This window comes from Dipteris shenzhenensis, chromosome 20 (assembly GCF_047967505.1).
Source record: "Dipteris shenzhenensis isolate YYH24624 ecotype China chromosome 20, Dip_SZ_1.0, whole genome shotgun sequence".
Taxonomy (NCBI): domain Eukaryota; kingdom Viridiplantae; phylum Streptophyta; class Polypodiopsida; order Gleicheniales; family Dipteridaceae; genus Dipteris; species Dipteris shenzhenensis.
In genome coordinates, this window is record NC_141615.1 from 35,232,648 (window position 1) to 35,304,736 (window position 72,089).

General features: G+C 40.3%; 1 protein-coding gene and 1 long non-coding RNA gene across 2 annotated transcripts; both read right to left on the reverse strand.

Annotated features, from left to right (window-relative positions):
* Positions 1-34,716: 34,716 nt before the first annotated feature.
* On the reverse strand, positions 34,717-35,249 carry LOC147889580 (uncharacterized). Its single transcript, XR_015542955.1, has 2 exons — positions 34,912-35,249; positions 34,717-34,804 (listed from the first exon to the last, which is right to left on the reverse strand). It is a non-coding gene; the product is annotated as an uncharacterized LOC147889580 (long non-coding RNA).
* Positions 35,250-35,287: 38 nt separating this feature from the next.
* Positions 35,288-37,308, reverse strand: LOC147889581 (uncharacterized). The gene is made up of 3 exons (XM_087392088.1): positions 36,875-37,308; positions 35,481-36,772; positions 35,288-35,375 (listed from the first exon to the last, which is right to left on the reverse strand). Exons 1-3 carry the CDS (start codon positions 37,251-37,253, stop codon positions 35,331-35,333), a joined length of 1,716 nt encoding a protein of 571 aa, XP_087248214.1. The 5' UTR covers positions 37,254-37,308; the 3' UTR covers positions 35,288-35,330.
* Between the last annotated feature and the right edge of the window lie 34,781 nt (positions 37,309-72,089).

Here is a 72,089-nt window from a genome sequence, read left to right on the forward strand (position 1 = left end):
AATATGCACAATCATAGAATCTGAAATACTGATAGATAGCCAGTACATAACTTTTCTGGCTCTCTCATGCCATCCTTTAAATGCCTGCATTTCCTGTTGATTGGGAACATTAGGAAGAACTGGTTCTTCTTCATTTCCTATAATGAACTCCCAATAGCCTTTTCCCATAAGGGAATTTGTCATTCTAAACTTCCATGCTTGGAAGTTGTTCTTGTCAAGCTTTTTAGTGACAATCTGTGAAAGAGAATCAGATGCCATTATAGAACACTGCAAAATATTCTGTCACTGCAAAAAACACAGCTTCTGCCTCACAAGGGCAAATCTGCAAAACTGACGAAAGTGGTATTTCACCACACAGTCACGTCCTAGTCATGATTTTGCATCAACAGGCAATAAGGATGATTCTATAACTCCCAGTGTCTTTGCGCATAGGCATATGATGCAATTTCTATGGCAACTTTTCACCGACCTGCAGAGTAGTGGTCGCACAGCAAAAACAGGGCCTTTTTCTCAGTGCTTGTAGAGAACTTTCGCCTCCAAAATGGGCCCCAAAATGGCCTCGAATCAGAAAAATAAAGTCCTCTTGCCACACTGCGAAGCGCGTCTCGATCTGAGACAATCCACTCTTGCACTTTCCGGCTGTGCTACCAGCAGAGATTTGCTTCCAAACTCGAAAAAGGAAAGCAACACTGGTCCTCTTACTAGGACACGGTGAACTTGGTTTGCTTTCTTGAGCTTCTTACCACAAACCAGGCTCTGATACCATGTGAAGATAGTGGGAGAGAAGGAAGGAGTCTCACTTGTGGATTTCTCACATACACAATGGGGGAATACACACAAAGGTGGAGGCTGAAAACAATTTTCCTCTTCTTAGTTGTGAAAGCCAAAAGAACTCTAGTACAAAGAAATAGAAGAACCCTATATGTGGGTCTTAAACCAAACTCAGCTAACTAAGGTGGCATACTAACTGAGCCACGAACTAGAGTACATAAGGATAGCTATCATCCAGCTATTATTCATGGGCGGTGTACCAACCGCATCTGCATCTAACAAGTTGGTGACATAAATGCACAACAGTCACCCTGGCATATCACCAGTGGAGCTCGATATCTCAATAGCTAACTCTACTTGTAAGCCCCCCATATGAGGAGAAGTTATTTGAGTAGCTCGGTTATTTAATAGGTCCTAGTTTGACACTGGCCATGTGTGGCCTGATGGCTGGATGGAGTTGGTGCACTGCCAACTAGGCTACATGCAAGTGAAAGAAGGCATCCCATGATTGACTGCATTGAGGATAGACGGAGCATTTCCCGGGGCAGCCCACTCTTGGATTTGCTGGGCCTGTTTGGAGTCCCAGATGAGATCCCGGATGGCTGTGGGCTGCTGAACGGAGGCCGTAGGTCAATTGCTCTATTTTACGCACCGGTTCTATCGTGTGGTCGGTGGCCTATTTCAAGACCAACAGCTATTTTGGGTGGACTGGGTTGGTCACCCAATTGAGCCTAACCGACTACAACTGGTGGCTATATAAGAGCAAGCCCATGAAGCCCATTTTATCATTGGCTATAGCAACCCTGATTCCTTAGAATCCAGCCTCCATGCTCTACTGTTTCTAGATTGCCATCGAAGCTTCTTTCACAGGAGTGCACGGTTGGGAGGCAGTGCCATCTATTGTATCAGTTCTATAGTAATCAAATTTTTGATTCTCCATACTATCTGTTTTTCTCTCTTGCATACAAGATCCTGTTATTTGTTGAGCATAGACGTTGTATTGTTTTCTTACATGGTATCAGAGCCTGGACTCTAGCAAGAAGATTTGGTAGTGTGTTTCTGTTTGTGAGCAGATTGTGAGAGATGGCCCAGCCCGCAAGACTGCGAATCCCACCGTTCGGCATATACCTGATGGTTGTTCCAGTATACCTCCTCCTTGAGATCCCCATTCAAAAAGGCGGATTTTACATCCATTTGAAACACGGGCCAACTTCCTTGGGCAGCAAAACACTGCGAATTGTGGTTAGTCGAGTTGTGGGAGCAAAAGTATCCTGATAATCAAAACCATGTACCTATGCAAATCCTTTTACCACGAGCTGAGCCTTGTACTTATCCAACGTGCCATCGTACTTGTACTTGGTCTTGTACACCCACTTGGTGCTTATTACCTTGTGTTTTGGTGGTCGATCCACAAGGTCCCAAGTGTTGTTCTTCATTATGGAGCCATACTCCGATTGCTTGGCTCCACCCCTATCATTACCTTGTGCCTCTTCAAGACACTTGGGTTCGTCAGCATGGATCACCTCTGTCATCAAAGCGTAGTTGACCAAGTGTTCTTGTGACCATCTTTGCTCCTCTAATCTCTTGGACCAGCGGTGTTCGGATGGTTTCTCCTCAATGGCTGGAGGTTCTCTGCCATCCAAAAGCTGCTTTACCCACTTCAGGAATGGCCATTACCATTGTGGTTCTGCCAATCACCATTGGGGGAGTTCGGTGGTGGTACTGCATGGATATCCTGGTCCTGGTTGTCTGGGAAGGAAGCATCCTCCTCCATTTGATGCGGCTATTCTGAATCGCAACTTACTATTACCTTCTTGGTAACAAGGTTATAGAGATGGTAACCCTTCGCCTCTTCACTGTAGCCCAAGAAAATACACTTTCAGCTCTTCGGTTCCCATTTGGTCTTGTTAGCATTAGGGACATGCACAAAACAATCACATCCAAAAACTCTAAAATGTGAAGCTAAAGGTTTCTTACCAAAAAAGGCCTATAGTGGAGTCATCCTGCCATTCACAGCCTTCCTATAGCTACGATTCAGAATGTGAACTGCAGTGTTACATGCTTCAGCCCAGAAAGTCTTTGGCAAATCTTTCTCTTTCATCATACTCCTGCCCATTTCACAGATGATGTGCATCTTGCATTCTGCTACTCCATTTGATGTGATGTATGTGGCAAGGGTTTCTGCCTCTTGATCTTGTGACTTTTGCAGTAACTTTTAAATTCAGTTGATGTGAACTCTCCACCTCTGTCCGATCTCAATTTCTTCACCTTCCTCCCCGTTTCTTTCTCAACCATTACATGCCATTCCTTGAACTTACTAAAAGCCTCGTCTTTATTCTTCAGGAAGTATATCCATATCCTTCTATTGTAGTTGTCGACTAGCATCATGAAGTAGTAGGAACCACCCAAAGCTTCCATCTCCATCTTTCCGCAGAGGTCTGTGTGAACGAGCTCTATAGGAGCCTTTGCCCTACTAGCCTCTTTAGGAAAGGGCTACCGATGCTGCTTGCCCATCATGCAAGCTTCACATACATTGGGCAGATCTGTAATTTCTAGTAGGTCTGCAATTATTCCACTTTTATGCATCTCCTTCAAAGAACTAAGGCTTAGATGACCAAACCTCTCATGCCACAGCTTAGTGTTCTTCACATCGGCTTGAGCATTGAAAGCTAAGAGTTTGTAGATGTTGTTGCGCTATGTACCTTTACCAATGACCTTCCCTTGAAGATCCATAATCTATGCACCATTCTTATTGAATTGAACTTTGAGGTCCCGATCTGTGATCGCAAAAACGGACCACAAGTTCCTATTGATATCTGGCACATAAAGAATATTGGACAACTATTTTACAACTCCATCTGACTTGAGAGCAATCGTACCTTTTTCTTTTGCTGACATTTTACATCATTGCCGATTGCTACCAGGATGTCATTCCCTACTGACTGTAGAGAGGTATACCAATCCTTCCAACTGGTCATGTGGTGCAATGCGCCACTGTCAATGATCCAAGGTTCTTCCGTAGGTACATGAACTGCCTCCATGCAAACCTCCTCAATTGCTATGAACAGCTCTACTGGTACTGCCTGCATGCTATTGTTGGACTCTTTCTTTACTCCGTTCTTCTCATCTGCAATCTTCTTCTAGCACTCATTCTACTTGTGCCCTGCCTTGTTGCAATAGAAGAACTTGATCTTCTTCTTTCTCTTTTCATTATCAGAAGAAGATGGGTTACTAGAGTCCTTACCCTTACCTTTCTTTGATCCGGTGGAGAAAGTCGAATCTTCTCTAGTCCTCGTCTTTTGATGCATCTCCTCCTCCAGAAGCATCGCATTGAAATCCTCAAAGTTGAGGGGCAGATTCCTATTATGTGTATTTAGTGCCGTAACAAGACCATCGTACTTTGGTGGGAGAATCGGTATGCACTGTCGTGCTAGATTCTCACTGGTGATGGTGATGCCAACCGTAGTCATATGATTGCACAGATTCTTCACCTTGGTGATGAACTTCTCTGCCGCTTCAGACTCAGACAATTTCTCATTTGCGACTTGAGTCTCCAAATTCTAAATCCATGTCTGATTTGTGGTCTCATACTGATTTCTCAAGCCATGCCTCCTCCACTGTGGTGACATGTTGAATTAACACCATGACAGAATCACTTACACTGCAGACAATAGAACACAGTGCATCTGCATTTCTTCTTGTCCACGCGAGAATCTTATCTGCAGTTGGTACTATTTGTTATCCTGCATTGGCTGGATCCGATCTCGCAACCAGCCTCACATCCATCCTAGTAGTAGTATCCCAAAGCTCGTATGCGCTTAGGATGGTCTTCATCTTGAACTTCTAGAGTGGATAGTTAGAAACGTCAAACTTTTTGCTTTTGCCAAATGGTGGGATTCGTAGTCTTGTGGGTTGGGCCATCTCTCACAATCTGCTCACAAATAGAAACACACTACCAAATCTTCTTGCTAGAGTCTAGGCTCTCATACCATGTAAGAAAACAATACAACGTCTGTGCTCAACAGATAACAGGATCTCGTACACAAGAGAGAAAAATAGATAGTATGGAGAAAAACAGCATGGTACCAGCAGATTGATGCCTACTTTCTACAAAATGGAGCCCATCTGATGCAAATTTGTATATCTTCAGAGAAGGAGGCATGTGTATGATCATGGTCCTTTATGTGGACAACCTTGTCATAACAGGGAACCATGAAGAGAAGATCTTGCAGACAAAGCATTTGCTAGGAAGAGAGTTTGAAATGACAGACCTCGGACTGATGCATTTCTGTTCGGGGATTGAAGTTTGGCAAGAGCCAAAATAGATCTTCATTTCACAGCTAAAGTATGCTGGAGAGATACTGAAGGCATTTGGCATGGCTGAGTGCAAGACAGTTGATACCCCTATGGAGGTTGACGTGAAGCTCTCAAACGAGGATTCATCACCACTGGTGGATGAAGCGAAGTATAGAAGGCTTGTGGGTAGTTTGATTTACTTGTGCAACACATGGTCGGACATCAGTTTTGCGACTCGTGTACTTTGCAGGTTTTCCAATAAGCCCCAGGAGAACCATTGGAGGGCAGGGATGTAGGTGCTGAAATACATCAAAGGCACACTTGATTATGGCATCACCTATACCAAGGGAAACATCTTGACCGAACTCTGTGACTCGGATTGGGCAGGAGACATGGACAGCAGGAGGTCAGTGACAGGTTACTGTTTCTCACTTGGATCTGGAGCTGTGTCATGAGTCAGTAAGAAGCAACCTACAGTTGCTCTTTCTTCTACCGAGGTTGAGTACAAATCAGCATGCTTTGCTTCTTGCAAGGCAATGTGGTTGGGGAGGATTTTAGGGGACATGGGTGCAGTGTAGAAAAAGCCTACACACAATCAGAGTTGCATGGCGATTGCAAAGAACCCTGTGTTCCATGCTCGCACAAAATACATTGAGATTCAATATCACTTTGTACGCGAGCTCATCATGGATGGAGAGGTCAACTTGGTGTACTGTCTGACTACAGAGAATGCTGCGGATATCTTCACAAAGGCTCTTGGAAGAGACTTGCTGGAGAGGCATCTTCATCGCATTGGGCCAAAAAAGTAAGTTCACTTGCGGGTGGACATTGAGGGGGGGTGTTAGATATCAATGCTCCACTCTCGTGTAACTATGCGAGAACCAACTAGCTCTACTTTAAGCCCCCCATATGAGGAGAAGGCATTTGAGTAGCTCGATTATCCGGTAGGTCCTGGTTTGACACCAAATTGGGGCCATGTGTGGCTTGATGGCTGGACAGAGTTGGCACACTGCCAACTAGGCTACATACAAGTGCAGGAAGGCATCCCATGACTGACCGCATTGAGGGTAGATGGAGCGTTTTCCAGGGCAACCCACTCTCGGGTTGCGGGGACTGTTTGGAGTCCCAGATGATCCTGGATGGTTGTGGGCCGAACAAAAACCATAGGAGAGTTGCTCTATTTTGTGCACCAGTTCTATCGTGTGGTCAGTGGCCTATTTCGGGACCGACCCCCAATCGGCTATTTTGGGCGGACTGGGTGGGTCACCCAATTAAGCCTAACTGACTATGAATAGTGGCTATATGAGAGCAAGCCGGTGAAGCCCATTTTATCACTGGCTACAGCAACCTTGATTCCTTAGCATCCAGCCTTCGTCCTCTACTGTTTCTAGATCATCATCAAAGCTTCTTTCATAGGAGCGCACGATTGGGAGGCAGCGCCATCTATTGTATCAATTCTATAGTAATCAAATTTTTGATTCTTCATACTATCTGTTTTTCTCTCTTGCATACGAGATCCTGTTATCTGTTGAGCACAGATGTTGTATTGTTTTCTTATAATTTGTTCATGCTTTGGTTGTCCTTTGGAAATTGTCACTAATGGAGGAACCTCTTTTAGAAATGAACTAATTGAAGATGTGGTGCATAAGCTAAAGATAATCATAGCATGTCCATGCCATACTATCCCCAATGTAATGGCTTGGCTAAGAAAACAAATGGATTGTTGTGAAATTCAATGGGAAAGCTTATAGACACCAAGAAAAGGCATTGGGATAGGCACTTGGTAGAAGTTTTATGGGCTTATAGAACCACACATAAGCTAACTATTGGGTTTACACCATTCCAACTAGTGTATGTAATAGAAGCCATTTTGCCCATTGAATTGGAGATACATAGTCTTCGCACTCGTGTTCCAAGAATAGAAGGGCAAGAGGATGCCTATGCTCAACACTTGGTATAGCTACAAGCCTTGGATGAATGCAAATTACAGGCCTTACAAAACTTGGAAGCTTCTCAAAAAAGGCGCAAGGCCCATTTTGACACAAAATTATGCAAATTGCAGAAGGAGATTTGGTCATGAGATTTGATAGCCGTCTGGACAAGCGGCTAGACAAAAAGTTTATCGGTCGATGGGAGGGACCATATCGAGTCAAAAAGAAGTTCATGAATGGAACCTATTAGTGTGAGGATGTTGATGGCATGGTGATACCTGGATGCACCAATCAGTCTCGCTTTAAATTCTTCTATGCTCGACCACCTTGAGGGCCAGCAGACCCTCTCTGCCACTAGAGAGGATCTGTTGGGGGGGAAAGATGTGATGCCAAAAATTGATATTTTTTATTTGGAATTGGTATTGTTTTCTTCTATGTTTGATAAGAGTTTGAGTATCAAGTGATAGCCTAGCGGCTCTCACTTATTTCTATTTTCTAAGATATTGTATGGGATTGAGAGGATGAGTGGAATGGATCATTGTAAATACCATGTGTATGAATGATAAATATCTTGGTATGGGGTGAGAGTTATTTGTGTATGGGATATTATGGGGTTTTTGGAAAATAGGAAGAGTGAGTCATATAAAGAGGTGGGCTCATTCCATGTGTTCTAGTAATATAAGAGAGATCACATGCCAAGCATGTGGAGGAGTGTGGAGTCAAGAGGAATCCTTCTAGAATTCCTATGTGGAATAAGGAGGATGTGGACATATGGAAAAGAGAGGGTCCCTATGGGCTCCATGTGGGGAGACTCTTGACTTTTCTAATATTTTAAGAGTCTTGAGCATATTTTGATGGGACACATGGCAAGAGTCGCCACAAAGGACATGGATGGTGACATATGGGCTTATGTGATTGATGGGGAAAGGAATCTATAGGCAGCAATTGTAAATGGGTGAAGAAGGGTGACAAAATCTCTATAAAAGGAGCCGTCCTCTCCCTTGTTCAACATACCTTCCACCATTAGGCCTCATGTTGCTATAGCTCTAATCTCCTCAAGCCTCTTCCATGAGCCTCCTCTCCCTCTTGTAGATATTCTCTTATGTAGACTCTTGAGTCCATCTCTCTCTAGTTTATTCTCTCTATATGAGTAGTCTTGGAGCTTCCGCTCCCTCTTGTACGTATGAAACCTCTTCTTCTCCCTTGTGTTTATAGTATTTTGAGTTGCATTGGAGTGGAGTCTCACTCTATTTGTAATGAGGGTCACTTCAGGTGCTCTCTCTTGAGTGTCTCTTTCCTTTTTCCATCGTTTTCTCTTCCAAAGTGCTCAAAAGTGTTGTCTATTCATCCGCTCGTTGTGCATACATGGTTTATCTATTTCCCAAGTCACAAAGGGAGATCTTCCTTCCCTCTTAGGTGACCTCTATGGGAATTGGATCGTTGATGAAGTCTAATCATGGAGGTAGTATTCTCCCAAGTCAGCACCAGTAGAAGAAGTAGGTGTTTTTCATGACAGTTTTCCCCCTGTCAGTGTTTTGCTCATAACGTTTTGCTCGATGGTCTGATTTGAACGAAACTTATATCAGCGTAAAGCTCTCTTTAGGGAGCATCATCCTATCCTATGTCTTCAATTATTATATTAGATATCAAACAAAAAATAAATGACTCTCTGTGTGTGACTGTTTCTTTTTCAGACAATTTTTACCCCCGCCCAGTAAACTGCCCATATCTTTCCGACCACTTCTCTGTTTCTTATGAAACTTATATTAGAGCGAAGCCCATTTCAAGTCGCATCTTGATGTGTGTTTGAATATTTGATATCATTTTTCTACTGAAAGTTATAGGCCTCTATGTCTTATGATATTTTGGAGAGTCTCTGTGTAAAGGTGTCTATGATGGAGGTGCAATGTTTCCTCGAAACCTACCCATCCGACCCAATCAGCCCCTTCAAACTCCTCAATATATATCAATTCATGTCATGTTGAGCTACAAGATCTTTTTTCAATAACGTATCGCTCTTCTCTTTAGCACAGACCACCTTGTTGAAATTATGGCCTCCGCTGATCCTTTCCTTCTCCCTATGCTTGAGTACAACATCACTTGGGATGTTACCATCTTCATTATCATCTAAGGGAGGATATTATGATGTGGTCTCTTGGTATAAAAGATTCTTTTTAATGTCCCTTTCCTAGTGATGAATATCTCTATCACTCAGTTCGAAAGCAATAGGAAGTGAAGAGGTGCATGAAGTTTATTACCCCTAACTTCATGTCACACTACGTAAAAGGATTCAACCAATAGAAAAAATTCACTTATTCCTCAATTTATTACCCCTAACTTCATGTCACACTACGTAAAAGGATTCAACCAATAGAAAAAATTCACTTATTCCTCACTAATGGAGCTAGCACGGGCAAAACATACCTTCTTGTGCTTATAGTTCAAGGATTACTCCAGTTTTATAATCGAACCATTTCAAATGTAGATTATGAGCTACTACATGTATTGATGCTAGCTTACACAAGGAAAGCAGCCTACAATATAAATAGCCTTACTATACATGGCACATTACATTTACCATTACAAACAAAAAACTTAACCTCCCTCTCAAGGGAAAAGCTGACATACCATTAGGGAAATTTGGAGCTCATTTTGGGGCCCTCTAAGGACTTCCCTTGAGAATATTCTCTCAAAAAAGGGGGGCATGGATAATTTTTTACAGATTAGCTCAAAACTTGTCGGACTTGGCATTTATAGAACCTACTCTTTGAGGGATTTCCAATGTCATATACCATGATATGGTTTGGACATGGGAATGGAAAGATATGGGGAAGATTCCTTTCTTCAAGGAATCTTCCTACATTACGTGACTATTCTCCTATAAGAAAGGAATCTTTACACATAAAAGAGCTGTATGTGCAAGGCCGTGCATTCGGATTCCTACTAGTGAGAAAGCTAGCCTGCTATCCATCATTAGACCTTGCGATCTGTGTATTGTTCTAGCAGCATCTTGGATCGGGAATTGCTGTCAAGTAAGGATACTTGTTTTAGAAAGGCCAATTTGTATTTCCCTTGTAACTCGGAATATGGCTATCCATTTTCGGTCGATGTTTGAAGTGTATGCATGATAATTGGTCCAACGGGTTTTATTCCCAATGTTCGGGTTTTGAAATTGGATCCTTATGATGTCATTATTGTTATAGGTAGACATGTTCATAAAAACTCCATCTGCACCATTAACTAATCCATCTTGTTGGTTAATGTTTCCTGCACATAATTCAACTAGCATTCCTTCTTTGATCTATATAGTTGTTCGTAGGCCATCTATTTAATGACTTTCCTTGAGAATATTCTCTCAAAAAAGGGGGGCATGGCATGGACAATTTTTTACAGATTAGCTCAAAACTTGTCGGACTTGGCATTTATAGAACCTACTCTTTGAGGGATTTCCAATGGTATATACCATGATGTGGTTTGGACATGGGAATGGAAAGATACATAAAAGATTCCTTTCTTATAGGAGAATAGTCACGTAATGTAGGAAGATTCCTTGAAGAAAGGAATCTTCCCCATATCTTTCCATTCCCATGTCCAAACCATATCATGGTATATGTCATTGGAAAGCCCTCAAAGAGTAGGTTTTAAAAATGCCAAGTCCGACAAATTTTGAGCTAATCTACAAAATATTGTCCATGCCATGCCCCCCTTTTTTGAGAGAATATTCTCAAGGAAAGTCATTAAATAGATGGCCTACGAACAACTATATAGATCAAAGAAGGAATGCTAGTTGAATTATGTGCAGGAAACATTAACCAACAAGATGGATTAGTTAATGGTGCAGATGGAGTTTTTATGAACATGTCTACCTATAACAATAATGACATCATAAGGATCCAATTTCAAAACCCGAACATTGGGAATAAAACCCGTTGGACCAATTATCATGCATACACTTCAAACATCGACCGAAAATGGATAGCCATATTCCGAGTTACAAGGGAAATACAAATTGGCCTTTCTAAAACAAGTATCCTTACTTGACAGCAATTCCCGATCCAAGCAGATGCTGCTAGAATAATACACAGATCGCAAGGTCTAATGATGGATAGCAGGCTAGCTTTCTCACTAGTAGGAATCCGAATGCACGGCCTTGCACATACAACTCTTTTATGTGTAAAGACATTGACAACCTTTACTTACTTCAGTCACTTCAACAACAACACATCCTTATAGACAAAGATGTTCACAAAGAAATGGAAAGACTAACAACTCAATCAAAATGGAAAACATTGAACAACAAAATCTACCAACACACAGACATGACTATACTAATACAATCTTTAAACACTAGGTCATTACATAAATACAAAGATGATATACAAGCCACAGAGCCACTTATCAATGCCAATTTTATATGTTTACAAGAAACAATTACCGAATACTACAAGCCACATCTAACGTCCAACTTCCAATATAAACAATCACAACAGTTGTACCCTAGTTTGAACATTATAAAAAAATTGGACTCAAAAAGGGGTCAAAAAGGGCCCCTACAAGGGAGCCTTTGGGCTGGTGACACTACTACACATGCATCCTATTGCGACGTTTACGTATCGACGATTAGCGCCCGCTTAGCGTTAATCGTCGGTATAAAAATCGGGTGTCGTAAATCGTCACTATATAGCAACTTTTGCTAAACGTCGCTATATAGCGACGTTAGTAAAAGTCGCTATATAGCAACTTTTAAAAGTCGCTATATAGCGACACTGAGACAATATATTATAGCGACGTTTTACAGAGAGGTTTTTTTTTTTTTTAAGGCCTTAAAATTTATTTTTTTCCAATGACAAAATTTTTTAAATTTTCATATATGTTTGAGCTCATAGAGAATTAAAAAATGAGAGCATGTACATCAAGCCTTTGAAGCTCAAATATTCATGTCCAAGTTTGAGAAAAATCAAATAAGAGCATTTACATCAACTGTTTCATCTTGAGCCAAGTCTAAGGCACCAAGCAAGTCTATCTCTAACTCTATACCGAGTTGATCTCCTATATCATCATCGTACTCTAGTATCGTATGTTCACCTAAAAGTATTTGATCATCTTCTTCAATTAAGCTTAAGTGTGGTGATTGATCTTGATGATTGTTGTCTTCCTCGTCAATATCGTGATCTCCATCCTCCTCCCGTGCGATGTCATTATGCGCATCTTCCTCTTGCCTCATATGGTGATCTACATCTTCTTCGCTAGATTCATCAATTGGATCCGGCATTGGTAGTGGCATCTCCATATCCACATCTCGATCTTCAAAAATCTGCTTACTTTGTGGTGCAACTTGGATCACGTACCACCATCTTGGATCAGAACGATCCGGATGAAAAACCACCTATATTGAAGATGAAAAATCACGTGCCAAATGTCATCAATTATATATATATCAATGGACTTAAAAAACGAAAGCTTCGACTAATTAAATCATTAGTATGCACCTGCTCACAGTGCTCGGGAAGAACAAAAGTATCACTTTCATCGGTCCAATGTTTGGTGGAGTCTATTGCAAAGAGACCGCTACTATCTTTTCTCACTATCACATGGGGACCGTTGTAAGTAGTTCTAAACCATTTTACATCAAGAATGAAAATAGTAAATCGTCTGAAATCAATTTCATAGATGTCGCGTATGGTTCCACAATAATCCAACTGTGAGGAGAGAAGATTGGTATCCGAAGCACTTGCTCGGCTATCTTGTGTGAAGTTAGCCATGACTCCACAATCATACGTGACTCTCTTTGAATCGATGCGTTCCACGCAAAAATGTCGTCCATATGACCATAATGCACTGTACTTTTTGTACTGTAAAAGAGCATCATTAAAACAATGAAGATGCACCTATTTTATAGCATATATTGCCACAAATAATTACTTAATTACGTCAAGAGATAAGGAACTTACATGCACCATACATCCAGATAATAACTCCCGCTTGCGCTCGTTTATTGTCTCTCCATCACGTTCGGCTTTACGTATAGCTAGTTGTAGCCAATCAAGTGACATGTGAGTAGGGAGAAGAGCCAGATCTCGTGGATATGGTTGTGATCGCCTGTACATTAATCTGAATCTCGTCCTTGCATTTATTCTTTCTGCTTTGGCCACTTCATATCTCTCAATCCACTTCTGCATCTCAGGGCTATTGAGGATACAAAACTTATTGAATTTCTCCATTTGCTCTTCGCTCATCTTTCTTTCAATCCCTTTTCCTTGGGGGACCTCGCCAATGATGCGATCATCATCCTTGTTGTGCCAAGCTTGCGGCATATCAGGATCCGTGGATGCAAGAAACTCTGTGATATATACTAATGACTCTTGCACAAGCCATCCCTCTACCATGCTTGCTTCTGGTCTTGCTCTTTGTCTTACAAACCCCTTTAAAGTTTTCATAAACCGCTCGAGAAAAAACATCCATCGATTATGAATGGTACCTGCTATAGCCACCTCATCAACTATGTGCACAAGCAAGTGGACTTGAGTTGTCATAATGCTTGAGGGAAAGTGCTTCTCAAGCAAGCATACGGATTCGATGGATTCCACCCTAGCCTTCTCGATGCTCGATATAGAGATCTCTTTTTGAGATATCCACCTATTTCACATGTCCATGCATATGTAAGATATTTGAGATATCCACCTATTTCACATGTCCATGAAGAAAATACATAATGCGAATTGATAGTAAGCATACCTCACAATACCACAGATCTTGAATATAGCATTTCTAACATCTTCTTGTAAGCACCCTTTTATTGTAATTGGAAGGATGAACTATCAAAGCAACAATGAAATCATGTCAACAATATAACATAATAATAATTACGCTAATGCATCACTATTATCGGTACACTAATTCTACTTAGAATACCTGTAAGACCTTGTGCCAATCATGGGACTTGAGGCCACTAAGCTTATTGTCCTTTGAAAATGCTCCTTTCAAGAAACACATGTACCCTGTCGGTGTTTGAAAAGAGGCAATGTCTGCCTTGATCGCTGCCTCCTCCCTCGTAGAGAGGATCCACGTTGCTTTCGGAAGGACAACTTTTCCTGAAGCATGCACCTGGGGCCACAAACGAGACATCCTATTCATAGCACGCAAGTCTTCTCGCACTCCTCTCGAGTCCTTGGAACCAACCAAGTGTGCCCAAATGGTAGCCCCCACATTCTTAAAGATATGCATGGGATCCAAGAGATGATTGATTTGTAACTGACCCCAATAGGGAAGCTCGTGAAAGATCGATAGCCTCTTCATACCAGGAGGAGGTTCCTCTCCATTCTCCCTCCAAGCTTGAATCCAATCACTTGCTTTCAAATATGATGGTTGTGGATCAAGCTGACCTCCACGTGCGAGATGGTTGAGCGGAAGGTATCGAGCATGACCTTCATAAACATTTTTCCTCATATGTTTGGAGTAGCGTGCAAGCCATTTCAGAGCGGGTCCACAAACAGGACAAGCATGGTACCCACTTGTAACAAGTCCTGCACGCGTGCATGAATATGTTAGTACAAGACATGCGTGCAAAAGAGAGTAAAAAAAGCATAAGCCCTCATTGTACATGTAAAGACATAACCACGTACCTGCGCACTCTCCATATCCTGGGTAGTCATGCATGGTCCACATCAAGATACCCCTGACCAAAATATCATTGGTATGCCTAGGAGCTCTGGAAATATCAAAGACCTGCACTCCTCTCCATAATATCTGTAACTCCTCTATCAAAGGTGCCATGTACACGTCCATGTTTTTTGCCTTGTACTTTCCTGGCACAAGTAGTGCAAGCATGAGGTGTCCCTTTTTTATAGTTAGCCATGGTGGGATATTGTAATTCACCACGACTATGGGCCATGTCGACCAAGATGTCGAGCGTAACCCGAAAGGATTCACGCCGTCCATGGCTAGCCCAAGATGTAAGTTGCGTGGCTCTCTCGCAAAGTCCAGCCACTGATTATCTATGTGCTTCCAAGCTGCACAATCTGCGGGAATCCTCAATGTGTGATCAGTGGACCGATGAGATGCATGCCATGTCATCAACTCCGCTATGGATTTGCATCGCAACATGTGTTGTATTCTTGCAATGATGGGAAAGTGTCTTAAGACCTTTACCGGTATCCTCTCACCTTGCAAGTCATCTCTATATCGTTGTTCCCCACACTTTGGACAACTAGCCAAATCTCCATGCTCATGACGAAAGAGAATACAATCATTACGGGCCATGTCGACCAAGATGTCGAGCGTAACCCGAAAGGATTCATGCCGTCCATGGCTAGCCCAAGATGTAAGTTGTGTGGCTCTCTCGCAAAGTCTAGCCACTGATTATCTATGTGCTTCCAAGCTGCACAATCTGCGGGAATCCTCAATGTGTGATCAGTGGACCGATGAGATGCATGCCATGTCATCAACTCCGCTATGGATTTGCATCGCAACATGTGTTGTATTCTTGCAATGATGGGAAAGTGTCTTAAGACCTTTACCGGTATCCTCTCACCTTGCAAGTCATCTCTATATCGTTGTTCCCCACACTTTGGACAACTAGCCAAATCTCCATGCTCACGACGAAAGAGAATACAATCATTACGGCAAGCATGGATGGTATCATAATCCATACCCACCATTGTTAGCATCTTTTTCGCTTCATCTCTTGATGCGGGCATGGTATTTGGTGCAGGCAACATCTTTTAGAGCAACCTATGACAAAGACACTATCCAAATGATGATTCTCAAAACAAACAATATCCAAATAATGAGTCAAATTAATGCAAGGGCTAACCTCATTAAGGCCGAGACACTTGTATCCGACCACCCATACTGTACTTGTAGATTCAAGATTGAGAGACAAGCACGTAGTTTAGACATCCTAGCACCCTCTACAATTGTGTTGATTGCAACTCTCGCATTTTCACCTCAGACTCTGACATCACGTGTATGTGGGATGTAGTGCCCCTAAAAATGGAATCCATCATGTCGACCATACCCTCGTTGTCATCCGGGAGACTATAGTCTTGTTGAAAGTGAGAAGGTATATGTGTACCCTCGTCACCCTCCTCATCCTGTCATAAGCTCATTCGTGTAAATAGAAGATCTTCTATTTCCGGGTATACAATAAGATTGCGAACTTAAATATCTTTGACTTACCGATGATCCATCAACATGTGCAACACCAACGGGGGGTACTGGTTCCGGCTCCTCCCCATACATCCGCAAGTGGCACATGATAATACGACGTTGATGTCATACTTCTCGCTTGCAATGAGTGCAATGACAATATAACCTCTCCGTAAGCCACTTCGTGCTCCCGGGCGTTGGCGCATCATCGGCGGATGAGCTTCCACTCATCCCTTCCATCTACACTTATAAAACCAAAACATAAGCATGAAGAGGAGATATTGACAATTATGAGCATAGCATGTTTAATTTGAGCTTCTCTTGAGGCCATATAAAAAGAATGACGTCGCTATATAGTAAGGATTGAAACAAAAAATCCTATATAGTAAGGCTATATAGTAAGAGGAGATATTGATAATTATAAGCATAGCATGTTTGAGCTTCACAAGAGGCCATACAAAAAAATAAACAGTAAGCGTCGCTATATAGCGACGCTCTGTTCCGTCACTATATAGCGACATTTTTAATTTAAAACGTCGCTATATAGCGACGCTTTAAATTAAAAACGTCGCTATATAGCGACGAAAAAGCGTCGCTATATAGCGATGCTGTGGGTTAAAACCCGAAACGCCGAAACGCGCGGCGTTTTGCTCAAGCCATTCCTAATCTCTCAAGTAAGCAACCCAAAATCTCCTCCCACCTATTTTCGACGACCTCCCATCTATTCCAAGCAACCTCCTACTCTATTTCCCACTCCTCACCCTTCTCCTACCTCTTGTACTCCCTCTCTCTCCTTTTTCCCTCTTTGGTTTCCAGAAAGAAAGTTCTTCAAGAGGTGAGTTTGTTTCAACAATGTAGGTTGTTTGTTTGTTAGCTTTGGTTTTGTGAGTGTTTCTACTTGTATTGCTAAAGTTGTAAACTAGTTTCCATGCTTGATTTGAAAGGATTGAAACAAAAAACGAAATTTCAAGAAAGAAAGAAAGAAACTCACCTCTTCTTCCTGTATTTCTCTTCCTTCTCTTTCTCCTTGTCTCCTCAATCTCCTCCTTTCCTTGTCTCCTCAATCTTCTCTTTCCTTGTCTCCTTTCAAGAAGTTGCTTTTGTGATCTCCTCTTTCCACTAACATCTTATTTGAAAAAATGGGTTGTTTTATCTCTTTTGTAGGGCCAGTCCACTACACCGAGCGGGACATACTCTCTCTTTTGTGGGGCCAGTCCACTACACCGAGCGGGACATACTTTTACAGGTAAGTGCTTCCTCTTCTTTCCATTTAATATTTTTGTTATTTGCATTGGCCTGCAGCGCCTTAAGCGCTAGCTGCAGTGATGGGCGTAGGAACCCTCTCTTCCCCTCTCTCTCTTTCCGTCTTCCCCCTTCTCTTTTTCTCATTTTTCCCCCTTCTCTCTTTTCCCTCTTCTCTTATTCTCTCTTTCCCCCTTCTCTCTTTCCCCCTCTCTCTTTTCCCTTCTCTCTTTCCTTTCCCTCTTATTCTCTATTTCCTTTCCCTCTTATTCTCTTATGCTTATGCTTCTCTCATTCCCCCTTCTCTCATTCGCATAAGCTCTTTTTCCGCATGAGCATAAGCTCCTTCTCTATTTCCGCATGAGCATAAGCATGAGCTTATGCTTATGCTTATGCTTAAGCATAAGCATGAGCATAAACTCATGCTTATGCTCATGCATGAGCATGAGCTTATGCGTAAGTTTCCGCATAAGCTTATGCGGAAATAGAGAATGAGAGAAGCTTATGCTTCTCTCATTCTCTTTTTCCGCATAAGCTCCTTCTCTTTTTCCGCATAAGCTCCTTTTCTATTTCCGCATGAGCATAAGCTCCTTCTCTTTTTGCGCATGATCATAAGCATGAGCTTATGCTTATGCTTATGCTAAGCATAAGCATAAGCATAAACTCATGCTCATGCTCATGCATGAGCATGAGCTTATGCGCAAGTTTCCGCATAAGCTCCTTCTCTTTTTCCGCATAAGCTCCTTCTCTATTTCCGCATGAGCACTCGCATGAGCTTATGCTTATGCTTATGCTTAAGCATAAGCATAAGCATAAGCTCATGCTCATGCTCATGCATGAGCATGAGCTTATGCGCAAGTTTCCGCATAAGCTCCTTCTCTTTTTTCGCATAAGCTCCTTCTCTATTTCCGCATGAGCACTCGCATGAGCTTAGAGAGAAGCTTATGCTTCTCTCATTCTCTTTTTCCGCATAAGCCCCTTCTCTTTTTCCGCATAAGCTCCTTCTCTATTTCCGCATGAGCATAAGCATGAGCTTATGCTCATGCGGAAATAGAGAAGGAGCTTATGCGGAGCATAAGCATAAGCTCATGCTTATGCTCATGCATGAGCATGAGCTTATGCGCAAGTTTCCGCATAAGCTTATGCCGAAATAGAGAATGAGAGAAGCTTATGCTTCTCTCATTCTCTTTTTCCGCATAAGCTCCTTCTCGATTTCCGCATGAGCATAAGCATGAGCTTATGCTCATGCATGAGCATGAGCTTATGCGTAAGTTTCCGCATAAGCTCCTTCTCTATTTCCGCATGAGCATAAGCTCATGCTTATGCTCATGCATGAGCATGAGCTTATGCGTAAGTTTCCGCATAAGCTTATGCGGAAATAGAGAATGAGAGAAGCTTATGTTTCTCTCATTCTCTTTTTCCGCATAAGCTTCTTCTCTTTTTCCGCATAAGCTCCTTCTCTATTTCCGCATGAGCATAAGCTCCTTCTCTTTTTTCGCATGAGCGTAAGCTCATGCTCATGCTCATGCATGAGCATGAGCTTATGCCCGCATAAGCTTATGCGGAAATAGAGAATGAGAGAAGCTTATGCTTCTCTCATTCTCTTTTTCCGCATAAGCTCCTTCTCTCTTTCCACATAAGCTCCTTCTCTATTTCCGCATGAGCATGAGCTTATGCATAAGTTTCCGCATAAGCTTATGCGGAAATAGAGAATGAGAGAAGCTTATGCTTCTCTCATTCTCTTTTTCCGCATAAGCTCCTTCTCTCTTTCCGCATAAGCTCCTTCTCTATTTCCGCATGAGCATAAGCATGAGCTTATGCTTATGCTTATGCTTAAGCATAAGCATAAGCATAAGCTCATGCTTATGCTCATGCATGAGCATGAGCTTATGCGTAAGTTTCCGCATAAGCTTATGCGGAAATAGAGAATGAGAGAAGCTTATGCTTCTCTCATTCTCTTTTTCCGCATAAGCTCTTTCTCTTTTTCCGCATAAGCTCTTTCTCTTTCTCTTTTGCGTGAGCATATGCGGAAACATGAGCATAAGCTCATGCTCACCCATGAGCATAAGCATAAGCTCATGCGAAAAAAGAGAAGGAGCTTATGCGGAAATAGAGAATGAGTTTCCGCATAAGCTCTTTCTCTTTTTCCGCATAAGCTCTTTCTCTTTCTCTTTTGCGTGAGCATATGCGGAAACATGAGCATAAGCTCATGCTCACCCATGAGCATAAGCATAAGCTCATGCGGAAAAAGAGAAGGAGCTTATGCGGAAATAGAGAATGAGTTTCTGCATAAGCTCCTTCTCTTTTTCCTCATAAGCTCTTTCTCTTTCTCTTTTGCGTGAGCATAAGCATGCGGAAACTCATTCTCTATTTTATGCATAAGCTCCTTCTCTATTTCCGATGCCTATGCTTAAGCATAAGCTCATGCTTATGCTCATGCATGTGCATGAGCTTATGCTTAAGTTTCCGCATAAGCTCATGCTTATGCGTGAGCTTATGCGGAAATAGAGAATGAGAGAAGCATAAGCTCATTCTCTATTTCTGCATAAGCTCATTCTCTATTTCCCACTCTATTTCCCCCTTCTCTCATTTCCCCCTTCTCTCCTTCTCTATTTTCCCTCATCTCTTTCCCCTTCTCTATTTCCCCCTTCTCTCATTCTCTATTTCCTCATTCTCGTTCTTTTCTTTCCTTTACATCTTCTTTCCCTCTTATCTTTCCCTCTTCTTTCCCTCTTTCCTTTCCCTCTTCTTTCCTTTCCCTCTTCTTTCTTCTTGCCTATGCCTATGCCTATGAGAATGCTCATGTTTGTTTTTTGTTTTCTATTTTCGTGTTTGTGTCTATGTTAGACATGGGATCACGTTGCTCATCCGACGAGTACGGACAGCCTCGCAGGAGGAGAGCTCACGATCTATATGCTCCAGAGGACTTTGATTCCTCTCAGGGGACTACCCCGAGGACTACCCCTGGTCCGCCGACTCCTCTTGGTCCTAGCACTGTGACTACCGACCCCTCTTCCACGTAGCACTGCGACTACCCCTCAGGGGACTCCTTTGCTAGCCGCGCATGGCTTTGTCAGGACTCCCGACGAGTTTGTAGCGCAGATGAGCGATGAGAAGGCAGCGAGATTCTTCTCTCTGCTCTCTCAGAGGACCTCCGCAATTCCTTCCCCTACACCGACGGGTGGACGTACTGCCCAGCCATCCCCTCGCGCCCCTTCGACCGCGGGATCATCACCTGCGCATGCCTCCCGCAAGGGAAGGAAGAGTAGGATGGGCGGCTCATGTTGTGCTGACTCAGGAGATGTAGACGAGTCAGCACACTCACGCTCGTTTAGGTCTCCACTTGGTCCGGAGACACAGTATCAGTCAGGTCCCTTTCCCTCTCCTACTCCCACAGCTACTCCTCGATCCGGAAGCGGTCGCGCAGCTTCCACTCCTTCAGACTCTGCTACCGTCAGTCCCCCTTACTCATCAGGGGATCTCTCCTATCAAATCACATCTGCCGGAGAGATAATAGAAGACAAAAAGGGCAAAGCAGTGATGGCCACCATGAGGCGGTTGATGAGTCATCACTTCAAGAGCGGCATAAATATCGATTGGCGGTATCAAGATGCCCAAAAGAAGCAGGCGGTGATCGATGAGTTAAAACAAAGATATCCTAATCCGCCAAATGTGGAGTTTAATAACAATTATATGCTCGAACGCATGGGTTTGGTCCTAAAGCATCGCAGATCAACCTTGCATACTTCCATTACAAAGGGGTTGGCTAAACCCAGCTGGGCAGACAAAGCTGATTGGAAGTACTTCAAGAAGCAACATAGGGACCATCCCGAAATGTTCGAGGGTCAGAGGAGGGCTGCGAAGAGACGGCTGGATGTCGTAGGTACTTCGCACTTTGGTGCAGGCAGACGGCATGCGTTCGAGGCAACCGTGGTAAGTCTACTTCTTCCCATTTAATGTATTGTTCTATTTGTTTTACTTACATATTACATGTACTTTAGCTAACTCTAACTCTCGTAAATTGGATCCACAGCAAGCTGCGATGGGTCGTCGTCCTACGGATGCAGAGACGCGGCGCGCATTTCGGATAGGAACAAAGCCGTGGTTCATTGAGCAAGAGGCAATGGGAGCGACAGTCGATTGGGCTGAGGTGGCTGCTCGAACGGTATAAGTTTACTCCTACTTGTAATCTCACTTTTTAATTTAAGTTCCAATCTAATTTTCGATTTATATGGTTCACTCTTAGGGTCAAAGCTCAAGCGTCCCATCATCAGAGACGAGCGATCAACAGGGGCAAGGATCGAACGTAGGTGCCGAGGACGAGGGAGAAGACGCAGGTGTCGGGGACGAGGGAGAAGACGCAGGTGTCGAGGACCAAGGAACAGGCCAACAAGACGATTCGGATTCAGATTCGGATGAGTAGTGGTAGTAGCATTTTGTATATCCGCTCGTTAGAGCAATTTTGTATCGCCCTTTCACAGGGTAATTTTGTTACAAACACAGTTGTATATGTATATGCATTTCTTCCTCATCGTTCACAAGAACAATTTTGTATCACCCTGCAAGCAAGGGAAATTTTGTTATAAAAAACTTTCTTTTGTAATTACAAAAAAAAAAAAAGGATTAGTGGGGCTAAACAGGGCCAAAAGGAAGCCCTGTTTAGCCCCACTAACCCTTTTTTTTTACTTCTGTTAATCGTCGCTATATAGTGATGTTTACCAGTGTCGCTATATAGCGACGATTAACAGTGTCGCTATATAGCGACGTTTGTCATCGTCGCTATATAGCGACGATTAGTCGCTATATAGCGACGGTTTATAGCGACGCTCCTTTTCCAACGATTTTAACGACTTTTATAGCGACCTTTGCGCCCGTGAAAAAAAAAATTTAATGTAAAAAGCGTCGGTATTTCCGTCGAAAAAGGGCCTATGCCTTGTAGTGTGACATGGAGGAAAAAGGTGAATAAAAACCCAATAGAATATTGGCTGGTGGAGGGCGATAGAATATTGAAAAAGGCATGTTTTCTCTATTTCTTTATTCAATGGCCCAAACAATGAGGTGGAGCACCCACTTGCTGCCTCAACTCTCCCATCACGTTTTTCAACTGTAACCAAACTTAAAAATCTAGTAAACTTAAACCATTTAACCTGAAACCAAATCCTCCCGTCAACTACCACACTCCTTTCATTCTCTCTCATTCCTCTTGCTTCCCCCTCATTTCTGAGAACCATTTCGAATTTTTCTTTGCTCCAATCCTCTTTTCAAATTTCTTGTTGGGGAAGCTTCTTTCTCTATTCTCCCTCCATGAGATGGACTCTCACACCAAAATCTCATCACTTCTCTTCTTTACCTACATTTCCCTCCCATTTCACTCTCATTCTTTGAAAACGTTCAAGATTTTTGAATGAGATTCAATCTACCTTCTTCTTTCTCTATTTTGGGCACTTCTCCTTCAAATCTCGCCACTTCCTCTCTCATCTGAGATTCTCCCACGATCTGAAATCATTTCATACAGGAAGACAAGGCAATCAATGCTCTGAGCGAGCCATGAATGATGCAAGGTGTTTGGAGCTTAGAAGGAGCTACTGGATGATATTCTTTGAGAAAGTATCAAAGAAGATTGACTTTTAGGCATTGCAGTTGCTGATGCATGAGAATCAATCTTTCTTTTACCCATCTCTCAATACTAGTTACTTCCCCTACTACAATCTCTAAGGGTGCATGATTCAAACCATTTTTGAAGGTTTGGGGTCCATCCAGATAGCTTGTATGGAGGTTCAGGGGAGACAATATTTGGAACAATGCAACACAATGATTATGACAAGATTTTTTTGTTAATGATGTAACTTTGAAGAGACAGTTAGTTCGTAGTTCATTTTGTGTAGTTGTGTTGTTTTGTTTTATTTGATGGTTTGAAAACGTTGATTTTTTTTTTTTTTTTGTAAGAAATTCCATGAGAAATGAGTTTTTTCACTCTTACTGTCAATGGTTTTCTACAGAATATTGCTTGAAATAGATTTTGAGATGTTTGGGAGCATATAATTTGTTTTGAAGCAAGAACCATCAATTTCATCAATCCTGGAACACATTTGGGACCACTGGGAGGGACAAATTCGATCACATTTTTCTTTCAAAGAACCTTGGTCCAAGAATTAGGTGTAACTATTCATTCATATAGTTTTAGAATGTTTTTAGTTTTCAACTCAAATCAAGGTCTATCAAAGCAACCTGCATGGAGATTCAGGTGAGAAAACCTTTAGAACAATGCAAGACATATATGTGGTGCAAAATTGGTTGCGTTGACAATTTGGCTTCCTTATCTAAACAGGCCCCCCCATGGAATAAGCACATGTGTTGCCAAGGCTCTACCAAAATTTTATTATGATTTATCCTTTGAGTGAAATGTATGTTGTTTCGTATATCTGCTTGCTTCTTCCTACACTCATAATAAAATTTTGGCAGTCCTTGCAAATGATAGTGTTTACCTTGGATGTTGGCATGTCTGAGTTGGAAGCTGCTATGTTTGCACATGGAAAATGTGTCATTGTAGATATTGAAATATGGCACAAATGCATTGGGCATGTAAATGTACAAAGGCTAAAATCTATGCAAGCACATGATATTGTGGCAGGATTTCCCCAGTTCAAAGTGAACACTATGCATAGAGTGTGTGAGGCCTGTTAATTTGGAAAGCAAGGTAGGTGACCATTTCCACATAGTGAAACAAGAAGTAATAGACCCTCAGAGGTTATACATTCTGATGTGTGGTCAGCCAGGACACATTCTCGTGGAGGTTGTAAGTACTATGTTAGCTTTATTGAGTATCTCTTGCTATGCATGAATGAAAATAACTATAGACTAGATTATTGGATTTCAAAAGAAATAATGAAAATAGTACCATGCACTTTTAAGCTACATTATCTTTCAAATTAAAAAAGCACTCAAATACTACATATAGATACACATCCAATTCAACCGTTTTCCGCAATTGTCGGCATCAGGGTGCAACCATTGTTGTAACTGTCACCAGCACTAGCACCACCCAAAAATACCCCCCCCCCTTGTAGTGTCACGTGGATTTTACTTTTGTAATACATGGTGAATGTGATCACATTCCCTCCATCTCTACATGTTAATATTCTTTGCCAATGATGGTATGGAGTAGCCCATGATATCATGGAACATCCTCTCTAATCACCATCAAGACATGGTAATAAAAAACATGCAAATTATGGTACAAGAGGGGGGTATATCTATGTTATATCCCACATCTGTACGTGATGTGTGGATTTCCATGGGCATGACTCTGCCTCCAACCCAATACGCTTGGGCATGTCTTTGCTAAATGTCTGAGGTGTTCTAGAACAACTCCTAGTTAACCTTCTCCTCAAGCACTCTATTCTTGTGAATAGGCCCCCCCAGTCGATGTTTTATAGGTTTTGATTAATTAGTAAGCTCCAACTATGGCGAATTAAGGTAAGATAGCACTGAGAAATTAACTTAAGTTAGTTGACTAATCAACACAAACTTTTGAGAGACGTTCAGAATCTTCTACGACTACCTTCACCGAGTATATGAGTGGGAGGGGGGGCAGGGGTTGTTGATGCAGAGAAGGGGAGAGGGGGAGGGAGAGGGAGAGAGGAGGGACAAAGTGGTGGAGGGAGAGGGAGACAGATGGGAGAGGGGAGAGAGAGGGAAAGGGGAGGGAGGGGAGGGAGAGTGGAGAGAAGACAGAGGGGAGTGAGCAGTGGGAGAGGGAGATGGAGGGAGAGGGGAGAGAGCTGAGGAGAGGGGAGAGAGATGAGCAGAGAGGGGAGCCCACTTAGGTGGGGGAGAGAGGATGGAGGGGAGGCCACCAAGACAAGGGAGAGAGGAGAGTGGAGATGATGGAGGGGGGAGGATCAGAGGTTGAGGATGGCGGAGGGGTGATGATCAGAGGCAGAGAGGCAAGATGAGGGCATGCATAATTAAACAACTTAGGCATAGATTAATTAGAGAAAATTGGGAGGGGTGCGATAAAATTAATTAATTAAGGAGCGATTAGGAGTGATTAGGACTTCTTTGGTAAGACTTCTTTTGCACTATCATTCAAAGAAGCAGATTCTGACATTCCCCTTGAGGGGTTTCTCAATAAGGACCCTTTGGTCTAGTGCTAGAAAGAAGCCCAATGATCTAGCAAAAGAATCCCTTTGGTCTCATGCAAAAGAAGCCCAAAGTTGACGATCTAGCATTTGCCTCTGCCCTTATTAGTGCAGGTTGTTAGATGCAGTGAAGGTAAGGAAGCATAAACTTTCCTTCATCCACCAGGGTGATTGGGACTTGGTGGTGAGGGAGTGGAGAAAAGACCCAGAGAAGTTTGACTTGGAAAAGAAGGCCACACGAGCACTAGCAATCATGTTGTTGTCGAGATGGGTCTTTGGAGTAGTGTTGAGATCTCTCAATAGAAGCATTGGATCTGCCATAGCCAGATTTTTTAGCTCGAGCATGGGTGCAGGGATTGGGCCGCCAAGTTCGTTGCAGTATCCAGCAAAATGTCATGTTCATGCTCGTATCTTTCAACCACCTCTGGTTCTAGCCATAGTGTTTCCTTTGCCTCCTCAAGGTTAAAGTTGTGCAATCGATGACTAGAGTTGTTTCTTTTGCACGACATTCTCAAGCAGCCTTAAGGACTAAAGTGATCCTAGCGATCACATGGGGGGTGGAGTTGAGTTCCAAGCAGGTTTCTCTGAGAATGGTCTTCTCAATTCTTAGATAGACATGGGCTATGAATGAAGGTTGTGCGACAGTTTTGCTGCCTATCAGCCAGTGTATTGATAATGTGACCTATGAATGCCTCTTGCATGGAGACACCCTCACATATGAGAACACCACTATAGACTTGCCACATATGATTTTCGTCCTTGCAGTTTATGCAAGGAGTTTACTAAACATGATGTGGAACGTTGGATGGACAAAAGCAGTAGAGCCTAATTCGCCTTCACAGCCACCCTCATCCACGTTTAAAGCAAGTGAACAACACCATCACAAGGAGAAAAGCTTTCATTCAACGTCCTTGTCTCTACACCCCTCTACATTCAGCACATACACTGGCCAAATTTCCTATGGAAGCCTAACAACCTCAGAAAGAAACCCAATGGAACACACAGTCCAACACAAGCTCTTAGTGTCTAAGCTCAAGCTCACAAAGCATTTAGATTCATAATACATCCAATCCCACATTTCACCGGACAACCACCCACAAAGTGACCATGGTTAGAAATCTTATTATATCTTCCCCAAGATCACCAACAAGCACTAGAAATGATGTAATCTGCCATCTGTTGCAGATTCTCAAAGCCAAGGTCTCCTCAGTAACACTGAGTTCCTACCTGCTGGCCAAAGCTTCTCTGCTCTTAGCATTAGAGTATTTGTGTGCATTCTATTACTAGCCAACCACAAGCATGCTGCTCCACCTATGTTATCTTCTTCCTTTATGAGAACTTCCTTATAGCTTCATAGCTCAAACACCTCATGGAGCTCATGTACCTCCTTCCAAAACCTTTCAGCCTGCAAAATGATGACACCTCTCCTTCACATGACCATAGAAGCCTCCCGATTCCTCTCCTGCAAGAAACTCCAAAGGCCAAAATCCTCCAAGCCTGCATAGTAGAGATGGCCATTGTTCTCTAGCCTCCTAGTAGAGATTTCACCCTCATCCACCGTCAACTTCACGTGGTCAGAACACTGCAACTGGCCTCCTTTCATAATTTTGCATGGATGTAGGTCTAGGTTAGCCTAAGAGCCGTGCAGAGTTTCATCTCCAACAGATAAGTCCACATGCGTATTTGGTTAGTACGTGCACGAATTTTCTTAGTCACATTTTAAAAATGTCCTAAAGCACAAAACGCAATTACATTACTACTAATAAATAATTTTTTGTTTTATAGAAGCAACAAGTCCCATTAAGAAGACAATGGACATCATGTATAAAATATAATCTAATACAATGATATGTATGAATGTGTATAAAGCCATCATAGTGAAATACAAAATATGAGTCCATGAAAATTACAATGGTACGGTCACACAGTGAGCCTATACATATCGAATACAAAAATATGTAATCAACTAGTGATACCCAATAAAAATCTATCTGATCAACTGATGATCTCAAAACTATGATATGTAATGTGCCACTCCTCAAGATCGGTTCTCATGCCAGTAGTTGCAAGTATGCTCTCATGATCCTCCACTGCAAGGCACCATCGTGGAGTGGATGTCACCTTGCGAGTGCGAACATGACTCAAAGTAATCTTGATCGCAACAACAAGATGAGAATACATGTATGCCTCCTGATCCGCCATGTACTCCTAGAACTCAATATAGCGACCACACCTATGTATCTGTTGAAAATAGTGGCCACCTACGATCATGCTACGAGCATTAAAGTGCATCCCATGCCCATCCACTATATCCTCATTCAGCACACTCTTCACCATAGAGCATCGCAACAAGTAATAATCCACACTCTCCTCATTGCCCTCCGAAGCAATGACCGCGAAGATATCACCAATACGCAACATATCTGTAAGCTATTCATAATATCTAGAGGAACTGAATCCTACATCCTGATCATCATGTACCTCCTCCCAAGGTTGGAAGGGAGAAAGCACTCGCCATGGTCATGGATCGGCCCATGGTATCATGGAGCACCCTCCCCAATCATCATCAATGCATGCAGAGAAAAAACATGCAAACCGTCGAGAAAAGATCATGGGGTGAGACTCACCTATGCTCCTGATGGAATGGAAATCAAGAGTGCTAGACATTGAATGACAATCAAAAGGACTAGACCGATCAAGACTCCCAGTGTCCATGCACCAAAAATACCGGCTCACCACCCTATCGTCACACGACTGAAACAGGAGATAGCACTAGTGGATAAGTGCTGGCTACACCACCGCACCACATCATGTGCATCCTTGAAGCGATCGGCACTGTGACGCAACTGGTATCAATGCAAAGCACCTGCACCACTTCTTTCTCTTTTTATCATCAGAAGAAGATGAGTTACTAGAGACCTTACCCTTGCCTTTCTTTGATCCGGTCCAGAAAGCCGAATCTTCTCCAATCCTCGTCTTTTGACACATCTCCTCCTTTAGAAGCATCGCGCTGAAATCCTCAAAGTTGAGGGGCAGATTTTTGTTTTGTGTATTTAGCACCATAATAAGACCGTCGTACTTTGGTGGGAGAATCCGTATGTACCTACGTGCTAGATTCTCGCTAGTGATGGTGATGCCAATCGTAGTCATTTGATTGCATAGATTCTTCACCCTGGTGATGAACTTCTCTGCCGCTTCAGACTCAGACAACTTCTCGTTCGCGAGTTGAGTCTCCAATTTCTGAATCCACATCTAATTCGTGGTCTCGTACTGATTTTTCAAGACCGTCCATGCCTCCTCCGCTGTGGTGACATGTTGAATTAACGCCATGACGGAATCACTAACACTGCAAACAATAGAACACAGCGCATCTGCATTTCTTCTTGTCCACGCGAGAATCTCATCTGCATTTGGTACTATCTGTTGTCCTGCATTGGCTAGATCCACTGGCCTCATGTCCATCCTAGTAGCAGTGTCCCAAAGCTCATATGCACTTAGGATGGTCTTCATCTTGAACTTCCAGAGGGGATAGTTAGAGCCATCCAACTTTTCGCTTTCACCAAACGGTGGGATTTGCAGTCTTGCGGGTTGGGCCATCTCTCACAATCTGCTCGCAAACAGAAACACACTACCAAATCTTCTTGCTAGAGTCCAGGCTCTGATACCATGTAAGAAAATAATACAACGTCTATGCTCAACAGATAACAGGATCTCGTATGCAAGAGAGAAAACAAGATAGTATGGAGAATCAAAAATTTGATTACTGTAGAACTGATACAATAGATGGCGCTGCCTCCCAACCATGCACTCCTGTGAAAGAAGCTTCGATGGCATGCCGGAAACACTAAAAGATGGAGGCTGGATGCTAAGGAATCAAGTTGCTGTAGCCAGTGATGAAATGGGCTTCATGGGCTTGCTCTTATATAGCCACCAGTCGTAGTCAGTTAGGCTCAATTGGGTGGCCGACCCAGTCCGCCCAAAACGGTCGACTGGGGTTCGGTCATGAAATAGGCCACCGACCATACGATAGAATCGATGCGCAAAATAGAGCAACTGACCTACGGACACCGTTTGGCCCACAGCCATCCGGGATCATCTGAGGCTCCAAACGAGCCCCACAACTCGAGAGTGGGCTGCCTCGGGAAATGCTTCGTCTACCCTCAGTGCGGTCTGTCAAGGGATGCCTTCCCGCACTTGCATGTAGCCTACTTGGCAGTGTGCCAACTCTATTTAAAGATGTCCAGCAATCAGGCCACACATGGCCCCCATCTAGTGTCCAAACCAAGACCTACCGGATAACCGAGCTACTCAAATGCCTTCTCCTCATATGGGGAGCTTACAAGTAGAGTTAGCTGATTCCTGCATAGTTACATGAGAGTGGAGCATTGATATCTAACACTACTTAAAGTATGTACGTGAGCTATTTAGAGTAAGTAAAATATTTACAAGTATGAATTCTTAGTATGAATGTAATGTGTACTAACAACATGCAGGGTAATAGTTAAAATTGATAGTATCAAGCTACAAAAGTGAGTATGAATTCAAGCTACTTATTGTGCCATTTCACTTAAAATATGTATCTGAGGCTACTTAAAGTAAGTACAAATATAACTGAAGTAATAATAGTATGCGGGGTATTAATCAAGCATACACATGGGAGGGTGTGTGTATTGATTTTCTAGGCATTTGTGAGTGTGTAAATGCAGTCTTTTATGTGTAATCAAACACACAAAGATACACATGCATGTACAAATATGGTTGATGATTGATGACCAATTTGAAGATGGCCCTAGCGCTGCAAGTCTCACCTTTGATCACATTGCAATGAGAATTAAATGGAAGAGCAGACTCTTGAGGATGCCGAAAGGATTGAGCAGGGCCTTTAATCCCAAGGAAAGTCTACTTTAACATAGGACCAAGAGGAGGCGACGTTAACATGTTTAACATGGTCACTCTTTTGATCTCCTCCTGGTACTGACTTTCAAGCCTTTGTGAATCCCTCAAGCCCAAGCATGTCTACCATGAAGTTGGCTTCTCCTCTCCAATAACCCGCAGAATGCACAGATTAAGCAGTACCCTTTTCGAGGGGACAATCCTATAGTATTAGGCTAGGCTAAGTCAAGCATTATAAAGAAGAGAGAAGGCCTGGTTTGGAAAAACATTTATGAAAATGTAGTATGTGAGATGGTAGAGGCACTTACAATTGGGAATGTGTTACTTTTGTAGGAGATGAGCTTGATGTACTCATAATGTGGGTAAATTTCACCCCTTATCCTTGAGCATGACAAATCCCCCCCCCCCTCTCTCTCTCACTCTCTCACATACACACACATATAAAAATTCCTTGCAAGCTTTCCTTTAATTTGAAGGAGTAACATTTTTTCCATCACCTTCTTCCGCTCAAGTCAGTACTAAAAGGACTCAATCAAGCCTTTAGCCGTGTGGAATCCACTTCTCTCTTTGGACCGCTTGAGGAAGCATTTATGTCGAGTCCCTTGGAGAGAGTATTTTTATCTAGAACCTCGGAGATGAGTAGCATGTCTAGTCCCGTAGTGGCAATCGATCTGAGTCTTTTCTCTGCTTCTTTGATGGGTCCATATGCTCCTCATCTTAGGAGGTCTTTGGCCCATTTTTTGGAGGATGATTCGCGTCTCTAGCCACATAAACAAGTCGTTGTGGGTTAATCTCATAAAATAAACCACAGTTACGCTGAAACGCGTTTCAGAGCCCAGCTAGGCCGCCTGAAACGCCGTTTCAGAGAAGCCCCGTTTCCTGAAACGCGTTTCAGAGTCTGAAACGTTTCAGGACCCTGAAACGACTGGCTGAAACGTTTGAGCCAGTCTGAAACGCGTTTCAAAGCCCTGAAACGTGCCGTTTCAGACAACACAGGCTGCTAGGTCTCCAAAATCACATTTTTTGTCTTTTTGCTTTTGATTTTGGTCTCCAGGCTCCTTCCACTCCTTCAGCCTCATACTCTCTCCATCCTCAAGGTTTTCCAGCCCTCCTTCAGCCCCATTCACTCCTTTCCTCTCCTTTCTCTCCTGCAGCCTGCTTCAGCCCTCCATCATCATCTACTCCCCTCCCTTGCTGACGTGGCGTTTCCCCGTTTCAGCCCTCCCAGAAATCCCGAAACGTTTCCGTTTCCCGTTTCCCCGTTTCCGTTTCCCCTAACTATGAAATAAACCATCGTTGATATGCTACTGCTCCCATCCAAGATTCTGTTCTATTTGATCTCGTCCAAGATTCTATAATCGATCTCTTAATGTTGCTTGTTGCTCGTCCAAGATCCTTTCGACTCATTCAAGGAAGAGGAGGGAGTGGAGAACTAAGGAGTCAAGCAACCTACCGAAAGAGAACCAAAACAATGTATAAGCATATCGAATGTCAATGAAGATGAGATGACTGGGGACCCACACCTAGTGCTATAGTTTAGCTGATTGCCCCAAAGTGAATGTCTTTATGAGGTTAAAGTTGTCTTCTCCTCCTCTTTCTTGTGTATATGCACAACCACTCAAACAAAATCTATCTCTCTCTCTCTCTAATATTCACACACATGCATCTTATTAAGCATATGTATGCACACACTTTCTATAACTTTTCCTACTCACACAAATTCTATATTCGTATTGTTATCTTACACATGGCCATATGTATATCTCACACCCCACTCATGCTTGATTTATGTGGAATGTCACATATTGCATGCAAAAAAGACTCTCTCAAGCATTCGTATATGTTCGTCTTGCATGTATATATATGTGTATGTGTGTTGCATAAGCGTGTGCATGCATATATGTAGTGAGTGCATGTGTATGTGTGTACATCCCGTGTACATGTGTGCCCACATGAGTGTGTGAATATACACCCCTATGTAGGTATAATAACCAAAAAAGGAATGTAACCCTACATAAGAAAAAAAGAAATTTTATTAGAGTCTTCGGAAGACCGATGGGTCTATGAGACTGAAAGAAAACCTGATACAAACCACAGTAAGCGTGGAGCTACTAAACGAGCATCATCACCCGTGCTGAGTCCTAAGTTTGATCATACATAGTCAAATACATATGGGTGTGACAATGAAAAGGAAAAAGACTGGAGCAGAGCGGAGCCGAATCCTCCATATGTCATGTCGCCCTCGCTGGTGCGTGACCGGTGATGGGACGTTGGCGTCTGTCAAGGGGTGCCGTGCGTCTCAGTCTCTTCGAGAAGGCTCGACGCAAAACCAAAGCCACCGTGACTCCCGTGGGACATGTCCCGGGTCTAAACAATGGACGAGAGGTCTCCCAAAGTGTCTCCTCGATGCCTCGTGTGTCGTGCTACGATCGTCAGGTCAAGATCTCTATCATGTTATGGCTAGAGACTGGACGATCAATATCACTCGATGGGAAGAACTCTGTGATCCTGCTCTGAGAGGTATCTGGTGGTGTGGCCAAGCCCCGTCGCTTGAGTAAGTACCCTATGTGTCGGACCCCCTCGTGAATGAAGGCCGCAAGGCATCTCCGATCTGGGTAGGCGAGGAATCTGGAAAGGGGCCCGAGGCCGTCTCTGAAGAGATAGTGGTAGCGACCTCAGATCTCGTAGTACACTGGGCACCTGAAAATAAAATGCTCCTGCGACTCAACCTCCTAACAATCGCACAATGTGCATATGCTATGCTCCATAGGGATCCCCTCTGCTCTGCCACTCTCTATGCAGAGGCGGTGTGATGATATCCGAAACTGTCCGATGGAGATCCACAAAGTTCCATGCAAGCAACGCAGGGCCAACTATTACGTCTTGCGCATATGGCCGAGGGAACAACGCCAAACTCGACATCAAACAAAGTGATTTGCAAAACCCAAAAACATAGACAAACATGCAAAAAAAAACACACAGACTGTAAATTTGGATTTCCAAAACCACCTATGCGACAAACACGTGTTTTGAGGCCTTTGCCAGATGAAATGATCAAGACCATACATAAAGGAAACTTTGCAAAGATCACAAGAGCTTTGCAAGACCTTAATTCCTATATTGACGTTCAATGCGTTCCTTCACACAATTTCAATGTCTGAAGAAGAATACGAACTCGCAGTTCGCAAGCAAAAAAATTCATGAAAACAGACCCAAAGGATGTCTACACAAGCAATTTCAACCCTACTTTGACAAGACTTTGGGGAGCAAACATTGATATTCATTTCATTTTAAATCCTCACGGAGCAACATCTTACTGCACATCGTACATAACAAAGATTGACAAAGAAACAAACAACGCTGTGAAGACAACGATGGCCCAAAGTTTCAAAGACATGGAGCTACAGAGGAATGTATCCATGAAGTCGGCAACACAATTTTGAATACGCAACATATCAGTGCACAACAAGCAGTTTACCTATGCCTTTTGCTCCCACTCACTAACGCGATAAGAGAATTCATATGCATAAACACAAATCCAATTGAAGACAAGACACTCCTACTAAAGCACACGGCACAACTAGAGTTGTTGCAGCCAAATAGCACTGACATCTTCTTTGACGACATCATCACAAAATATGCAAGAGCCTTGGATGCAGGGGCTGATATGCCTGCTCAAATCCTAAATTTGCAGCAGCAGGTACAAGTGCAGATGCTAAGCATGTGGATACGCAAGATGTGCATGATGTAGTTGCAAGGGAAGATTCAGCTCTGACGAAGCATGGGCTGTGCCTTATTGGCTGGTCCAAACTCTCCAGAAGAGTAGGTTTTTGCTCCTTTATTTGGCAGGACTCGCACAGATACAGCTGAGGCAGAGGGGTCACAGTTTTTAGAGTCAGCTAGGATGGGTACCCTCATCGATGACGAAGAGTCTTACTGCTTTGAGACTGCATGTGATAATGTGCATTGGATGCAGGCCATGCAGGATGAGTTGAGCTCCATTCAGAAAATAATATATGTACATTTGTAAGACTAGAATATATCTGCTCTTACAAATTCAGATTTTTGTTTCTAAAAACCAAAGTTCTACAAAGCAAAAAGAAAACTAAAGAGGAAAAATGAGCTAACAAAAAACAAAAGGTAGACATACTTAGTAAGCAAAGCAAGGCTTATGTCGTCATCAGTGCCCAAGAATAAGCAGCTATATTGGGTTTCTAAAGACTCGCGGAGATAATACCTCAGATGTGGTAAACTTGCCTCCAAAGAAGAGGGCTATTGGAACAAAATGGGTCTACAAGCTGAAAAGGAAGCCTGATGATACCATTGATAGGTACACCGCTAGGCTGGCAGCAGGCAGTTCCCCTGCAGTTCCTCTGCTTCTGCCTGCTCACACAGAACACAAAAAGTCTCACCCAACAACGTTTCTTTTTTAAAAAAAGGAGTAACCCAATGTTTTCGTGATATCGTCAAAATAAAATATTAGTGTCTACCTCGGTCCACTTGTCTGCCCACCACAAATCATGGTCCTGCTGTAAGGGCTTCCCGGTTCCCACATCTTTATGCCAACGCAGATCCGTATTTATGAAGGAAGGATATATTGTAAATTGAACAGCGCCAGCCCAATCAAAATCCAAAAACTTGATCTCAAAAGAATCTTCCACTAATCTCGCCATGATGTTGGGAGCCCGCACGTCACCATGCGCCACTTCCATCCCCTCACATGTACAAGTATGTGCCTCCTTCAATGCATTGTGAACTGCTGATCGCAATTCAGACTTTTTAGTTTCATCCAAATGCTTGGCCCACTCATGTACAGTTTTCCAATCTGGACGAGCCAGGGGGACTATTGGAACAAAATGGGTCTACAAGCTGAAAAGGAAGCCTGATGATACCATTGATAGGTACACCGCTAGGCTGGCAGCAGGCAGTTCCCCTGCAGTTCCTCTGCTTCTGCCTGCTCACACAACACAAAAAGTCTCACCCAACAACGTTTCTTTTTAAAAAAAAGGAGTAACCCAATGTTTTCGTGATATCGTCAAAATAAAATATTAGTGTCTACCTCGGTCCACTTGTCTGCCCACCACAAATCATGGTCCTGCTGTAAGGGCTTCCCGGTTCCCACATCTTTATGCCAACGCAGATCCGTATTTATGAAGGAAGGATATATTGTAAATTGAACAGCGCCAGCCCAATCAAAATCCAAAAACTTGATCTCAAAAGAATCTTCCACTAATCTCGCCATAATGTTGGGAGCCCGCACGTCACCATGCGCCACTTCCATCCCCTCACATGTACAAGTATGTGCCTCCTTCAATGCATTGTGAACTGCTGATATCAATTCAGACTTTTTAGTTTCATCCAAATGCTTGGCCCACTCATGTACAGTTTTCCAATCTGGACGAGCCAGGTATTCCATCTCAATGGCGACCCAGCCACCTGCAATTTTTTCAGATTTGAAGAGCTTAGGAGCAAGGCCATTACCTGCCCATGTGGCATGCACGGTGTCCCCGTACCTCTTGCAATACTTGACCAACATCAAATCCTTAGACTGCTCCACCTCCACCACAAAGAGAAGTTTGGTGCCAATCCTCTCAACAAATTGAACTGGCTTTGCCTGTAGAGGGTAAGGAATTCTCTTGTCAACTTGTGGAGGACTTGATCCATAGAACTGCTTCAATTCAGAAATACCTTGTCTTAAGGCCCAGAATGCTCTGCAAAGGCAGTCCATGTCTGTCTTGTCGTAGGTATTGGTATAACAATGCATAAGGGTAGTGAATGGTTGGCATGCCACCTTGTTCAAGTAAGCGAGTCCACTTATCCTGATGTGGACACCGACCAGCTCTACAAGAAAACAAGGACAAACAGTACTTGCTCTCAATCTCTGTTCCATACTAGAGAGGAACAAGCCATAATAATGAATCCCCTGAAATAAGGAATTCCCCTCTTCTTTCTTTTCTTCTGACGTGTAAATCAGGTGCGTGCCCTGCACATGAGATCCATCTGTAGGGTAGCCGAGAATTGTTATTGGATTGATGGCCAACCCCAGATATTTGCTAAACAAGCGGTTAATGTCCTCCATTTTGTCGGTCTCACGAGAATAATGCTCTGCCACCAATGAGCATAGATCAAAAGCCAGTTGGCACTCGACATCACCGAACTCGACTGTTGAGGTGTTGTTGAATCTGTCAACGAATGTTGCAAATGCAGGGTGCACTAAGGTGAGGGGAAGAGGGGGCTCTGCTTCTGGAGGGCAGTGACATAAATATACAGGCACTTCTTGTGCTTTTCGCCAGTTCCTAGCCTTCTGCAAAGAGGAGGGTGGCCCGAGCTTTCTGATCAGAGTGAAGTAATCTGCAGTGTGGAAATCCGTCATAAATTGCAGGGATAAAAAGAGTGGAAATCCATTAAAAAGATTCGATAAACACTACATGCTAGAAAGATAGGTGTTGAAACCTGCTTCATTCAAGTCCGGCAACGTTTCGATCTCTGCTTCTATCGCTAAAATCTGTGCGTCGAGAACTGCTACATCGGCTTTAAGTTGAGAGATATCGGCTTTAAGTTCAGAGATATCGGCTTCAAGCTTAGAGATGAGAGTGTTGAGTTCTTGCAATTGCTCACGGTGCCGTGACGTCTCAGCACTGCATAGTTCGGACAGCACATCTGAATTCTTAATTCTTTGCCGACGCAGGTCAGAAATCAATCCCAGCCATAAATTTCTTTCCTCCTGCAGTGTAGCTTCTTTGCTGCGAAGAAGGGTGCAGACCTCCGTCCGCTCTTGATTCAGGGCCTCCAGCCGCCTCTGACGCTCTTTCCGTTTCCTTGAAGAGATCATGTCGAAAGCCCTTGCACGCTCTCTCTTATTATTCGGTTGTTTGTGCAGGAATTCTATTACGTTTCTTGCTTCATAGAAGCACAACTACTCGAGCCCTGAAATTTGAATGCCTATTCAAAAGTAAGTAAAAATGTTGCATGACTGAGCCTGCTGTCGTGGCTTATTGTTTCTTCTTCTCTTCCTCCGTTCCCGTCGAGATATTACGAACGATGCGGAGAGCAATACGTTTTTCCGTGCGTTTTCCTCGATTATTCAAAAGTACGTTAAATACATGGTACATACATATTCAAAAGTAAGTAAATACATGATACATACATATATTTATGTATAAACATGGGATGCCAAGGGTAGAGAAAAGGGCCTTTCCTTGAGCTATGCTATGCTGTAATGTGTGAGGTGTGAATGAAGTCGTTTGTGATTGAAAGCGGTTCCCAGTAAATATGAAGGTTTTAAGTGTAGGATTTGTGTATTATTGTGAAAATGATTCGTTTTAATGGAGGGATGGCTGCTGTTTTCGGGTCGTTCATTTTTGTCGAAAGTTTGTGCAAGTCCTTCGCCTGGAAAGACAAAGGACATTGTCTTGTTCGTTACGTCTTGTTGTGTTGTGTTGCTTGTATGAGTGTGGCTATGTCTTTCGACATGTTTGGAAGGCATTGTTAATGGAAGGCCCGACATGTTTGCCTCATGCCAAACATTTTATTTCAAAGAAAATACATGGAAAATTTGGAGTTTTTCTTGTAGAGTAGTAGATTTGTAGCTCATATGTAGCAAAAAATTACTTTAAAGAGAGCATAATCTCTAATGATTGCCTTTGGGCAAAAGCATTTGTAGTTTGAAAAGCATTATTTCATTAATGTAATATGTATCAGCAAGTTCTTAATGAAATCAAATTAAAGCAGATTATTGAAGCACAAGTGTCGTTAATTACTTTTGTAATGCAAATCTAGTTCTTTTTTTCCATTATTATAGGAGAAGTATCTAGCATGAATATATTTGAACAATGATATATGTATATTCAATTTAAACTTTAATGAAACTTCAAGCTAAAATATGTAAACATGATTATATTAATTAGTTTTGCAATGCTAAAATAGTCTATTTTTTTATTTTTTAAATGATGTTGCGATAAATGTTTTTTTTTAATTTTATTACAATAGATGTTATGGTTTCGTTTTTTTAATTGGCGATTTTTTTAAATATTTGCAGCAAGTGAGCACTATTGCACATATTTGTACCCTCTATTTTTACCTACACCTGTTGCTCGACATACTAAATGTAAATGATTACTACCTTACATAGTATTAGTCTTATTAACAAGATGTGTGAAATTATCAATTAAAAACTCAATTAACAAGAATTAACAATTCCAAACAAAGTTGTATACCCTTAGGTACGTCAATAATTGTTTTTTTTTTCACTTTCTAAGAAAGAATCATAGACATCTTGGAGTAGACGTATTTCCCATTGAGGCAAGAAGTACTATTTGCTAATTAGACTTAAGCTTGATTAGTTTATATGTAACTAAGTATGAATTACTTGTAATTTTTAATTTTTTTTTGAACATTTCACTCCAATAGAAAGCTTTTTTCAATATTCTACTCCAATAGAAAGCTACTATCAGCTATACACATTTGCATATAAATCATTATACATAACTCCTAATTTTTGTAAAATAGTTCACTATAGCTACAAATTAATTCTAAAGTTTGAGTAACATTTAGTCGTAGAACTTTTTGTAGTGGTTTTTTAATCCTAAAATAAACTATAAGCTTTTACAAACTATGTACTTCTCTAGTGTAGAAAAAATTAAGCAGGAAACACTTATATTGTAATTTTGGCTTGCTTAAAACGATTTTAACATGACATGCAAGAGTTGTACAGAAAGTTGTTGATACTAATGGATTTTCAAAATCGAAGTTGACTACAGTTATAAAGAAGAAGCTAAACCATAAAAAAAGAGGAGAGAAGATTGTAATGAAGCTTTTGTACTATGAAAATGCTAGAGCTTTAGGGTTTCCCGAATTTATAAGCACACACATGCATCTATATAGTCAAGAGTAGTCTATACACAGATACGGCTCTTTCTTTATGTAGTTGTTAAGAACAATATGGTATGTTAAGAACAATATCGTATGAATGTATCTTTGATAATTTGTATAACTAAATGCTTCTATTTTGTGTTGAACTTTTTGTAGTAAATGAAATTTTAAAATATGAGGTTCAATCAGATATTGTGAATTTATAACATACAAAGTATTTAATATGGCAAGTACATTAGGATTAAAATGTGTAGTTTTTTAATTAGACCAAGATACTGAAGTTGTAATAAATGTAAAATTTTTAGATTCAAGTAGGTACTACACTAAGGACAATGCAGTAGTCCCTGTTGAATCTGATGGGGAATCATCAAATTTTGATGTGGTGACCGTTGACAAGAGCTCTGTGAAGAGAATGTATAATGAGGTAGTTTGTAGAGAAGATAAATGAGTCAAGTTAGAATCTCCACAAGAGGAAACACCTTACCACACTTTAACTATAGAGTGTTCGGATGATTTGAGCATCGAAAGTGAGTATTCGCCTAATGAGAGGGCTTTACTCATTCATGAAGTGGACTTGTCTGTTAAGAATGGAATATTTGAAGGTAGAGTATTGAATAAGTATGGCACCTGGGCCTCACATAACGTCAATTACCCCAAGTGTTTGAAACTAGATCTAACTGATAAAGAAGGAGGCGGGTGTATTTTGCTATAGGTGAGGTTTACTATGCCGACTTTGTCAAGACACTGAATATAGAAGATTGCATTAAGGTTACAAACTTCTCAATTTGTAATAGAAAAACTCTGAATGATGGGGAAAATTTTGATTATACCTTGGTATTTAAACCTTCGACTAGAGTCGAACGTAGTGAAATGTTTGTAATTGGCCCGATATTTGTTCTGACCACTAGCATCTACAAATACAAAGAAGATTGTAAGAAATACATCATTCACAAAACCAAATTAACATAAGCACTTCCAAAATAACAGAACATACATAGAAGCCACAAAACCTACGGCTCCACCTAATAACCGTAGAAATGCTAGTTTTCCCATGTACAATGGAAACAACAACACCAAAGTATACTCGCTAGACCAAAGACATGGGACATACTTTAGAAAACATGATTAATCTAAACACACTCAGTTCTACTACTGATGCAATGAATATCTTAAGCAAGAATTCCCAGAAGCATGTCTTCGAAGTGACATTATCAAACGTAAAATTTTGGACATTAAAAAGAAACAAAAAAACTCAACGACACAACACAAAGATGATTATAACAACCAAGCCACTGAACAACACAATCAACTATAATATCATAATGAGACACCAACAACAACTATACTACAACTAGCGTCAAACTCACAACTAAGAATGACAATATGCAAACGAAAGCATGCGTCCATAATAGATGAATGTATAACATCACAAAATACTTGAAAGCATTTGGAACTCCTTCAAAATTAGTAGAAAAATACATTACCACAATTCGAGACACACCAAAAGACAAATGTTTATCATGTGAGCATTTGCTATTTAAAAAACAAACAACATATGCAAAGGAAATCACACACGCTTGGATAATGACCAAAAGATAGCAAAATGTTCCTTTCGAAGAAAAGAAACAATGCATTTGAAGAGAATGTAAGGCAGCAATAAAACTAAATAGCATCCCAAAAGTATTTTGTTCCTCACCAAATAAAGCAAAACACAGAGTTGCCAAATGTAATAATCCTTAATGACATCGAGGAACGATTAGTTGCTCCAATAATAGCATTCACTCAAATAAGAGAACTGACACACGGTGGCCAGTATGGAATCCATGGTAGCATTGTAAATGTCATGGCTGACACAAGTAAAATCCAACATACCTTACCAAGATTTATTAATGATAAGTCATCAATAATACTTGGAATTAAAAAGAAACTACAATATAAAAGTACATACTTAATTGGGAAAGTCAGGCCAACTATTCTTATGCGAGCGTTACACACACTTGTTCAAACCCCACTTTATAAATCTAACGACGTTCAAATCAACCAACAATGGACACAACATTTACAAGAAATCCTGTCCGCGCAACAAAATATAGAAGAAGAGGAAAAAAACTAACAATCCTATCCAGATGATATTGATGAAATGTATACAGATACTCTGATCCATAATATCATTACAGGTGAACAGGTCATAGATTACGAAACTGACATCAACTACGTAGCCCCTTGCGAAAATAATAGACCGTTGGGCTTATTTCAATACAAGAATAGTGAAGAATTAAATTTCCCTACGCTTTTCTTTGGCTCAGAAAGAACCTAATCTATTTTTCAAATCAATCAAGGTTCTCATTAATCAAGTAATGCAATCCATTTGGGTACGATTGCACAAAGGTGCACTACAAAACAAAGTACCATATGCTAAAGATGTTTCAAATGACATGAACATTGAAGCCATTTTAAAATCCAAAATTGGTTACAGGGCCTTCAAAAACCTACGCAACTCTCCGAACCACAAAGAAAAACTCAGGAAGGATGCATTCATAATGATGAGACAATTAGGTCCTCCGTCTTTGTTTATGACATTATCATGTGCCGAAATAATGTGGGAACTTTCAGCAGATTGTTTATATGACATATACTCAACTAACAACAAATAAAATATAACACCACAACACACAAACGCTCACACAAGAGACTTATTAAGAAATAATCAAACAATCTATGCAAGATATTACACTCATAAAATGATTTCTCAAACTAATAACGAAAGACGATGAAATACTTGCAAAAATACACGATTACTTCTTCGTCACGGAATTCCAAAGCAAAGGAAGCCAACATGAGTATGGAATCATATGGATAGAAAATGCACCAACATACGGAGTTCATGACAATAATGACATCACTTCTTTTGTTGATAAGTACATAACATGCGACAAAAACCTACTACCACAAAAAATCAGGGACATTCAAACCCACAAACACATGTCTACATGCCACAAAAACAGAGCCAACACTTGCAGATTCCATTATCCAAAGACTTTTTTACATGAAACGATGATTCTAACCCCTTTAGACACCAATGATCTCCACATTAACAAAGCAATATACACAAAAATTGCTACACATTTATGTTGTATAGATACCAAAACAAATATCACATTCACTGAGTGGATTGGTAATATCATAATAGACATATCAACATATGTGCTGACAATACGATCACAAATAGGGAAACCAACACTATTCTTGAAGAGACAACCAAAGGACCTTTTCACAACCGCTTTTAATCCAAAAATGAGTTTCCTATGGCAATCAAATATGGACATACAATACATCATGGACCCATATTCTGCCATAACATATTGCATCACATATATTACAAAAATGGATGACACAATAACAAAAAGCCTCCAACACACAATTAAAACTTGCATATGATAGATTACAGAAGATGGGAAACACTTTTTTGCATGCACAAGAAATGAGTGCACAACTGGCGTCTTTCATTACTCTATCTTTATTATTACATCGAACGACAAGGGGTTTCTACTTTATAAATACAAACAAAGAAGAAAATAGAGCACTCATTCTCAAGCGAAAAACACAATTGCAGCACCTCCCCAGTGACTCCACCAACATCACATGAGATACTATCATCAATAAATACACAAAAAGAAAAATCATGGATGACATTTGTCTCACAACATTTGTAGCAGAAGATAATTATGACAATGGCATAATTAAGAAAAGGCGCAGGCCAAGCATTATAAGATTCATCAAGTTCAACATCGTCAAGGATCGAGAAAACTACTATCAAGAACAAGTACTATTATACTATCCTTGTAAACATCATGAAAACCATGAACTATTAATACATGGTTCTTGGCAACAAGCCTACAGTACTGGCCATGACATTATACTATGAAATAAGGCTTTATACACATAGGAGGGCAACGATCACTAGAAAACAGAAAGAAGCAACTTCCAACAAACAAATAACCACGACACTGATAATATCAACAACAATGAACCCGAACAAAATAATTTCCCTATATATGACATCGCATCTGACATGTGAATTACAGATAAGAAAAAAACAATCGACACCTTTATTATTCCAGTTAAGAAACAAATCCTTATGCACAATGACAAGTACTTCAAGATGATTTGGACCTTAAACAACAAACAAAGAGAACTACTCGATGATATTATGATACACAAAAGAATTTATCCAATAGAAAAAATTCATTTATTCCTCATTGGTGGATCTGGCACAAGTAAAACATATCTTCTTTTGCTTATAGTCTAGGGTTTACTTTGATTTTATAACCGAACCATTTCCAATGTAGATTATGAGCTATTACATGTATTAATGCTAGCTTATATAGGGAAAGTAGCCTACAACATAATTGGTCTCACTATACACTACAGATTATATTTACCATTACAAACAAAAAACTTAACCTCTCTCTCAAGAGAGAAGCTTGACATACTAATCCGTCTTTATGAACAACTACAACTTATTGTCTTTGATGAAATCTCACTAGTCTAGGAAGACGCATATTGGATTTTTCAGACCTTCGCATGAGAACATTCAAAAGGAACCATTCAGAATACTTTGGAAATGTTGACGTCATCTATTGTGGAGATTTATATAAAGCAAATCCAGTAAAAGACAGTTGGGTATTCAAATCAGAATAAGACTCATTGCAGACGATGGCAAATACATACTGGATCACAAAGCCAAGATGCTATGGGCTTAAAAAAACAATGCGCCAAAACAATATTGAATTCATACAAACACTGAACTCTTTCAGAAATTGCACACATACAAATGAGTAAATACAATACATAAACTGATGTTGCCTTCGTGAGCCACCCAAAGAACATACTTTACCTCACCTTTATTATACTAACCTTGAAACAAATAAACACAACGACAAAGTATTCCATCAAATAATAAGTAAAGAATATAATATTAGAGCAATAGATACATTCAAAAATGACATTCACATCTCATCTAAAATTTTAGAAAACCCTAAAGCAACAGATGGACTACGAACGACTTTACAGATCAAAGAAGGAATGCTGGTTGAATTATGTGCAGGGAACATCAACCAACAAGATGGATTAGTTAATGGTGTAGATGGAGTTTTTATGAGCATGTCCGTCTACGACAATATTAAGACATCATCTAGATTCAATTTTAAAGCCCAAAAATTGGGAATGAAACCCATCGAAACAACTATTGTGCATACACTGCAAACATCAATCACAAATGGATACCCATATTCCGAGTTACAAGGGAAATACAAATTGGCCTTTCCAAAACAAGTATCCTTACTCGACAACAATTCTGGATCCAAGCAGCTGCTGATAGAACAATACACAGGGCATAAGGTTTGACAATGGATAAGTTAGCTTTCTCACTAGTAGTAATCTGCACACACAGCCTTGCATACATAGCACTTTCACATGTAAAAAATATAGATAACCTTTACTTACTTCAACCACTCCAACAACAACACCTTCTCGTAGACAAAGATGTTCACAAAGAAATGAAAAGACTAACGACTCAATCAAAATGGGAAACATTAAACAACAAAATCCACCAACACACAAACACAACTATACTGATACAATCATTAAACACTAGGTTATTACATAAATACAAAGATGATATACAAGTCACAGAGTCACTAATCAATTCCGATATTATATGTTTGCAAGAAACAAACACCAAACACTGCCAACCATATCTAACGTCTGACTTCCAATATATAAATAATGACAATAGTTGCACCCTGGTCCGAAAAAACATTAACATTGAAAATTTAGACAAAATATCGCTACATGGAATTGAAATTACAACATCTAAAATCAAAATAAAACAAGAAACATATGACATTGTAAACATATACAAACCACCATCTGAAAACACAAAAAATTATTTCAATTGCTCCACAAAAAATTATCAACAACTACTGACACACAAAAGACAATTCTCATAGGAGACTTCAACATTGATATGCTTCAACAAACAAAAAAAACACAAACATTGCAAAACATTATGAACACTTTCGTCACTTTCAACACCCTTCAATGCCATCAATATATGAGTCACATCTAGATCACATTTGGACTAACATACTTGACAAAAAAAATGATAGCAGATCTGTGTATCCATATTGGTCAGACCATTCGATGGTCTACATCCTTGTCAATAACTAACTACCTCAAACAACCTTCACATAAGAAAACCAAAAACAAAACCCAACCACTAATTCCAAACAAAACCAAACCTAAAACAAACTAATCCATACACCTTCCACTTACCTTAGAACGGCTCCACCCTCCTCAAAGCAGGGCCTCAATGGACCCTCCACCTTGTTTCATTAACCTTTCCTAGAATGCCTAGAGGGCTTTGAAGCTCTTTGAAGGCTTCAAATTTCAGGGATGACAATTCATAGCTTCCCAATCAGATCCAATGCAAAATCCCTAACCTAATGGATCTCTCAATGAGCATGTGTTCGTAACTCTAGTAGGTTTTTCAGTAGTGGTTGCCTGTCGGATCACTATCGGATCATGTGCCCGTAAATCCGATATGGTCTGACCAATTTCTGGCATGCATGTGCCCGTATTTCTGATTGCCTTCAATAGATAACATATTGGATAGAAAGCTATCTCTGACACGCATGTGCCCAGGCTATCTATAGAACAGCCTCAAATGTGAACTATATAAACGTACAAGTAACATGACCCCTCGACGATGGGTTAGAGATCCACTCCTCCAGGTCTCAAGGTAGAATGTCTTCAATTTTAAGAGCTCAGGGGGATCACTATGTATAAACCCTCTATATCACGTGCGTTCAAGGCCTATTTCTAAAATACCTTATCTGTAAATTTTTCATTAATAAAATGTACCCCTTTTCTATACAAACCTGTAAATTTTTTTCAAAACTATTTGAAATAGTCCCTTATGTATATTTATTTTTGTAAATTTTAGAAATAAAAAATATCCTTTTGTTGAACTCACATGATATAGTTACATATGATGAGTGACCCCCCCGAGTTTAAGAGAGAAAATTTCACATTTTGTTAGCATTGCCTCTAAGAAGGCAGTGCTATAGTGGAGGATTGGATTCTCCTTTGTGAATTTTCATGTGTAATTAAAAAAAAAATTTAACTTTTTATAGAGATCATCCTACAAATAGGGGCTAAAATTGCCTTAAAAATCCCACTTCATAACATTTTCTTTTTTCTCTGCATCTAAACTAGGAGGTAGTGCCTTTGCACACTCATGTACTCTTGTTTATAAATATTTCAATGCTTTTCATGTTACAACTTAGCATTGCTACACATCTCTTTCTCTCTCTCTCTCTCTCTCTCTCTCAAAAGACACAAAATGTGCTATTCCTCATGCTACTTTTGGCCCTCGTTCGGCCAATCTTAGAATCACCTCACCATAGCCCTCCTCACTCTAACAAATTCACTACACTCGATGCTTAAATTGTCCCTTGTTGATTCATGAAAATGCATTCAACCCTCAAAATCTCCAAATTTCTATGCCTCTACTTGCACTCTCTTACTGAGTTAGTTTCTTGGTCCTTTGCATGTTTTTCCCCTCCTTCTTCTCCTTCTATAGTCTTTGCAGCAAGGGAGTGCTCTCAAATCTCAGTTGGGCTATTGCTAGTTGTTGATTCTACTTACACTGTACTATGTAGGGTAGCATGAAATAGAGCCATGAACCCCCACCCCACCCCCCTTGCAAGGCATCTTGGTTGTTATTTTTGGTGGCTAAAACCAATAAAGAATAAGAATAGATTATCTTGACACACCCCCAAGTTAGCCCACACTACTCAGTCCTAGAAGACATTAAAAAAAGAAAGTGGTTTCACTACAAATTAAAAAAAGCAAGTATCACTCATGATGTCTATCCACAATTGTCCATTCATTCTTTTCTAAGACACAACCTACATGTTCAAATGAGGTTCAAATTTACAAGCTCCTACACCCTTGGCTGTCTTATCCTTAATCAACAGCTTTTTCTTTGCCTTTTCCATGTGAGAAACCCTTCCTAAAAACTTACATGGAGAAGGCCTAGGGTCATCACCCTTGAGTCTTACTGGCCTACATACATTCCTCAGTGATTTTTGCATAGGTGTAGCTAGCTTCTTCTCTCCCTTGCTTGTTGTTTGTTTTGGATTGTTGTTGCTTGGTCAAACATTCAAACACTACAAAGAGTTCTTTGCTTTCATGGTCTACTTCATTATCTTTCTTAGAGCGTCCTCCTCATCCAAAGGTGTATCACAATTACCACCATCGCCACCAACAATAGCTCCCACTTCACCAGTACCGTGGCATCCCATTACCTGTTGAAAACTTCCTAGATTGACTAAGTCAATTGATGTCATGGTTTCATCTCACATGTTTGAAGCAAGTGAAGCGCTCCTATCCACTTTCTCAGGTGAAGTTCTCTTTCTTAATATAGACTTCTTGTAGACTTTGTAAGGATTTATAGACACAAAATATATCAATAAAAGATTTGGAGAACTTGCAAGAACACAAGTACTAAAGTTAGTATTCAAAGTGTTGCAATAATTCTATTAGTTAGTATTTACACTACTACTGTCATAGTTTTAACACAATACTATAATACTAGCATTGTGGATAGAGCTCACAGTACTTCAATATGTGTGAATAGAAATAGAGCTATTTGATACTATTCACAACTACTATGTAGTATGGAATCATTATCACAATACTACTAGTGTAATCAAACATATTAAGCAGTGTTCATAGTACTAATACTATAGTGCCCAAAATGTACATAATATTCATTGTGTACATAGTATTCCAAGATGCACTCATGTACTCATAGTATTCTCATGTGGGCATATAGTATTCAAGGTAGTAAAAGTATGTATGATATTCACAAGTATACTCCATGCATACAACCGTGAAAATGGTATCCAATGGGTATGATACTTTGCACAAGCCTTAGTGCATGTGAGATTAAAGCATGTGCATACAAATATAGTGCATCTAGTATTCAAGATATTGAACATATGCATGTTATTTACAAGTATACTCCATGTATGCATACAAATATAGTGCATATAGTATTCATGCTACTAAAAGTATGTATGATATTCATAACTATACTCCATGTATGAATACAAAATAGTGCAAGCTACTTAAAGTATGTACGTAAGCTATTTAGAGTAAGTAAAATATTTACAAGTATGAATTCTTAGTATGAATGTAACTTGTACTAATAACATGCAGGGTAATAGTCAATTCACAACAAGACAAAGCACCCATAGATGCGCACACAGACGCATTTACTGAACTAAATAAAAAACTTACAGGCACATCTATTTGCATGTCTATTTTTGCATCTAGAGACCCACGTCTACCAATGCATCTATATATCAGACACATGTACATATAGACGTGCATGTAGATGCTTAAATAGACGCGCTTATAAATGTGTTTATAGACACAAATATAAATGCTTGTCGAACAGACAGACGCGTATATAGACGCGTTTATAGACGCACTGATAGACGCGCTTTATAATATATTTTTTAAAAAATGTTGTGTATGCTATATAGTTACAAGAATCCCATACCCACATTGTGTAATTCAATTCTTATAGCCAACTGCATTTTAATTACAATTCCAAATAAAACATTGCAAGTCCAAAACACAATAAAATTGAAAGCTCAAAAAGTGCTTGTATATACATATAGCACGAAGCTAAGCCACGTCATGTGGCTTCAAGTACAAAAAATAAGGAAGCTAAGCCACGTCATGTGGCTTCAAGTACAAAAAATAAGAGGAGTGTATATACAAGAGGCACGAAGCCAAGCTAGTGGCTTTAAGTACAAAAAAGAGTAGCTAGCACTACTTCTACAACTAATCCTCGCTACCTTCCACGCTCCCTTCTGTGCTCCCTTCTGCACTCCCTTCTATGCCTCCTTCCTCGTCTTCCTCGTCGTCTTGTGCATGGGCCTGTAAACAAGGGACAATATATATCAATGTATGAAAAATCAAATCTTTACTTATGATTTTGGCATTATTTAATTACTTTCAAATACCTCGGGGGCCGCTCCAGTAGCCTGGGTATACTGCTCCTCAGTAATCAACCCATCATCATAGAAGTGCCTCCATGTATCTCCTCTGCGATGGTGGCAGTGGTAGGCTGTCTCCACAGGAGTAGGGTATCTGCCCACGATCTCAAGCTGCAAGGCGACACACTTTGTGGAGGGATTAGTACAAAGAAACAACCTCCTAATAAACTACATAAGCAATATAATTTGAGATCGATACTTACGAATTGGGCCTCCCATGATTCAACACCCCCTGCTCCAAAATGTGTGCTTCCATATTCCTCCATCTGGATCCTTCATGCCTCCACGTGCTGCAGACTGGGGTCCTCCCTTGCTGACTTCATTGCTTTCTTCCACTCACACTTGTGAGCGGTGTGGGGCGGGCCCCTTGGTGGTTGACCTCCCTCGAGCCTGGCAAGCTCCGCTAGTGCCTGCCTCTTAAGCGAAGATCTTTTATTGCCAAGTATCGTAACAATCTTTGACTTGGCCCATTTATCTGTGAACTGGCGATTGGGGGGGTTAGGAAACCTAGAGCAAACAGCAGCGAGGATCTCATCAGCCAACCTCTTTGGCTGGTCTTTGAAGTGGATAAAGCAATCTCTATAATTGTTAGCAATTATAAAGCGCATGAAGGCCATGATGTCCTTCCCCCGCGCATCCATCAAGATGCCTCCTATCTGAGTGATGTCATAGAATATCGTACCATTACCCAGAGGCACGTCTAAATCATCTGAATCATCATCATCCCCACTGCCACCCCTCCCAAAGCACTATGCCATGCATCTCCCACCGCTCTCCCTACTACTACGCCTGCTACCATGTCATGTCGAGCTCGTATGCTGGCCACTCGTAGCTGGAGACTGCACTATGCTGACCACTCGTAGCTGGAGAACCGAGTCTCGACGGCACAGGAGTATGTCGATGGCTCTGCGAGACAGAAGGACCTCCTGATGGCATGGGGGAAGGGGCATAAGACAGGATGGAAGAAGGGACATAAGACAGCATGGGGGAAGGGGCATAAGACAGTATGGGGGAAGGGGCATAAGACGGCTGTGCTGACTCCACTGGGGTGATCTCAGGTGGTGTGGGGTGGTTTGAAGTCTATAGTGCCGAGTCTTTGGGAGTGTTTAGAGTACCCGTCGTATACCCGTATAACTTCGCAGGACTAGGAGGGTGCCCTAAAAGGTTATATAAGTCCTTCCAAATAGAATTCCGGGGATTAGGTGAGTTGGAAGCGCTTCCTAGCCACATGTTGAACTGGAAAAAAGAAAAAAAATCTATTACTGATGAGCTGAGAAGAAAGGGGAAGGGAAGAGAGGCTTACTGTCAGAGCACGTCTATAGACGCGTCTGATTAGCACGTCTATTTTTGCGTATAACAGTGCATGTCTGTGTGTGCAAATAGACTAGACGTGCATTTAGACATGCCTATAGACGTGATTTTAGACGTGCTCTGAGACGTGCCTTTAGACACGCTCCGACAGATGGAATTTCTAAAAAGTAGAAAAGGACATTGCACCCGACACACACACGTGACACTGATACCCAGATCATGCGTTTCTTGGATACGAGAAAGTACAAATCTAAAGAGAGCAAACTTCCAAACAAGATTAACTGCAAAAAGACTTACCTTGGATAGAGGTATGGAAGGTTCTTCTTCTTTTTCAAAGTTGCTTCTCCTCCTTGTTTGTCCTCCTCTCCTTTAAGCATGAAAGTAAGTGTGGGTGCCTTCCTCTTAAGTGTAAGCTTGGAAGTAAGTATGGGAGCCTTCCTCTTAAGCGTCGAAACTATGGATCTGCTAATAAGGAAGGAAGCAAGTCGCGCGAAGTATAAGTAATGTGAAGAAAAGCAAAGCGAGTGCACTAAAAGCAAGTTTAAAATCTGTGTCTATAATCACGTCTAATGGCACGTCTATAGGCGCATCTAAATACACAGAGTAGACGTGCCTTTAGACACGCTTTTAGACGTGACTGTGGACGCGCTTGTAGATGGGCCTTTAGACGTGCCACAGAGTTTAAAATTAAACATTTGAAGAAGAGCAAATTTGGTGGGTTGTTTGTTTGTTTAACAAGTAGCTCCAGTGAGGATGAATCCCTCCATATCCACCATCGCGAAACGTCGTTGGAGCAAAAAGTCAAATGTCTGTGTGATCGATGTCGAGGAAACATGTATCGTACACACAGGATTACACTCAATCATATCTCAAAGTATGGAGAATGGGATGTGACCGTAAACAGGGTAAGGGTTTGTAAGTTAAGGTTGATTGAGATGCCTATGGGTGTTCATATGTTTGAGTTATGATCCCATTTTAATTTGATACAGGATGCAGTGCAACACCCGCATATGTTGCACTATGCTCGCGATGAGGAGGCAAAGCGTCGGTGATATGAGGTGGGATCTTCAGGAGGGACCGTTACGGATGCATGGAGTGATGGTGATAGTAGCCCTCCGCCATTGCCTCATGAAGCCGTGGAGGGGGAGGTGTTTGATGATATGGTGTGGGATTTATATGTCCATCAAGGGAGGGATGATAGCATGGAGCAGGATGATCTTTTTACTGCAGCATCAACTCCACTGTTTGAGGGGTGCACATTCTCTGTTCTACGTGCCTTCCTTGAGTTACTAAACTTGTAAACCATCTATGGATGGAGCAATGCAAGTTTGAATGCATTACTCAAGTAAGCTTTAAAGTCTATTTTGCAAACATGGTGAATTATGCTAGTGGGTCAATTACTCGAATGCTTTTCCTCATTTATGGTCTTCACATGCAGGCTATCGTGTAAAATGCTTCCAAGGGCGAATAAACTACCGACCTCAAGAGATATGGCAAGGCAACATGTGACCTCTCTTGGAGGATTAGATTACAAGCGCATCCATGCATGTGTCAATGATTGCATTTTGTTTCGTGGACTACATAAGGATGCAAGAGAGTGTCCTACTTGTGGATAGGCAAGATATAGAGCAGGTCTGAAAACCTTAGATGTGCCTCGTAAGGTTCTGCGACATTTTCCCATAATCACTCGCATCCAACATATGTTCAAGTGCAAATCTATTGCAGAGCTCATGTCATGGCATTCCTCCCATCGATCAACCGATGGCAAGTGGAGAACTCCCACAGACTCTCCTGCGTGGAAGCATATTGAAGACACATGGCCAAGCTTCAAGGTAGAACCTAGGAGCTTGAGACTTGGATTGGGTATGAACGGTGTGAACCCATTTGGTCTCAAAAGCACGTCTTACAGTGTATGGCCAGTGATATTGGTGAATTACAATCTTCCACCCTCTATGGCTAATTAAGAAAGGACATGTTATGCTATCCCTTCTAATTCTAGGGAAACATAAAGTCAAAAACCCTAATGTTTATTTGGAGCCTTTGACTGACGAGTTAGAGATACTTTGGAGAGGTATCGAGGTGCATGATGTGAGCAGGCCTCCCTCGTCATGAGACTTCAACTGCAAAGTAGTCTTGATGTGGATGATGCATGACTTCCCAGGCTATGGTGAGTGTTCAGGTAAGCATTGCATTTCTAATTATGAATAGGCAAAGGATGTGGCACCCTAAACCGACCTTCAACTCTTAATTGCATCTATTGTTCGGGTCTCACTACATCGGGTTACCATGCATGTCTTGTTTGTGGTCCTTCACTAGTTGCCTCACGGGCAAATTGGATGAGAATTTGGGACGGTTCTACGACGACTCCACCACTTGGCATGAGACGGTAAGGGTTTGTAACTATTGGATAGAAGTAAAGATTGGCTATATTGGCTGAAAGTAAAGATTGCTCGCTAACACTTTATTTTGTTTAGATACTCCATCTTTTATCGTTTACCATATTGGTCCCACCTCAAGATCAATCACCTACTTGATCCCATGCATATCTTCAAGAATGTGGCATCTACCATTTGGGAGCATTTGAATGGGACACGAGATTCGGCAAGCACAAGGGAGGATCTACGTACCACAGGGAGGATGCGTGAAGCTTGGCCTCAAGAGAAACCAAATGGGCATTTTTTTAAACCTCGTGCACCATGGATGTTATCAAAGCTAGAGATGGTGACGGTGAAGGTGCTATTACTACAATTCGTACTCCCATTGGATGCATGAGTTGTTTGAAGGGAGCCTTTACAAAGAGCAAGAAAAGAGGTGTAGAGCAATTATATGGCTTGAAATCTCATGATTGGCACAAGATGCTCCAAAAAAGTATTTTATGTGCATAATATCTTTTTCCAATCAAATTTGTGAGTGAATACTTATAAGCAACTAATCAACCACCTCCTCATGGGTTCAATTCATACTACCTACTAGCATTTCACGTAGTGCATCGAAGGACATGAAAGATTGTATTTACAAGATGGGCGACTTTACATGATACAAAATATGATGCGTATCAATGCTCCATGCAAGTTTGAATGCATATTGCTAATATGCTGTACTTTTTCATTTCTAGGTATGTGAGCTCAAAGGTCGAAATAGATCCCACCACGCTTGAGAATGCTCAAGTTATGTCACTGGAGGTGGTTTGTTTAGTGGAGGAGACATTTCCACGTTCTATTCTCACAAGCCAACTACATCTCATAGTGCATTTGGTGGATGAGATTGCTATATGCGGTACTATACATGCACGATGGTTGTTCTTCCTCAAGCACTTCATGAAGACCTTGAAGGGCTTCGTGAGACAAAATGCAAGGCCTGAAGGTAGCATGGCCGAGGGTTGGTTGGTACAAGAGTCACTTGTATATATTTCTGAGTTTCTTGTTGATGTGGATAGCTCTCTCCCACGACTATGGAGAGATGATGAAGACCTAAGGATGACCTCTATTATGCCTCAAGGGAAAGGACGCAACAAAGTAATAGACACGGAGTTGCATAATAGTATCAACCTCTTTTGTGTGCTTAATAGTGATGTGATGAAAAGATGGGTGACAAGATACGAGGATGCAAAGGCAAGAAGACAAGAAGAAAGGGCCCTCTTTCGTACACACCACGGATCTCATGTGCCATACCCTCAGTATCTAAGAGCACTTCCAAAGGATATTCATGTGGATTGGCTACTTGATAAAATGGAGAAAGTAGAGAAAGACGAGGGGATGCATATCACAATGGAAGAATGGGAGTATGCTAGGGGATGCATGAGCAAGGTCGGTATATAGAATGTTATGCATAAGTTAGGAGCTTTCTATAATTTAGATTGCTTATTTATTTGATTTTTTCTTGGTGTAGTGCACTATGTTCAATGCTATATGGTGTGAGGGCAAGCATTTTCGAACACAATGGATTGATGATAAGAGAAACACACAAGATTGCAGCATCATTGCTAGCTTTGAGGGAGCCAATGGAGCCATGGATGACTATTGTGGCATAATCCAAGATATTATTATGCTTGACTTTCGACGCTTCTTTGTGTATGTTTTGGATGTAAAGTGGTTTAAGGACGTGGTGGAAAGAGGCCCTAATGCAACAATCAAATGCCATGCAAGTGGCTTTGTAACTATTGACTCCACAAAGTTTTGGCTAAGTAGGAAGGACACACTAGTACTACCGCAACAATGTGAACAGGTATTGTGCACACATATAAAAATACTCGCTTTTAAATATTTGATGCAAGAAGAATAACATGATTGTATTTGTGTTTGAATTAGGTTTTCTATCAACCAAAGGTGGATAATAATAGATGGTGGCATGCCATACCTATTATGCCACATTCCAAAGTGATGTATAGTACATTTACTAATATGGAGCGTATGGAGGATGATCATGGCCATGGACATGATGATGACCGTGATACGAGAGAGGAGGATGATCATGAGATAGGAGATACAGATATTGAGGCCATTACCCGTGAAGACGAGCCTACCATTCGAGATGCTGATTTCGATGAGCACATGAGTGGCACAAGTAGTAGTGGGTTGAATGTATTTGTAGATCTAAACACTTGTTTGGATTTTGAAGTAGATAGTTTGGCAAGGGTTGATTTGATTGAGGATGAGATTGAACCGTAGCCCCATAATTGATATTGGCAAAACTATTTTACGTATTGTCTCATTCTCCTCATCTCACTTAATTCTTGTAAATGTGGGCTTGCAAAAAATTATGTGCTTTGGTAATCATGGGCAATGTTTGGAAAGCAATGATGTACACCAAAATCTCACTTTTTGTATTCTTTGGTTTGCATCTATCTACGTGTCTAAATGCGAGTCTGATTCTCAGTGTAAATGCGCAAATAAATGCGCTAATACATGCACAAATAGATGCACTGATAAATGCGATGTTAGACGGGCCCGTATATTCTCAGTTTAGACGCACAAGTAGACGTGTTTCATACTACCTACTAGCATTTCACGTAGTCCATCGAAGGATGTGAAAGATTGTATTTACAAAATGGGCGAGCTTGTGAGGTACTTTACATGATACAAAATATGATGCGTATCAATGCTCCATGCAAGTTTGAATGCATATTGCTAATATGCTATACTTTTTCATTTCTAGGTATTTGAGCTCAAAGGAAATAGATCCCACCACGCTTGAGAATGCTCGAGTTATGTTAGTGGAGGCGGTTTGTTTAGTGGAGGAGACATTTTCACGTTCTATTCTCACAAGCCAACCACATCTCATAGTGCATTTGGTGGATGAGATTGCTATATGCGGTACTATACATGCACGATGGTTGTTCTTCCTTGAGCGCTTCATGAAGACCTTGAAGGGCCTCGTGAGACAAAATGCAAGACCCAAAGGTAGCATGGCCGAGGGTTGGTTGGTACAAGAGTCACTTGCATATATTTCTGAGTTTCTTGTTGATGTGGATAGCTCTCTCCCACAACTATGGAGAGATGATGAAGGCCTAAGGATGACCTCTATTGTGCCTCAAGGGAAAGGACGCAACAAAGTAATAGACACGGAGTTGCATAATAGTATCAACCTCTTTTGCGTGCTTAATAGTGATGTGATGAAAAGATGGGTGACAAGATACGAGGATGCAAAGGCAAGAAGACAAGAAGAAAGGGCCCTCTTTCGTACACACCATGGATCTCGTGTGCCATACCCTCAGTATCTAAGAGTACTTCCAAGGGATATTCATGTGGATTGGCTACTTGATGAAATGGAGAAAGTAGAGAAAGATGAGGGGATGCATATCACAATGGAAGAATGGGAGTATGCTAGGGGATGCATGAGCAAGGTCGGTATATAGAATGTTATGCAAAGGTTAGGAGCTTTCAATAATTTAGATTGCTTATTTAATTGAATTTTTCTTGGTGTAGTGCACTATGTTCAATGCTATATGGTGTGAGGGCAAGCATTTTCGAACACAACGGATGGATGATAAGAGAAACACACAAGATTGCGGCGTCATTGCTAGCTTTGAGGGAGCCAATGGAGCCATGGATGATTATTGTGGCATAATCCAAGATATTATTATGCTTGACTTTCGACGCTTCTTTGTGTATGTTTTGGATGTAAAGTGGTTTAAGGACGTGGTGGAAAGAGGCCCTAATGCAACAATCAAATGCCATGCAAGTGGCTTTGTAACTATTGACTCCACAAAGTTTTGGCTAAGTAGGAAGGACACACTAGTACTATCGCAACAATGTGAACAGGTACTGTGCACACATATAAAAATACTCGCTTTTAAATATTTGATGCAAGAAGAATAACATGATTGTATTTGTGTTTGAATTAGGTTTTCTATCAACCAAAGGTGGATAATAATAGATGGTGGCATGTCATACCTATTATGCCACATTCCAAAGTGATGTATAGTACATCTACTGATATGGAGCATATGGAGGATGATTATGGCTATGGACATGATGATGACCGTGATATGAGAGAGGAGGATGATCATGAGATAGGAGATACAAATATTGAGGCCATTACCCGTGAGGACGAGCCTACCATTCGAGATGCTGATTTCGATGAGCACATGAGTGGCACAAGTAGTAGTGGGTTGAATGTATTTGTAGATCTAAACACTTGTTTGGATTTTGAAGTAGATAGTTTGGCAAGGGTTGATCTGATTGAGGATGAGATTGAACCGTAGCCCCATAATTGATATTGGCAAAACTATTTTACATATTGTCTCATTCTCCTCATCTCATTTAATTCTTGTATATGTGGGCTTGCAAAAAATTAGGTGCTTTGGTAATCATGGGCAATGTTTGGAAAGCAATGATGTATACCAAAATCTCACTTTCTGTATTCTTTGGTTTGTGTCTATCTACCTGTCTAAATGCGCATCTGATTCTCAGTGTAAATGCGCAAATAAACGATGCTAATACACGCACAAATAGATGCATTGATAAATGCGATGTTAGAGGGGCCTGTATATTCTCAGTTTAGATGCACAAGTAGACGTGTTAATATACGCGCAAATAGTCGAGTTGTTAGATGAGCTTTTAGATGTGCTCGTAATTCCTCTACTAAAGCAATGCCTATAGATGCGCCTGCTATTTTGTGCATCTACCAAGCACGTCTATAGTTACTTTGTGTTGTTGTGTGCAAAATGGATAGTAGACAAGGAGAAAGAGATGCAAGAGAAATACAAAAAAGGAAAAGAAGAGGTGTCTTCTTTCTTTCTTGAAATCTTGTTTTTTGTTTCAATCCTTTGAAAACAAGCATGAAAACTAGTCTACAAGTTTAGCAATACAAGGAGAAGCACTCACAAAACTAAAGCTAACAAACAAATAACCTACATTGTTGAAACAGACTCACCTCTTGAAAAACTTACTTTCAAGAAACTAAAGAGGGAGAAGGGTGGAGAGGGAGCACAAGAGCTAGGAGAAGGGTGAGGAGTGGAGAATAGAGTGGGAGGTTGTCGAAAATAGGTGGGAGGTCATCGAAAATAGGTGGGATGAGAGATTTCCTTGCTTACTTAAAAGATTAGAGAGTGCTAAAGAAAGTGCTGCATGTAGCATCGGGTTTCGATTTTAATCCATAGCGTCACTATATAGCGATGTTTTTAACTATATAGCGATGGAAAATTAAAAAGGTCGCTATATAGCGATGGAACAGAGCAAAACGTCGCTATACAGCGACCCTTTAAGACATTTTTGTTCTAAGTTAAAGGGAAGCTCATAGATGCTATTTTATAACTGTTAATATATTTTCTTGCAACTTATGTTGTAATTTTATAAGTGTAGATGGAAGGGATGAGTGAAAGCTCGTCTGATGATGTGCCAACGCCCGGGAGCACAAAGTGGCTTACGGAGAGGTTATATTGTCATTGCACTCATTGCAAGCGAGAAGTATGACATCAACGTTGTATTATCATGTGCCACGTGCGGATGTATGGGGAGGAACCCGAGAACCAGTACCCATTGTTGGTGTTGCACGTGTTGATGGACTATTGGTAAGTCAAAGCTATTTAAGTTTGCAGTATTATTGGATAGCAGGAAATACAAGATCTTATATTTACACGAAATCTTAAAACAGGATGAGGAGGCTGATGAGGGTACGCATATACCTTCACACTTTGAGCAAGACTATAGTCTCTTGGATGATGACAAGGGTATGGTCGACATGATGGATTCTATTTCTAGGGGCACCACATCCCATGTACATGTGATGTTAGAGTCTGAGGTCAAAATGCGAGAGTTGCAATCAACACAATTGTAAGAGGGTGCTAGGATGTCTAAACTATGTACTTGTCTCTCAATCTTGAATCCGCAAGTAAAGTATGGGTGGTTAGATACAAGTGTCTCGGCCTTAATGAGATTAGCTCTTGCTTTAATTTGACTCATTATTTGGATATTGTTTGTTTTGAGAATCATCATTTGGATAGTGTATACTGAATCATCATTGTTCGAAGCCTATGTATGTTTGAATTGTCATAGGTTGCTCCAGAAGATGTTGCCTGCACCAAATACCATGCCCGCATCAAGAGATGAAGCGAAAAAGATGCTAACAACGGTGGGTATGGATTATGATACCATCCATGCTTGCTGTAATGATTGTATTCTCTTTCGTCGTGAGCATGGACATTTGGCTAGTTGTCCAAAGTGTGGGGAACAATGATATAGAGATGACTTGCAAGGTGAGCGGATACCAGTAAAGGTCTTGAGACACTTTCCCATCATTGCAAGAATACAACACATGTTCCGATGCAAATCCATAGCGGAGTTGATGACATGGCATGCATCTCATCGGTCCACTGATGACACATTGAGGATTCCCGTAGATTGTGCAGCTTGGAAGCACATAGATAATCAGTGGCCGGACTTTGTGAGGGAGCTATGCAACTTACATCTTGGCCTCACCATGGACGACGTGAATCCTTTCAGGTTACGCTCGACATCTTGGTCGACATGGCCCATAGTCGTGGTGAATTACAATATCCCACATGGCTAACAATAAAAAAGGGACACCTCATGCTTGCACTACTTGTGCCATGAAAGTACAAGGCAAAAAATATGGACGTGTACATGGCACCTTTCATAGAGGAGTTATAAATATTATGGAGAGGACTGCAGGTCTTTGATATATCCAGAGCTCCTAGACATAACAATGATATTTTGGTCAGGGGTATCTTGATGTGGACCATGCATGACTACCCAGGATATGGAGAGTGCGCAGGTACGTGGTTGTGTCTCTACATGTATAATGGTCTTGTTTATGGACCGGGTTTGAAATCGCTTGCACGTTACTCCAAACATATGAGGAAAAATGTTTATGAAGGTCATGCTCAATATCTTCCACTCGACCATCTCACACATGGAGGTCAGCTTGATCCACCACCATCATATTTGAAGGCAAGTGACTGGATTCAAGCTTGGAGGGCGAATGGAGACGAACCTCCTCCTGGTATGAAGAGGCTATCGATCTTTCACGAGCTTCCTTATTGGGGTCAATTACAAATCAATCACCTCTTGGATCCTATGCATATCTTCAAGAATGTGGGAGCTACTATTTGGGCACACTTGGTTGGTTCCAAAGACTCAAGAGGAGTGCGAGAAGACTTGCGTGCTATGAATAAGATGTCTCTTTTGTGGCCCCAAGTGCATGCTTCGGGAAAAGTTGTCCTCCGGAAATCAACGTGGATCCTCTCTACGAGGGAGGAGGCAACAATCAAGGCAGACATTGCCTCTTTTCAAACACTAATAGGGTACATGCGTTGCTTGAAAGGAGCATTTTCAAAGGACAATAAGCTTAGTGGGCTCAAGTCCCATGATTGGCACAAGGTCTTACAGGTATTCTAAGTAGAATTAGTGTACCGATAATCGTGATGTGTTAGCGTAATTATGATTATGTTATATTGTTGACATGACTTCTTTGTTGCTTTGATGGTTTATCCTCCCAATTACAATAAAAGGGTGCTTACAAGAAGATGTTAGAAATGCTATATTCAAGATCTGTGGTATTGTGAGGTATGCTTACTATCAAATCGCATTGATTGCATTTTCTTCAATTTAAGCTGATTAATCTGTAGACTGATTATGAAAATATCTTACATGGACATGTGAAATAGGTGGATATCTCAAAAAGAGATCTCCATATCGAGCATCGAGAAGGCTAGGGTGGAATCCATCGAAGCCGTATGCTTGCTTGAGAAGCACTTTCCCTCGAGCATTATGACAACTCAAGTCCACTTGCTTGTGCACATAGTTGATGAGGTGGCTATTGCAAGTACTGTTCATAGTCGATGGATGTTTTTTCTCGAGCGGTTTATGAAAAATTTAAAGGGATTTGTAAGACAAAGAGCAAGACCAAAAGCAAGCATGGTAGAGGGATGGCTTGTGCAAGAGTCATTAGTATATATCACAGAGTTTCTTGCATCCACGGATCCCGATATGCCGCAAGCTTGGCATAACAAGGATGATGATCGCATCATTGGCGAGGTTCCCCAAGGAAAAGGGATTGAAAGAAAGATGAGAGAAGAGCAAAAGGAGAAATTCAATAAGTTTTGTATCCTCAATAGCCCTGAGATGCAAAAGTGGATTAAGAGATATGAAGTGGCCAAAGTAGAAAGAATAAATGGAAGGACGAGATTCAGAGTAATGTACAGGCGATCGCAACCATATCCTCGGGATCTAGCTCTTCTCCCAACTCACATGTCACTTGATTGCCTACAACTGGTTCTACGTAAAGCCAAACGCGATGGAGAGACAATAAACGAGTGCGAGCAAGAGTTATCATCTAGATGTATGGTGCATGTAAGTTTCTTACTTTTTGATGTAATTAAGTAATTATTTGTGGCAATATACGCTATAAAATAGATGCATCTTCATTGTTATAATGATGCTCTTTTACAGTACAAAAAGTACAGTGCATTATGGTCATATGGATGACATTTTCATGTGAAACACATCGATTTAAAGAGAATCACGTATGATTGTGGAGTCATGGCTAACTTCACACAAGATAGTCGAGCAAGTGCTTTGGATACCAATCTTCTCTCCTCATAGTTGGATTATTGTGGAACCATACGTGACATCTATGAAGTTGATTTCAGACGATTTATTATTTTCATTCTTGATGTAAAATGGTTTAGAACTATTTGCAACGGTCCTCGTGCGACAGTGAGAAAAGATAGTAGCGGTGTCTGTAAAATAGATTCCACCAAACATTGGACCAATGAAAGTGATACTTTTATTCTTCCTGAGCACTGTGAGCACGTGCATACTAATGATTTAATTAATCAAAGATTTCATTTTAAAGAGCCATTGATACATGTACTTGAGCATAATTTCATATATATAATTAATGACATTTGGCACCCATCTTCAATATAGGTGGTTTTTCATCCGGATTGTTTTGATCCAAGATGGTGGTATGTGATCCAAGTTGCACCATGAAGTAAGCAAATTTTTGAAGATCGAGATGTGGATATGGAGATGCCACTACCAATGCTGGATCTAATTGATCCCAATGAATCTAGCGAAGAAGATGAAGATTACAATATGAGCCAAGAGAAAGATGCACATAATGACATCGCACGGGAGGAAGATGGAGATCACGATATTGAGGAAGAAGACAATGATGATCAAGAATCACCACACTTTATTGAAGAAGATGATCAAGTACTTTTAGGTGAACGTATGATGCTAGAGTACAATGATGATATAGGAGATCAACTCAGTATAGAGTTGGAGATAGACTTGTTTGGTGCCTTAGACTTGGCTCAAGATGAAACAGTTGATGTAAATGCTCGTAATTGATTTTTTTCATCTCAAACTTGGACATGAATATATGAGCTTCAAAGGCTTGATGTACATGCTCTCATATTTTTATTCTCTATTAGATCAAACATGTATGAGAATTAAAAAAAATTTGTCATTGGAAAAAACTAACTTTTAAGCCTATATGAGTAAAAAACCTCTCTGAAAAATGTCGCTATAAAATAGTATCTCAGTGTTGCTATATAGCGACACTCATAAGTCACTATATAGTGACTTTTATAATGGTCTCTATATAGCGACATTTGTCTAGCATCGCTATATAGAGATGCTTTACGGAACGTGCTTTTCATACCGATGATTAGTGCCCCACATGCGCTAACCATTGGTATGTAAACGTCGCAATAGGATCCATGTGTAGTAGTGTATGCTTTCTCTTTTTTCCTCTCTTTTCTTCTTTTCCCCTCTCTTTTTCCTTCTCTTTTCCCCTCTTTCTTTCTCTTCTTTCTTTGCTTTTCCCCTTTTATTTCCTCTCTTTCATCCTCTTTTCTCTTCTTTTCATAAGCATATTCATTTGTCTATGTATCTCTCTCATATGCTCATGCATAAGCATAAGCATATGCTTTCTCTCTTTTTCTCTTTTCCCCCCTCTTTTCTTCTTTTCTCCTCTCTTTTCTTATTTTTCCCTCTTCTTTTTCCTTCTCTTATGCTTATGATCTTTTTCCCTTTCTTTTTTCATTCATTTTCCCCCTCTTCCTCTTCTTTTCCCTTCTCTTATTTCCTCTCTTTCATCCTCTTTTCTCTTCTTTTCATAAACATATGCATTTGCCTATGCTTATGCTCATATGCTTACGCTTATGCATGAGCATATGCTCATATGCTCATATGGTTTTCCCCTCTCTTTTTTCCTTTTGTTTTCTCATCTTCCTTTCTGTTCCTTCTCTTCTTTTCCCCTCTCTTATTTCCTCTCTTTCATGCTCTCTTCTATGCTCACATGCTTTTCCCCCCTCTTTTTTCCTTCTCTTTTCCCCTCTTCCTTTCTCTTCTTTCTCTTCTTTTTCCCTCTCTTATTTCCTCTCTTTCATTTTCTTTTCTCTTCTTTTCATAAGCATATGCTTTCTCTCTTTTTCTCTTTTTCCCCCTCTTTTCTTCTTTTCTCCTCTCTTTCAAAAGAGTAATTTTGTAACAAACAATGTTGTATATCTTTGATATGTATATGCTTCTTTCGCTCATCTCGTTTGAGTGATTTTGTGTCACCCTTTTCATAAAGAAAATTTTGTAACAAACAACATTCTTTTGTAATTACTTTTAAAAAAACATTAGTGGGGCTAAAACAGGGCTTGCTGTGGCCCTATTTAGCTAGACTAATGTGGTTGGCATTCGAGGCATGGTGGTAAGTCTACTTCTTCTCATTTAATTTATTGTTCTATTTGTTTTATTACATATTGCATGCACTTTATCTAACTCTCATAAATTGGGCCCACAGCAAGATGCAATGGGTCACCTTCCCATAGACAAAGAGGCAAGATGTGCATTCTACATAGGAGCGAAGCCATGGTTTATTGAGAGTAAGAGGCACTGGGAGCAATAGTCGATTGGGCTGAGGTGGCTGCTCACACAGTATTTAGGGTACAAGCTCGAACATCCCATCAATGGAGGTGAGAGGTGATGACGAGGGATTTGCCTTACATGGCTTTGATGAGGGCCATCAAAGCTAGGGATAAGCATAGCTCACGAGGGCTAGGGATTAAGCTAGCACGACCACGATGAGGATGAGCACGAGGATGATGATTCAAATGAGCACTAGGAGTAGTAGTATTAGTAGTAGTTTCAGGGATTTGCAATGATATTAAAACGTCAGTGTTTCCTAACCAATATACCTATATACCAGTCGGTATCTTCATACCATACCGATCGGTATTTTATAATACCGATCAGCTAGTGTTTAGCAACACCAATCGGTGTCATTAATGTTATATATACCTATGCTGCGCTTGTACTATTCACAAAATCCGAGATTCCTAGAATATTGTGGAGTCTTGGGAAAGACAAGAAGCATAAGAAAGAGGATAAAAAAAGCTACAAAGAAATTTGTAAGTTTTGTTAGTCCTTCAAGTATGAAAAAGTATATAGTGCCGGTGGTGGGATCGCATTTGCCAGTCAGAATCCAGTCACACTTAGATACTAATTGGAAAATTAGCAATTGCATTACACATACTATTAGGTGAAGAGTAAGTTAGTTGCATGTGACATTATACTTAGCTTTGAAAAAATAAATGATTTTGATTTTATGCATGAAGTATATAAGTTGTTACTTATCTCGATTGGAAACTCTTTGGAATGACTTGTCACTTAGGACTAGGTAGTTTCATGGCTTGGAATTTCAGTTTAGTTCCACAACTTATAGATGAAGAGTAAGTTAGTTGCATTTGACATTGTACTTAGCTTTGAAAAAATAGATGATTTTGATTTTATGCATGAACTATAGAAGTTGTTACTTGTCTAGGTCGTAAACTCTTTGGCATGACTTGTCACTTAGGACTAGGTAGTTGCATGGCTTGGAATGTTAGTTTAGTTTCATAACTTATGATTTCATTCTAGATGCATGAACGATAGTACATAGATACTAGCAAAATTTAGGAAAATGGTAGAGTAGACATTAGTGCATGAAATGATTTACTTTTGGAATAGTTTATGTTTGTGTGTATGATTTTCTTACTTTTAGCATATGTATTTATTTATAAGCATGTAACTATAGCTTATAAGTATACCTAAAGAAGAAGTCAATGGGCCAGTTGGAGGTTCGCTTAAGCTAACCTCTAACAACTCGTTTATTGATGAATAATATTATACCATGTGCCAGATGGAGGTTCACTTAGGCCAACTTGGAACATCTCGTATGTGGTGAAAATTCATACTATATATCATTGAAACTCTACAAACTAGTAGTTAAGAGTGATGGGGAAATATTTGACTTTGAGCCGATTGTGGGATCGCTTATGCTGGCCATTTGCATCTCGCCTGAAGTCTAGCCAGTTGTGGAGCTCGCAATCGCCAGCTCATAGCAACTCACAAAATTATGTTGCGTATGTGTGGAAAGATAGTGATATACATAGGTTCACCATCCTAATGTTTTATAGATTATTAGGTGAAACAAATCAGGTATGAATATATTACATCCATTTTAATTTGTAGCTTTTATTAGAATTGAAACCCCATAGTACATATATACATAGAAAAAAATAATATTGAGGATTGAGGGTATTAGGTTAACAATTTCTCCTAGCTTAGAAAGTAGTAGGAAAATAATTTCTCCTAGCTTAGAAAGTAGTAGGAAAACAATTTCTCATAGCTTAGAAAGTAGTAGTAAAATTATTTATAAGTACTTGTGTAAGTGATGCTAGCTACTGCACCAGTGTGTGTAAAATACCGACATCCGTCAATAGATCATGATGTTGTGGATAATCATGGTGTAGATAGATGCTTACCTGAGAGAGAGTGGAATGTGGGAAAAGGCAATTTGCTGTCCCACGCCTATTTCAAGAGGTAGATTACCACGTTCACAATCATCCAATTACATCAGGAGGGGATCAAATAATTGGATGATTTCTCTCTCTCGAGGTCTAGCAAGCTTGCATGGAGTATTCTAAGTCAGTATTCCAAATAGCCTCATTGATTTTGGATGTAGAACTGCAAATGATTCAAGATAATGTGATGTGTCATAGATCCTAAATGATATGGTAGTATCCAGAACATGATTACTAATGTGAATATACATAGAGCTTATTCAAGTTTTTGTATGTTTCTCTTACAGCCTTTATTGGAAGCATGGCTTCAAAAAAACGAGGAAGGAATCTAACAAAGGCTTGTGATTACATTGTGATGTTGCCTAACAAGAAGTGGAAATGCAACTTGTACTCAAGCTCTGGCACAAGAATGCAAAAGCACTTCTTGGGTGATAGCAACAAACAGATTGGAAAATGCAAGGGACCAGGAGTTGAGAGAGTTCTAGCCACTCTAGGCGGCCAAATGCATAAAAGTACGGACAACCAGGTAGACGATATAGTCATGTGTCACCAATCCCAGCCTCAAGAACGTATGCCTGATGATTTACTCACACCTCCAGCTAGTCAATATGTAGATGTGCTGCCTCAAAGAGTGGTGTGGCCTCATTCACACAGATGGCAAGCTACTCTATGAAGTATATGGATAGTGGACAACACAACAACACAAAGCAACTGTAGACGTGCTTGATAGACACGCAAAATAGCGGGCGCATCTATAGGCATTGCTTGAATAGAGAAATTGCTGGCGCATCTAGTAGCACATTTAACAGCTCGTCTATGTGTGCATGTATTAACCCGTCTGAGAAAATACAGGCCTGTCTAACATTGTGTTTATCAGCACGTCTGTTTGCATGTGTATTAGTGCCTCTATTAGCATGTTTACACTGGGAATTAGACGTGTATTTAGATGCATATTTAGACACAAAATAGAGAATACAAAAAGTGAGATTTTGGTGTACATCATTGCTTTCCAAACATTGCCCATGATTACCAAAGCACATAATTTTAACAAAAACGTCAATGCTTTTTTGAAAGCCCACTTATACAAGAATTAAGTGAGGTGAGGAGAACGAGACAATATGTAAAACATAAGCTTGGTTATTTTATGACATAGTAGCACTCGTTGTTAGCAAACACAGATGTTTTTTAGCAACTATAAAACATAAGCTTGTAAGCTTGGTTATTTTATAACATAGTAGCACTCATTGCTACATGTTACTTTGTAAGAAATTCTTTCTTTAGTTTTTTTAAAAAACAATTGTACATAGAAAAAAGTTGTGTTTGCTTTCATTTTTATTTTTATGATTCAAGCATTACTCCATCTACCCATAAAAGGTTCAAAAAATTTCTTTTAATTGCATGACAAATTAATCATATCAAACAATGCTTAGTTTACTTTAAGATATCAATTTACATATACTATTACTTCTACTTTACAGAAAATGCTACTTTTTGTTAATACTTGTTAGTAGCTTCTTAAAATTGTAATTATGTTTTTTCAAAACTTTTAACAAATATTACTATCCATAATTCAATAACAACAATCTACCTTCATTAAATATATGACACTTTCCATTTGTAATTTCAAGACAACACTACTCTATCTGTAAGACTTACAAATGACTTACTAACATGAGAACTCTAGCGCATTCTCTGCTTTGAAATACACCTCTCAAGAAATAGTTGTATTTATGACCGCATTTATGTTTTTGAAAAGAGACTCTTATTTGTGCAATAATTTATTCTCATCGTTAAATGTAATCATGAAACTATAATAATAAAATAATGTCAACAACTCTCGACAAGTTAATCTTTGCCTCTTATAAACATACTCTTCTAGTAATTTTTAAGTGAAGACACACACACTACAATCAAACCAATGAACATTACAAGTATAGATTGCTCTAAACAAATGGACTCAGAGTTCCTAGAGCTATATCCACAAAATAAGTGTATCTTCTTATGTATATCTTACATGCTGAAATTCCATATCAGCATTGAAAAAATCCACGTACATGCAATTCATAGAACTTTCAAACCAATTTGAATTTCAAACAGCTTAATGGGTCAATAATATATTCTTCGAATCTATGCTCTTTCCGTAGCTATATCTAAAAATCAAAAGCATTACCCAGTACACCAAAGGATTGCTACAGAATAATTATTACTATTGTATTGAAGACTTGTTCTCGCAACATGTTTTCTCCCGCATATTCGGTTTTGAGTTTGAAATACATCATTCACAAAACCAAATTAACATAAGCACTTCCAAAATAACAGAACCTACATAGAAGCCACAAAACCTACGGCTCCACCTAATAACCCTAGAAATGCTAGTTTTCCCATGTACTTCAAACTTAAAATTTTGGACATTAAAAAGAAACCAAAAAACTCAACGACACAACACAAAGATGATTATAACAACCAAGCCACTGAAGAACACAATCAACTATAATATCATAATGAGAAAGCAACAACAGCTATACTACAACTAGCATCAAACTCACAACTAAGAATGACAATACGCAAACGAAAGCATGCGTCCATAATAGATGAATGTATAACATCACAAAATACTCAAAAGCATTTGGAACTCCTTCAAAATTAGTAGAAAAATACATTACCACAATTCGAGACACACCAAAATACAAATGTTTATCGTGTGAGCATTTGCTATTTAAAAAACAAATAACAGAAGATGGGAAACACTTTTTTGCATGCACAAGAAATGAGTGCAGAGCTGGCATCTTTCATTACTCTATCTTTATTATTACATCGAACGACAAGGGGTTTCTACTTTATAAATACAAACAAAGAAGAAAATAGAGCACTCATCCTCAAGCAAGAAACACAATTGCAGCACCTCCCCAGTGACTCCACCAACATCACATGAGATTCTATCATCAATAAATACACAAAAAGAAAAATCATGGATGACATGTGTCTCACAACATTTGTAGCAGAATATAATTATGACAATGGCAACATTAAGAAAAGGTGCAGGCCAAGCATCATAAGATTCATTAAGTTCAACATCGTCAAGGATCGAGAAAACTACTATCAAGAACAAGTACTATTATACTATCCTTTTAAACATCATGAAAACCATGAACTATTAATACATGGTTCTTGGCAACAAGCCTACAGTACTGGCCATGACATTATACTATGAAATAAGGCTTTATACACACAGGAGGGCAACAATCACTAGAAAACAGAAAGAAGCAACTTCCCACAAACAAATAACCACGACACTGATAATATCAACAACAATGAACCCGAACAAAATAATTTCCCTATATATGACATTGCATCTGACATGTGAATTACAGATAAGAAAAAAACAATCGACACCTTTATTATTCTAGTTAAGAAACAAATCCTTATGCACAATGACAAGTACTTCAAGATGATTTGGACCTTAAACAACAAACAAAGAGAACTGCTCGATGATATTATGATACACAAAAGAATTTATCCAATAGAAAAAATTCATTTATTCCTCATTGGTGGATCTGGCACAAGTAAAACATATCTTCTTTTGCTTATAGTCCAAGGTTTACTTTGATTTTATAACCGAACCATTTCCAATGTAGATTATGAGCTATTACATGTATTAATGCTAGCTTATACAGGGAAAGTAGCCTACAACATAATTGGTCTCACTATACACTACGGATTATATTTACCATTACGAACAAAAAACTTAACCTCTCTCTCAAGAGAGAAGCTTGACATACTAATCCGTCTTTATGAACAACTACAAGTTATTGTCTTTGACGAAATCTCACTAGTCTAGGAAGACGCACATTGGATTTTTTAGACCTTCGCATGAGAACATTCAAAAGAAACCATTCAGAATACTTTGGAAATGTTGACGTCATCTATTGTGGAGATTTATATAAAGCAAAACCAGTAAAAGATAGTTGGGTATTCAAATCAGAATAAGACTCATTGTAGACGATGGCAAATACATACTGGCTCACAAAGCCAAGATGCTATGGGCTTAAAAAAACAATGCGCCAAAACAATATTGAATTCATACAAACACTGAACTCTTTCAGAAATTGCACACATACAAATGAGCAAATACAATACATAAACTGATGTTGCCTTCGTGAGCCACCCAAAGACCATACTTTACCTCACCTTTACTATACTGACCTTGAAACAATAAACACAACGACAAAGTATTCCATCAAATAAGTAAAGAATATAATATTAGAGAAATAGATACATTCAAAAACAACATTCGCATCTCATCTAAAACTTTAGAAAACCCTAAAGCAATAGATGGACTACGAATGACTTTATAGATCAAAGAAGGAATGCTGGTTGAATTATGTGCAGGGAACATCAACCAACAAGATGGATTAGTTAATGGTGCAGATGGAGTTTTTATGAGCATGTCCATCTACGACAATAAGACATCATCTAGATTCAATTTTAGAACCCAAAAATTGGCAATGAAACCCATCGAAACAACTACCATGCATACACTACAAACATCAATCACAAATGGATACCCATATTCCGAGTTACAAGGGAAATACAAATTGGCCTTTCCAAAACAAGTATCCTTACGCGAGAGCAATTCTGGATCCAAGCAGCTGCTGATATAACAATACACAGGGCAGAAGGTTTGACAATGGATAAGCTAGCTTTCTCACTAGTAGTAATCTGCACACACGGCCTTGCATACATAGCACTTTCACATGTAAAAAATATAGATAACCTTTACTTACTTCAACCACTCCAACAACAACACCTTCTCGTAGACAAAGATGTTCACAAAGAAATGAAAAGACTAATGACTCAATCAAAATGGGAAACATTAAACAACAAAATCCACCAACACACAAACACAACTATACTAATACAATCTTTAAACAGTAGGTTATTACATAAATACAAAGATGATATACAAGTCACAGAGTCACTATTCAATTCCGATATTATATGTTTGCAAGAAACAAACACCAAACACTGCCAACCATATCTAACATCCGACTTCCGATATATAAATAATGACAACAGTTGCACCCTGGTCTACATGCTTGTCGATAACTAACTACCTCAAACAACCTCAAACATGCTTGTCGATAACTAACTACCTCAAACAACCTTCACATAAGAAAAACAAAAACAAAACCCAACCACTAATTCCAAACAAAACCAAACCTAAAACAAACTAATCCATACACCTTCCAGTTACCTTAGACCGGCTCCACCCTCCTCAAAGTAGGGCCTCAGTGGACCCTCCACCTTGTTTCATTGGCCTTGCCTAGAATGCCTAGAGGGCTTTGAAGCTCTTTGAAGGCTTCAAATCTCAAGGATGACAATTCATAGCTTCCCAATCAGATCCAATGCAAATTCCCTAACCTAATGGATCTCTCAATGAGCATGTGCCCGTAACTCTAGTAGGTTTTTTGGTAGGATAGTGGTTGCCTATCGGATCACTACCAGATCATGTGCCCATAAATCCGATATGGTCTGACCGTTTTCTGGCACGCATGTGCCCCTATTTCTGATTGCCTTCAATAGATAACATATTGGATAGAAAGCTATCTCTGACATGCATGTGTCCAGGCTCTCTGTAGAACAGCCTCGAATGTGAACTATATAAAAGTACAAGTAACATGACCCCTTGATGATGGGTTAGAGATCCACTCCTCCAGGTCTCAAGGTAGAATGTCTTCAATTTTAAGAGAGAAAATTTCACATTTTGTTAGCATTGCCTCTAAGAAGGCAGTGCTATAGTGGAGGATTGGATTCTCCTTTGTGAATTTTCATGTGTAATTTAAAAAAAAAAAACTTTTTATAGAGATCATCCTACAAATAGGGGCTAAAATTGCCTTAAAAATCCCACTTCATAACATTTTCTTTTTCTCTGAATCTAAACTAGGAGGTAGTGCCTTTGCACACTCATGCACTCTTGTTTATAAATATTTCAATGCTTTTCAAGTTACAACTTAGCATTGCTACACATCTCTTTCTCTCTCTCTCTCTC

What these genes read in the sequence shown, in the direction of transcription:
- LOC147889581 (XM_087392088.1), bottom strand. Translation starts at nt 37,253, where the DNA reads ATGATCTCTTCAAGGAAACGGAAAGAGCGTCAGAGGCGGCTGGAGGCC. An exon ending in GCCGGACTTGAATGAAGCAG is followed by an intron (nt 36,773 to 36,874) that starts GTTTCAACACCT and finishes TCCACACTGCAG; the next exon opens with ATTACTTCACTCTGATCAGA. An exon ending in GGGCAGACAAGTGGACCGAG is followed by an intron (nt 35,376 to 35,480) that starts GTAGACACTAAT and finishes TTGTGTGAGCAG; the next exon opens with GCAGAAGCAGAGGAACTGCA.